General features: G+C 43.3%; 1 protein-coding gene across 2 annotated transcripts; it reads right to left on the bottom strand.

The window, feature by feature from the left end:
- Positions 1–12,332: 12,332 nt before the first annotated feature.
- Positions 12,333–55,190, bottom strand: MMD (monocyte to macrophage differentiation associated). Of its 2 annotated transcripts, none has more exons than XM_032199716.1 (7): positions 54,977–55,190; positions 24,185–24,266; positions 17,822–17,982; positions 16,885–16,959; positions 16,397–16,498; positions 15,535–15,604; positions 12,333–14,623 (listed from the first exon to the last, which is right to left on the bottom strand). In XM_032199716.1, the coding sequence occupies exons 1-7, from the start codon at positions 55,015–55,017 to the stop codon at positions 14,423–14,425; spliced, it is 732 nt and encodes a 243-aa protein (XP_032055607.1). In that variant the 5' UTR covers positions 55,018–55,190; the 3' UTR covers positions 12,333–14,422. The 2 variants fall into 2 exon arrangements, with proteins under 2 accessions (XP_032055607.1, XP_032055608.1); XM_032199717.1 differs by lacking the exon at positions 54,977–55,190 and adding an exon at positions 30,281–30,502.
- Between the last annotated feature and the right edge of the window lie 5,127 nt (positions 55,191–60,317).

Raw genomic sequence — 60,317 nt, 5'->3', positions numbered from 1 at the left:
TCCCATAATGGCTTCTCTATAGCTATTAAGGTTCCTTTTATTTCCACAGACCCCAGGTAGATAGGAGTACTATTGATAGACCACAGCGTGTGTATTTTGCACTGTCTGTACCTGAAGCAATAATCCTATTGTACGCTAGCGCGCATGCTGCCCGGATGTTCCTAGTGGACGTAGGATGGTTTCCCTACTCAACAGAAGTTTTAATGTCTTTAACAACAAAATAAAATTAAAAAGTAAAAGTCACATTAATGTGAGCATGCTAATTGTATCCCTGCAATGGGGAGCGCATGTATAAGAAGCAGGATAATTAGTTGAAACAACAAAATTAATAGTATCAAATCAGATCCGATGTTGAAATCAGAGGGGCTTTTCTGTTTTCAGTTAGTTATGCATTTCTTCAAGTTCCATTTTGTGATTACAAATTAAATAACCTAAATTCAGTTGTTTCTTTCCCATGTTTTGTAATATATTTTCTGTGGATTATATCTTGCTGTTTGAAAAATCACTTTTATTCAGTTAGAAGAAGTCACTGGTTTGCAAAGCCCATTTTTCCTAGTGATTGTTGTTTTGAGTGTGACATGAACTGATGGTTCTGAACTTTATTGTTTTAAACTCTATTTGCTTTTGAACACGTGTGTTCTAATATAAAGTGGACTTCTGAGAAATGAATGTAAGAGACACTGGTGTATTTCAGAAGGGGATGGTGTTGTCATATACTGTGGTTAATCCAATCAATCTAAGTGTTTACTATAGACCAAAAGAATAGATATTATAAAATGTATAAAGTTTATACAGAATAATTATAGTATGTTCGTTTTGTACAGTATTTTTCAAGTACAAATACTGACAATGTATTTTGAAAGACATATATTATATATAGCAAAGAGAAAAAGCTATTCCATGTTTAAAATATATAGCAAAGATATATATTCTCCATTATTGTACAGAAAGGAAATGCTTAGGGGTTTGTTGGTTGTTTTTTTTTTTTTTTTTTTAATCTTTAATATTTTAAGCCTGCCACTGGCACACCGGCATGTTCTGTGCTTTAAATTAAATTTTTATGGAAGTAACATGGCTTTCAAGGATGTTCCATATTACTGAAAAAGAGAGACTTTATTATTTTCCATCAGAAACACATAAATAATCTATTTAATAGGGACAAAGCACAATATGGATTTTAGTCAACTATTAATTGGACAATACAATATTTTATAAAGGCAGAAAAACAGTATATAATAAAAAACATAGTCTTTTCTAATTCTGCTGCTGCTGCTAGAATCTGTTTCCAGCTGATTTTTTTAATATATATCTCTGTTCACATATACAGTTGTACGCACTGCGTGCTGTTATTAACATGTGAGGAAAATATGGTGCTACATGTCTTGCTCACAGTTTTCTAAGTGTTTTGACGTTATTTTCAAATAAAAAGGTTGTTCATTCCATTAAATAATTATTCATGCTTCAGGAGATTGTTGCGAAGGACCCAACATTTTGTTCAGCATTAAAAATATCCTCACATCAATGGCATTTTTCCAGTATTTTTCCTCAAACGCACCCAACTTGTCCCTTAATGTGCAGTACTCACCTGTGGACCATTTATTCAGTGAACTGAATTTCCATGTGCTGCAGCGAAGTTTAAAGTGTAATAAGTTATTTTCTAGAGGTCAGTATAAACTACTGGATGCATGGGTAGAGAAACGAGGCTGACTGTTTGGTACAAGTCAGCGTATCTGCTATATCCCCTATGAAATAAACCTTGTTTTTCCTTTGGAGTAGGCTTTGTGACAGTGGGGGGCTCAGGCAGCCAGCCACTGCTATGGATACGTTTTTAGCAGCAACACAGCAAAATGCAACAGCTTCTCATCGCCCTCGTTATGAGTGTTCTTGGGGTGATGCCTGAACAGCAGAAATTAAGTATATGAAATGGGCTGGTACGTAAATAGCTAGAGCCATCAGTGCACTGCATTGTGACCACAAAATGTTCTTTAAAATATAAGAGGCAGCTTGGGAAAAAAAAAAATTTGCAGATGATTATTTAGTTTCTTTTGGGCATGGAAGGGGTGGGAGATGGTAGTTTTGCAGGTTGGCTATCACAGATTTATTACGTCACGGCCACAGAGGAGCAGAGGCTTCCAGCAGTGACCTTGTCCAGCAGCAGCCCTGTGCCTGCTCAGAGCCCGGTGGGACGAGGCAGTGCCTGGGCACCCAGCGGGGCGTCAAGAGGCTTTTGGGGGGACTTTCATAGGAGTCGGTGGGGCTTGGGCACTCACCTCTTACTGTGGGAACTCAGTACCCAATCTCAGTTGAAGAGAAAATAAATACGAGCTAAAACCTGGAAAAAATACGCAGGTTCTCCAACCAGGCTGTCTCCCCAGAATGGCAGTATCAAGGAAACCCAGAAAGTTTAGCTTGTTTTCAGGTCCTAAGGTCAGCTTAGCTGGGATCATCACACCTCTGATGGCTTTGAAGGAGCTTGTAGGCATAAGACATTCTAATTTTATAAAAACAGAAATATATATATTTGCAGAATAATTACTATTGTGTCTAAATAATCACTGACCTCTATTAAAACATAAGCATTGGTAAAATGCTTCTTTTTTTTCTTTTTTCTTTTTTTTCCTCAAAGTCTTAGAAGTGAATTCTTTCTTTTTGAGAAGGAATGTCCTCTAAAAATAAAATGAATTCGAGATGTGTTTGTGAATATGAGCACCTTGGGACTCTGCTTGGGAAAGCATGTGGTGGAGGGTAGGGGAGAGTTATTTTTTTCCTTTTTGAATGGTGCTAAAAAGTCACTAAACCTAGCACCATGGAACTAAAGTTTTGACTTGAATCCACATAAGCAAGAAACAGAATGCAAGGGATGCACGTTAGCTCGGCTTCCTGCTTCACTTGCTCAGCCCTGCCTGCACCTAACAGCACAAACGCTGCAGTGGCAAGCTGGAGGCTGGGTGCGTTAAGCGGTGCTGAAGGACCCTGAACATTTGAGTATCTTGCCTCTGTGGGTTTGTAATAGCCCCAATTATTGCTTTAAATCTATTTTTGCATGTGATTTATGATAGAGATGTGCAGTTTATTTTTATTTTGTTGATTTTTTTATGTGAAGAAAGAAATATATATGTATTAAAACTTACAAGTGATCAACCATCGTATTTCTGGCAACACCACAAGACAGCATCTGTTTAAATACAAGTTTAATAAATAAGATCAAATTAACTGTATGACATGAAATGGATTGCATCCTGTATGCTGTTCAGCCCAAACCTTTTTTTTTTTTTTTTTGTCTGTTATTCTTAATGTTTAATAAACTTTTAAATTTTTCTTCTCTCACCTGTGTGCTTCCTTTGGTCTATCAGGGCTTGGGCCCAGGGCCTCGGGGGTATATTTTCATTTTTTTTCCCCGTATACCCATCTGTGAGCTCCTGTAGCTGCCATCTGTGTCCCACCATGAGCATGCAGTCATTAGGAGGGGGGTCCCCAGGTAATGGGGGGGTTCCAAGCAAATGGCAAATGTACATTCTCCCCACCCCCAGCTCTGCTGTCACCAAGGCCCAGAGCAGCACCAGGGACCCTGCTGCAAGGTGTTAATCTGGGTATAACCACACCAAGTGTGTATTTAAATTAGGAAATGTGCTGCCCCTTGAAGTTTATGTAGTAGCATTTTCTATTTTATTTAAGTAAAATACTTATATATAATCATATAAGTATTAAAATTATATATATAATTATACTGTGTAAGCTTTATCACATACCATATGATATATATAGATACGACTTTATACATTAGATGTGTTATAAACAGTGCACACAGTATTTACATTCATATAAATACTGTATATTAAGCAGTCTATACATCCCTCTTCATGTGTATATGTAAGGGTTTGGGTTTAAAATGTATCTTATGCACAAAATGTACTTTAATAATTCATAAAAACATCTATATAGATAAAAGTTTAATATATTTTCATATAAGTTATTTAGCAGAATTTACTTTAAAAAGACCAATTTTTTATATATATATACACACATGCACAGTAGATTTTATTAATACAAAGATCCATCTATTGATCAAGATACAGAAAAAATAATGCACAAACTTTATTTGTTCCAGTACACATGTGCACATTCACACTCTATCTCACCCCCTGTGTATATGTATCCACCTATATAGTGGTATGTTCATATAGCTAAATATAGGTATAGATTCCATGGTTATATTTTCGTATAGTATACTTAGTAGAATTTACTTGATTAATACAGGTTTATATAGACAGCAATACATATTTACAAAGAGATTTTTTAAAACTGCTATAAAGGCTTGCTTTTACTATATATGTTATGGACAATATGTGCTTGCTATACTAAATGCACACATGCACTTACACTCTCACCTCCACCTCCCACTCTGTGTGTGCATTCACATGCACCCTCCCATATATATGTCTATCTACATACATATAAATTTTTCATATTGTGTGTTTAACACATTATAATAATAATTATTATAATACTACATATATTTCATTACTATAAAGGTTGATTTTACTATATATGTTACATATTATGCACTAAATAGTGTATGTGCTGGCTGAAGCCCCACCTGGCCTTGAGCACTTCCAGAGAAGGGAACATCCACAACTCCTCTAGGCAGCCAGTGCCAAGGCCTCGCCGCACCTTGAGTGAATAATTTATTCTTTTTATCTCATCTAAACCTACCCTTTTTAGTTTAAAGCCTTTAACCCTTGTCCTGTCACTGCACACCCCAATAAAGAGTCTCTCCTCATCTTTCCTATTGGCCCCCTTTAAATACTGGAAGGAAATAAATATTATATGTGTTATAGATGGATAATACAGATTGTAGGGCTAGATAAAACTGACATATACACATTTTTAATATGCATACATATGTGTATATTATATATTGTATATAAAGTATGTGTGCACACAGAAAGATGTGTACAGACGCATTTGTACCAAGAATGATCCTTGACCCTGCTGTGTCCCTGGTGCCATGAGGCCTGTGCCTGCTCATCCCTATGGCCGTGTTCTGCGGCCTGTGTCCTGGTTGCCTTTAACAACATCACACCCTGTGCTGCCTCTGCCAGCTGCAGTGCCCCCAGAAGCACCTCTGGCAGCCTGTTGATGGGCTGCTTCGGGTTTTTAAGCAAAAACAGGGCCTGTGCTCAGCGTGTGGCCTTTGGCCAGCACAGCTGAACACACACCCAGGCCGGCACAGAGGCCGCATCTCCGCAATGCCCGGCTGCTGGCAGCCTGGCTCTTCCCCACTGAACTACAGCTTTGTTTGCTATTTTTAGGGGATTTCGGCCTTTCTCTGAGGAACACCTGCTACCTCAGGGTGCCACCAAGGCTCCACTTCAGCAAAAGCTGTCCTTACCGCCTCCTCCTTGCCCAGCGAGACGCATGGCACTTGACAGCCTCCTCCTCTCTGGGAAAGAAGGCATCTCAAAGCAGCGCCACGAACTAATTAATGGCTGTTGTTAAATGCAGCGAGTCTAGGGGTGGGCAGCTGAGCCCCCGGGGCTGAGCTGGACATGGCCGCTGTGTGCCATCGGTTAAACCTCCTGCACCTCCAACCCAGCACCTCGCAGCTCCCATCTGCCGGTGCCTGGTGCCCTCTGGAGGACACCGGAGACCTCACCACGGCCATGGCCAGCCGCAGCCGCCCCCGTTTCAGGGACACAAAAGCCCCACGAAAGCACGAAATACAACGTATTTATAAAAATAGCTTCCAGAAAGAGCCCACAGGCAAGAAACTATGGCACTATAACCTCAGCACTGAGCACTGGGTCCTGCACTGCCTTATGAAAAGAGTCCTGGCTCTGTCACACTTTGTGTTAGCTGCAGTTCAAGCCTAGTTGTGTTGCTGGGCTCAGGCGGCTTTGCTCTGCCTCTGGACACACAGGTCAGGGCTCGGCTTGCTGCATGACAAGGCTGGGCTGGGGTTTGTGTTGCCCCAGCCACCATTAGCAGGGCAAAGTGACCTGGGTGAGCTCTTCCTGCTCATCCTCTTCCCCAAAGCACATAAGATATAAAATAAATACGACTTTACCAGGCACAAAGAACACGTTGTGGATCAGCAGCATCAACAGGGGTTGGACTCGATGATCCTTGTGGGCCCCTTCCAAATCAGGATGTTCTGTGCTTCCACGATCCTATTAGCACAAGGGTGTCACTTATTTACAGTGTTTTAAGCTCTGCTTGCTGGCAAGGAGGCAACGATGGCTTTGGAGGCCTGGGGGGTCTAATGCTGACAGGACTTAGCAGCCATTTTAGTGCCCTGCTCAGTGTGCGAGCACTCCTTGCAGCCCTGCCATCACTGGGGTACCCAAGGGTGCCCTGTAGTCTTTTTCTTTTTCTTTTTTTTTTTTTTTTTTTTTTTTTAACTCAAGCCCCACGTTTCATGAAACCTGTAGGAATTTAAAAGCTTTGAGAGTTTTTTAACCCTCTATTAAGCTTCTTCAGCTGCTTAAAAAGCATTACTCTGGAGGGAAATAAACAGATAGTGCATGCCTGGCAGCTGTGTTTTCCACAGCAAGACAGACCTGAAAGGAGAAAGAGAAAGAAAAGAAAAAGAAAAAGGAAAAGGAAAAGGAAAGGGAAAGGGAAAGGGAAAAAGAAGAACAAAAAAAAAAAAAAAAAAGGAAAAAGAACAGAGCCTTAAATATGACCTCTCAGTTTCTGCTGCATTTTTGCTTTTCATTTCTACATATAACCATACTGCAAATGTGAGTGTGCATGGGAGAAATGGGAGATACCATGGGTGTGAATACAGAGCTTGCATTTCACCGCCAGCAGAACTGCAGCTGTATCGGCACAAGCCCTCAGTCTCTGCTGCAGGGGAGCTCACAGCTCCAGCGCCGTGTGCTTGGCTGGGGATGCCAGGCCCCATCCTGCAGCACTGGACCCCTCCAGCTCCAACACAAGGGGTCACGCACGAGCCGTGCTCAGCTCCTGAGAGCTGGGCTCAGCTCCAAATCGCCTTTTTTTTTTTTTTTCCCTTTTCTCTTTATGACTATCGTCTCCCTAATATATTTCTCTCTCTGCGATGCTGCAGCAGGACAAGGGACCCTGTGAAAATGTAGGGCCAGGGCCTCACCAGTCCTGGTGGTGAGGAGCTGCAGGGCCAAAGGCCAGAAAGTCACCAGTGCAGGGGGACAAAGGTGTTACCACCACATCAACACTACAACTTTGTCCTGTACTCAGCCTGACAGCACTGGGACCCTCCTGAAGCACAGGCACTGTGCTCCCCGCCTGCATCTGAACCAGGAAGCCCAGGCTTCAGAAGGGCACAGAGACAAAGGAGCATTCAACAGGAGATGGCCGTGGGTGGGACGGCCACTGCCCGCTCCTGGTGCAGATGGGTCCTGAGGTCAGGTCTACAGCACCAGCTGGCACGCGACAGCCCCCTGCACGCACCCCAGGGCAGGCCTGGTAATGTGGCTTCCCTTCCTGGGCTGGTAGATGCTGGTATTGCTCACTTAATTTCTATCTAGGTTCTTGTAGCACACTTACATTAAGCACACATGTATGTACATATTCGAGCTTGTGTAAGCATTTAAATACACTTGTATACAAGGACTCTGCGTAAGGTTCAGTTCGAGTTATACGTGCATTTTAGTGCCATAATGCAATGGTCTGTGTTGCCCAATTAGATAAAGTGGGGCATAGGGATGCTCCTTGGAAAGGGACCTTCCCATTGGGAGGTGGGTCAAACTTCAAGCACTGATGCTTCAGCACAGCCTGGGACATGAACTCAAGGGCCCGAGGCCAAAGGAAAAGCAGCATAATTTAAAGCAAACAAACAGTTATATCAGATAGTTTATCTGAACTGCTTCCAAACTACACACATACTAGATGAGATAAGCACAGAGCCCCAGTGCTAATGAATCCAATCCTGCTGCCCTGTGCAGGCACAAATAGCAAGGACATCCCCAGCAGCTGTGCCTAAGAAAGAAAACTAAGACTGACAAATAGGACCTTTAGAAAAAATCTGGGCCTCCCAGAGCTCCAGCCCACCAAGTGTGTGGGTGCCTAGCACTTTTTTTTTTCTCTTTTTACTCTCTGGTCAGGGTTTCCAGGCCTTTCTCCCTCAGGCCCCCACAGTGGATGACAGCCTCTCACACTGTGCTGCAGCCACCACAGATGGGATCCAAAATACCATCACTACCAGGTACACAGGAACACACCGCCCACTGCAGCCCTTTGGTGCTACAAAGACAAAATCTTGATGTCTGTGTGGCCCTCTTGGGATTCGTTGGGATTCGTTCATCGCTGAGGGGACACCTGGATCCACATAGGCTTTCTTCTCATGAAATACAAAAGGTGCACAATCCCCTGCAAATTGCAGTGTTACTGGGGGGAGGCTGCTCTGGTTGAGCTTGGCCAGTGCTGCCCTTCTGCTGGTGGCAGGAGTAGCCCAGGGGCAGGGAAGCATGGCTGTAAGAAGGGGGCAAAGCACCACATGCTCCTGCCCTTGCACCCCACAGCTGGGGGTCACCTTATGAAGAGCATGAGAAGGACAAGGACCGCTGGAGATGTGATACAAGGTATAGAAAATACAGCCTGTGAAAAAAGATTGAAGGAATCGTGTTTGTTTGAATCTAGGGGAGAATAAAAGAAGGGAAGAAGCAGCGGTCTGCAGACACAGAAAACCTCACTGTAAGGGGGCTCTTTGAGCACACTGCATACAGGACTAGGAGTAATGGGCTTAAGCTATAGCAAAGAAAATAAATACAGCTTAGATAGCAGAAAAAAGTATAAGAGGGCAGAGGGTGAAACACTGAAATAAACTGCCTGGGAGGATTATGAAATTCCCATTGTTTGAGGCTTTTTAGAGCAGGTTGGACGAGCCCATCAGGAATGACAGGCAGAGTTCGTCCTGCCTGCAGGCAGAGGATGGGCTAAAAATACCTGAGTCCCTTCAAGCTTTATTTTCAGTGATTTAGCAGAAGGCTGATTAAGCTGCTCAGCACCACCATCAGCTTCAAGACAATGGCTGCTTTCATTCCGTCAAACACATTCATAGATGGAATGCAGATTATTTTTTTTTTAAATAAGCCTTCCTTCCTAAACTCATCCTTAGCTTCCCAAATGTATGGTTTTTAATTAGAGAAGATGGTTGAACTCCCAGAGCAATGACACTCAGTCCTTTAGTGTGCATCACTAAATCATTGCTCATTGAAGCCAAACGTACCATGGATTCCCTAAGTTCACTGGGTGTTGTGGGTTGGTTTGGGGTGTTTCAACATATTCAATAACTAGAGCTCGCCATCCAAACAAGCCTGTGGTCTGATCTGAACGTCCAGGTGAGGCTCGGTCCCCTGCTGACCATGTCGAGGAAGCTTCATACTGTCACTGGTCACTGCCTGCACCCCAAACCTCTGCGTCGCTCCTGGAACCAAACACAACACACCAGAAAGCAAGAAGAGCTCTGCTGCAGCTAAAGCCACTAATTCAGTAGGTCCCTACTAATGGCTTTTCACCTACATGAAAATTTAAGGGAGATTTTCAAAGGCACCTAAAGGATTTGGGAGCACAAATCCACAGCCAGCATGGCTCATGCTGCTAAGCAACAAAGACATGAGTATATCCTTCTGAGAGCACCCGAGCCTCATTAGAGTCAATGATGTAACTTCTGTTATAAAACTAGTGTTGACTTAACTGCTAGCCTTTTGCAAGAGGATTTTGGTTCCCTAGCTTATCCTTAGTAACAAGTCCCCTGGTTGTACTAAGGGAACAACATTGCCACCCTTACTGCATGCAGTCAGACTCACCACGTACAGAATCGAGACGCCTGGTGTAACAGAAACCATCAGACCCCCAGTTCAGCAACAAAACATCAGCCTGCTTCTTTCAAAGAACCCCCTGCTTTCTCTAGAAGTAGACCCTATAAAATTTAAATAATGCATTATTTCAGGCTTTACACTGTATGGACATTCTAAGGGGCTTCAACTTAAGTATCTTTGCATTGAATTTTCAACGTAGGCTGTAGAGCACATCCAACACCTGACATGGGGCAGCCTGGGGGTGTTTAGCTCCAGGCATGGCACTGTTGCTATACCACTGCTCGTGCCACAGTTGGGCAGCACATATAATACCAGCACGGCTGTAATGCCACATTAAAAGCATTCAAATGCTTCCAAATAGCCACTAGTGTGCATTTCAGGCACGTTATGTACATTCCCTTTTAAGACTATGACAGCATTTCATGAATTTAGCCAGACAAATGATGAAAATGGAAAGCAAACACTTCAATAATAATGAAAGAATGACAGCAAACAGCCACTAGCTGTTGAAGAACAACTGTCCATGCCACAAGCTAATCAACCTGCTTAACTTCACAGGAAAGGCAGGGAGCAGGCAAGCGTCCGCCTTGTCCTCCCGGTCATTCTTTTGTTAACTATTTTTAGATTTAATCTTGTGACACCTATTGACAGTGAAAGCAATTAATGAGCACAGACTAACATCCTGCATTCTTTTAAAAATAGCAAATCACGGAGAAAAGACTTAGTCAAGCACATGATGTGAACATGACAGACTTAGCCTCCAGAGAAATCATGTAGCTAAACACACCAGAACTAAATAAAGAATTGTGTATGTGACTCAGTTTTCCAAACACGGGGCAGGGTCCTGAGTGTGAGGAAGTTAAACAAAAGGAATAAGAGAAAAACATTTATGAAAAGCTTAGTATCTTCTGTTTAAATGGCTCATTCCACGCACACGTTTCAATAAGAAGCAGCACTAAAAGTGCTATCACACCTGTGCCATTTATACAATTCCAAGATCACCATGTAAGAGCTCAGCTACAAGCTCTGAAAATCATGCAGTGAACTAGGAATGTCTACCACAGGGACAGCCCTGACCCCAGTAAGTGTGTTATTCCATTCAGCGTACTGCTGATACTGTGGCAATGCTGGGATATGTAATAGGAGTGCTGCCTAAGAGACACAGGCTTGGCATTTCAAACTAGAAAAAAAAAAACACAACAGAATAGAAATGTGTAAAAAACATTAAATATAACCATCTTATAACTGCTAATATCAATTTCCACAATTTAGGTATCCTTAAAAATTTGGGGAAACTGATAAAAAAGCTTTCAGTCCAATAGATACAGCAAAGGCTGAAAAAGCCATTTAAGACACTTGAGACTCCTTTGAACAGACTTTATTACTTTCCTAGAACTTGGAGACAGTAATACAATTTCTTATGATAATCAGAAATAATTAAGAGGGATATGGGGAAGACAACTGAAAAAGAAGTCTCTTTTATGGCTGCTTTTGTTAACAGAGGAAAAAAATAATTGAAAAAATCATTGAAATACAAAAACCAAACAAACAGCATACTCTAGCCTAAGTTCTTCAGTGAATCCCTTCAGGCAACTCACTATTAATTCACTTCCTGAAATCATTTGAAAGTAACAGCAGCAGACTGCATTTCCAGCAAACAGTGTAAAGCTTTAGGCTTAACGAAGACTCAGGAGGGAGGGAAAGCTACTGCAAGCATATCAAATAGCAATAGTTGAAAGAGGTCAGCAGCTTCTCATGACAATGTGCTGGATTATTTTTCCTGTCCACGATTGAGGCTGAGGGTGCAATTCATCAGCAGACACATTTCACCACAAAGGTGCAGAGCTCCCTAGTACCCTAACTACCTGTCGCATCCTGGGCATCTCTGGAAAGATGCATTTGCAAAACCAAAAAGCTTGTTATTGCTGCTTCATTTAGACTCAGTGTACTTGTTGTAATTCTAAAACCTAGAGACATAGATACTAGAGGAGCAAATGCTTTTAAAAAAATTTGCTTCCAGAAGACAAAGAAATTGCATCTCTGTTACTGCAGAGCATTACCAGAAAAAGCACTATTGTTACTCCTGGGAGGAATCAGCCTGGAGAGCTCAATTAGCTGGCAGAGGGGGGTGGGGAATGGAACACAAAAGGCTAATTGACATAATATTTGTTTTGCAGACAGAAATGCATTTTTCTTTCAGCTTGTCTATAATTTATGCAATAATACACCTACAAGAATAAGAGGAAAATCATGTATTTTAGTGTTGCATATTTGAACAGTACAAATGAGAAAGCTGATCTAAAATGGCAAAAGTAGCAAGGTCCCAACATTGACCAAAATTTACACAAATAAAATCTTCTACACCCACAGCACAGATGGAATCATTTGAAATGTAATCCTTCCTGTATTTTTTATAGAGTTAACTGTGCAAGCATGATGTTGTTTGTCATCAGGAGCAGCAGTGTTACTCCCTTACTTCCCTGCCTAAGTATCAGAGGGGGAAGATATATCAATACAGGAATACAAGGGTTTCCAAATTGCACAAAATGTTTATTGTTAGTCTAGTACATTCAATATCATATTGACTAGAATACAGTAATTCAAAATATTTTTGGCGAATTGAAATTTTTAAAAACCATTTCAAACACTCCAAAAAGCAATGCCATGAAAAATTAACTTAAAATTAAAACAAACATATTCAAGCAATAGTTTCACTTTTGACTACAGAAAACCTTTACATGGGTTTTAGTGGTTTTAACAGTACTGCATTTAAACAAAATATATGAAATCACAAAAAGTGGAAAATACTAAAATACACACAATGTTAAAAAACTGAGGCATCCAGATGTGAGACTTGTACTTGGAATTACCTGCCCAGTTGTCCCATTTGTACTTTTTTGGGGCAGTTAATTACTCTGCTGTAGTGATGCTGTTTCTCCAATCATCTACTAACACTGTACAGCAACTCTTCTTCAATGCCTTAAATCTAAAGTTTGTCCCTCTTGTTAAGTTCCGTTTACAAATGTATATAATCTAAAATATGCAACCCACTGACAAATCTAGGTGCAATATTAAACGGTACCTTGAAAAACATCCCTATCTTGCTACTTATCATTTGAAGATAGGCAATATTCAGAACAAAATCTGAAAAAGGCAACGAGTTTTGCTTGTTTTTGAATACTGACATGAAAAACAGTAAATTAGAAAAAGGATAAAGTCAATCTTAATATAAGACATTCATTATATAGTGGGACAGATTACAATTATTGGATAAACAGTATTACAATGACTCTTCTACAACTGGTCATTTAATGCACATGTTCTACAATCGTGACTTACTACCACATTTTGTTTTCCTCTATAGAAAGACAGCAATACAATTGAAGACCAGTTTTACTCTGTGTTAAGTCCTAGAATGACAAGTGCCACTGAATCAAGTTCTTCATTCTTTCCTCCCTGAAAGGCTGTGCTTGTGAAGAACCAATAGCCATGAATTCAAAGTGGTCAGCAGTTGCTCTCTACCTGCTGTTCTGACAAGGATTTCCCAACAAAACGTCAGTCAATGACCCAAATGAAAGTTGGTGGGAAGTGGTTCTGCTGGCCAATTCAAATCCCCTTGAAAAATCCAAGCCTTAGTATTACAGCACCAATATATGTATACATATTTTGGAAAAGTTACTAACCGTTTTGCATAACGTGATATTAACTGGGCACCTTCCTTGATACTGCCAAGGTCTGATGTCAGCTTTCATCCAAACTGCTGCTTTACTGGGCAGCAGAGAGTTGAACTGGGAATCTTGAGAAGAAACTTGTGTTAATTACTTCTTTAACGCACTTCATCTCTATCACATATAGAGCCAAATTAAGGTGCTGTTTACATGGTACTATAGATGAGCAGAATATTACCACATTCAAACTCAGCAGATGAACATTTATATTTTAGTTTGCAAAAGTGGTTATTATAATTACACCTATAATATAACCCTTGGAAGAGGTATGTTTGCTTGTCAGTACAGTATGTGGAATGTAACCATTTCTTGCAATAGATTTTGCAACATGAATAACTGCATAGATGACAGTTGTATGTTTTCAGTTCAGTAAATGTACTTTTAAAGTTTACAAAAAACACAAAAAGTTTCTATAAAAGTCACATTATATCAAGATAATGGGTGGTAAAAGGTCATTCATCTGTGATTCATGTTTAATAAATGACTAGTGGAAAGGTGACAGAAACCAAGTTCAAATCAGAAGTTACATTTTTGCTATTGCACTGACTTCACTTGAATCACTAATTTAGAAAAATTCATGTAGTTAAAAATTGTAAAGTTAAACTAGAATACAAAATTTATTTGTAAACATCAGGTAGCCAGTTCTACTAACATGGAATGGACTCTTAGTACTGCAGTACAGTATCTTAGTTATTTACAGCACTTGCCATACGAAGGACAATTCCAGGACACACACAACATCAGTTCACAGTAATTGTGTTCAGAGAACTACCAATGTCAGTGCAGTTTTTCTGTGCAATTTTCCAATTTCCCCGAATTCCTTAAGTCAAATAATACTGTTACAGAGGCCAAGTGCAGATTACTCCCCCCACTCTGATATATATGTATATATCATAAGTGACGAATGATGTCTGCAGGACTTCTGTAAAGGTACTTCCAAATGGCATAGTAATGAACAGCAGCTGCTGTGGCCACAAATACATGCCAGATGGCATGGGCAAAAGGAATGACTCCATCACTCTTGAAGAACACCACACCAAGACAATATATCAAGCCTCCCCAGGCAACCTCCTGAAGTCCATCGGTGTTGCTCTGACAATAATTAACAGACAAATTAGAAAACCGTATACAACATTTAATTACACTTCGTATAATACATTATATTTATACAATATGTTTCAATAGAACAATAGAAGTAATAGTAGGATAAATCAGAAGTTAAGACAAGTCTGATATTTTGCTTCAGGCTTGTTTTGTTAGCAGAGCAGACAAGCATGAAAAAGCCAATTGCTGAGAAATCATGTTTCTCAAATACAATGCATTAGTCTGATAGAGTTCAACTACTTCTCATCCATTCAGTTTTGCCCTGCTTCACTGGAACGAAAAGCCTCTAGTAAGAGACAAAAAGCTAGCTTTGTTCCACATAAGTCATTTTTAAAAGGGGCAAGAGTCAATTTACTTTCCCCATTTTGACCCAGACCACAGAATCAACTGATTAGATTTTACCTACAGCTTTTCAACATACCAAGAAAAAAGGACAATTTGTTATCAGAATTTTATTCTAGTGTCCTAAAGAAAGCTTCTCTCCCAACTTCTAAGTCTTGAGCAGGCATCAGAAACATTCATGAACAGTAAAATTTAGAAGCATTCCATGACAGGTTAATATATTTTGTATCTTCATCATTTTTACTAAAATCAAGGTAAATGACTTATTACATCCAATATCCTATCAGGGGTGGGGATCTTAATGATGTTTGGAACCCAAGTTCTTTTTATCTAGATGCCATGGCCCAGATTCAACAAAAGAAGATAACATTTCACTGAATGTAAGCTATAAATCCAAAAATATTGCTGACTATATTTGGTTCTTCTGCAGGGAAAATTTATAATTATGGTGGACTATAATTAAGATCTTTTCAAAAGAAACAGAGCTGCACCAGATCTTAAAACAGTTATAAAAGGAAAGTTTGTATATTTGTAAAGTCAACAATCACATTCCTTACCATGGAGGTCACTACCAGAGCAGGAGAAAATCCCATTGCTAAGTAGAAAAAGAGCTCAACGATCTTATACCTAAAATAGAGCAAAAAGAACCATTTAAGATGGAGTACATAAAATACAAACATCTCCTTCAACAATAAAGAAGGTATGTCTAAGATTTTATGTTAGCATGAGTTCATTCAATTTCTCATAAAGCTTTTCACACAGATATGTTTTATTACAACAATAAAGCTGTTATTTATCTCTGTGCATGCTGCAGCTGCAGACAATACCTTCTTCACTGAATACTGCCTAGATGCATTCATTTGCATTAAATACTAATGAGAATAAAATATTCAGACAACTCATATTCTCTAATTTGAGAAGAAGCTCAATAGCTCATTGCCAAAACAAAGAACAGTCTGTCTTGCCCACTGAAAGTATGTAAGAGCAGGCTCTAGAACTTGTCAAACTCCAAGACACATATTTCAAATTAGAAACACTACTACTACTATTAGAAGGTAGCAGGAATTAGTAAATCTTGATATGTATGCAGTATAATCTATACATATTACTGCATAAATTAGTGGCATTAAGAAGTCTTTTTTTTTTTTTTTTTTTTGCATTACCCACTCTTTCCTGTTTTCTTGTAGTAAAGAAGTTTTAAAATTAGATACTTCCCTCACACCCCTTTAAGAGGAGACAACAATATACCCTAAAGACAGGTTATGACAGAGTGAATACACTTATCGCTTGACAAGACAGAATTTTGCATCACTCATCATTTATTTCCACCATCTCAAAGGTCTCATTTCCATCTACAAAAGGCCAGATACTTTAAGAAAACCACACAGTTTAAAGCTGAATGCAAATAATAATTCTTACTTTTCATGGTAGAGAAATACATAAATGGTTCCTCCAGCAGCCATCAGCCAGATAAACCAACGCATGTGAGATGCTAGAGGTCCAAGCTCACGTAGATTTAGCCTGGAAGTACAGAGATTTCAACAGACAAAATTAATGAATAAAGCATATTGACACAAGAGTAGGAGGCTTGATAAAAATATATATTTAGAGCTATAACATAAGCACAATGAGGGAGAAAAATATTTGGACATGCAGCAGCAGAAGGTATGTTTATATTGATGTGACCACAGCACAATGTGGAATATACATAAACAAACAGCTTTCTAGTGCTTTCAAATACTACTTCCTGTTCTGCAAATCCCAGGGGATTATTATGTTTCATTGCACAATACAGAATGTAGTCAATTGCTTATATGAAGACACCTATAGAATGTGAAATGTCACAATGATAGCCTGTTTACATTGGGAAAAGCTTTAATTCTGAAGCTGTGCTTCAGACTTCTTACCACGGTGCATATGATGCTGCAATGAAGACGTAGATCATCATTCTGTCACACATGTGAAAGCAATGCTCCATTGTCCTAGCAGGAGAAAGAACAAGCTCATCAAGGAAGATATTGAAAAGATTTTTGTAATTTTTGTATCATCACATTTTCCTGACACATTTTGTAATTACTTCGGGGGAAATACCATCATCTCCTTAACCTCTTAAAACCATTTGGAGGACTGTTGACTTTTCTTCTATGTCACAAAGTCATAAGCAAGACATGTAGGAGATGAGCGCTCTTCCATCCCTCTCCCTTTCTCCATCTCATCATACATTCTGCTCACTGTCAAGGAGGCAGAGTTTTGTCACATCAACCCTACCTAATCCAGAAACTTTTCTTTTTACTACCAGTTAAATGCAATTTATGGCCCAGAATTATATAGGGGTAATAACAGATACAAAGAAAAATCACATCTTGGTTTTCCTGTTGCACCCTTGCTCTCAAAGCTGTTAGCCATGTATCACATTTTTATTCTCTTGGCACACTCTGTGTTACTTAAAGTACTTGAGCATGCCATAGTCCCAAGCAGTCCTCATTTCTAAAATGGGCTTATATCCACCGTGCACTTGTATTACATTTTTCCAATGCAATTGCTAGATTAAGACCCACTAGGTTATCAGTTGCATTGGAAGAACAAAAAAAACCCTTCCCTAAGGCACCAGACATTGTAGGTTTGTTTGCACAAGAACTTGGCTCACTATTTCTTCCAACAGAATCAAGGGTTTGGTTTATTTTGTTTTGCTGTTTGTTTGTCTGTTTTGAAGTGATTCACTACAAGGCACTACCCCAACTTTCTGTAAAATCATTACTTTTTGACTACTTTAGAAATACAGTGTTAAAACATCACAGAACATGAAAATAAATAAAACATCATATACAAGAGCTATAACGATACCTTAAGTGACTCTTCTTCCAAGAAACTATGTGAAATACTGTGGAGACAATGAAGAGCGCACAGAGCCCCATGCCATACATCCATGCTGTTATCTTTTCCCATCGATCATCAGAAAGCCGGTGGAGAAGGGCACTACCCACAATTGCAGGAACAATAAGGAACTAAAACCCAAAACAAAATACAAACAAATGTTAAGACTGTACTTGCTACAAATCTAACTACCCACAGTACTGCAACAGCAGGGTGGATGGTTTTATAGCATGCTGCAGTATTATGTGTATGACATTTGATGGCAGCCTTCACCTGGAACAAACTTTTCATTTAGTTTTAAGTTGACACACAAGGGTCTAGACTTTGGCAGTGTCTCAGACAGCTAGGTTATACCTGCTCCAAACAGAAACAAAGTTTCTCCTCACATGGAATTAGGATAAGCTACTAGCTCCTCTAGCCATGATACAAAATCAAACAAAAGGATTTATGAAGTCCGACTAGCTTTTTTTTTTCCCCTCCCCATCCTGCTTTGTATTTCTATAAAGGTTTTAATCTTACTCTAGACTCAGATCTAAACTGCCACTTGTGCAGAGGCTAAGCACAGAACAGACCAAAAGAAATAAATCTCAAAATGAAAAAAAGTATTTCAAAGTGTGCAGTTAAATAGCAGGTAACAGAACTAAGCAAAGGTTTTGCAGAGCTTGGGTTTTAGATATGAAATAAATTACCTGCAAACTTTTATGAAGATTCTTAATGCACAAATATGAAGTTCTTATATTGCAGTGTATCCCAGACTGTTTGCCTTACCATCTGCCTCTCCAGCAGCTTTAATTCAGATTTTCCAAAGTTACTACTGCTATAACATCACGATGGTATTAGCATGCTCACGTGAAGTATCTAAGAGGTGGGCTGCAGGTTTCATACAATCATTTTCCTTTCCAGGATAAATTACTTCATCCATCTTTGTCTCATTTTGGGGGACGGGGGAGGAAGTAAAAAAAAAAAACATGTCCAATTAAGTATTTAGAGAATAGAGCCTGCTGTCTCAGACATTTCTACCTGTCTCCTTCTACTGTGAAAGGGTATCTTTATCAGTCTTTAAGTTAAAAACCCTGTAAATGTTCCTTTTTAGACCCTGCTGTATATCTTAAACATGAATTAAGTCACTGGAATTGTAAATAGACTTCATAGGTTAAATACTTTATAGGTCAACCTAAGTCTCACATACTAAACAAAGCTAGGAACCACTAATGTTTAAACAAATTGGCAATTCTGCTATGCACTACAGGTTTGATAGCTTAGAGCACAAAGTTCTGGTCTAGCCTGCGCTATCTTTGTTCTGTATCTACTTGCAGACAAGAAATTGAGGCTCTGATCACAGCTATGGTTCAAAAAGATGCACAGCATACTGAATGAATCTGTAAACCAGCTGGTTAATCCAGAGAAAGGGTTAAAAAAAAAATGACAAAACAATGCTTTTACTTCTGGATTTTGAAGTACATCACCTGTCACTTCATTACACTTATAGCTTCTTCCTTTCTGCAAAGCTTGGTACATTCAAACCAAAAGCAGTAGAGCCATACAAATGAGAAGTACATCATTCTTGTGTCTACAGCATTTGGACCAGGGGTGAAAATACTTTGAGTTTTGCAACGAGACTATGGAAGTTGACCTCACACACTTTAAGGCCAAAAATAGTCTTCCAGTCTGGCTTCTTGTTTATCACAAAACCACAGATTTCCATATATGTATCCTGGAGAGCCCTCAAATTCAAGTAAGGTTAAAAACTGTTTCACTCCTCTGGAGATTAGTCACTCCTGATTTCCACATATGGTATACAGTTTAAAGTGTGGCTGAAGCCCTTGAGACAGCAGGGAACTGATTAGATGTGACAGTTGTTTCATTTCATATTTGTAGGAGACACGAAAATGCTAAGCTCCAGAAGTTTTTTTAGCTGGGTTTCTTTAAGCTGCAGGATCATGCTGTATCCACATTTGTCAGCTTGCTTCCCTATTTCTGATACAAATTTCAATGTGACTAAAATTGACAGAGAACTGAAAAGTTTTGAGAGATATTCTGTATCCACAAGTGTCACAAGCATGACAAATCCCTGCTAAATCTCTGTTAAAGGCCTAGGCATGAGCAGCTCAGAGATTCCACCTGGAGCTCTAATTAAGACCTTCTTATAGGAAAGAAGGCCTCCAAGGAAACTAGATTTAGATATTACAGAGTATCTTGCCTTTCTTATGGAGATATCCCAGCTTCTTATCAGTCTACTAAAATAAGTGTTTCACAAGATAAGCTATAATGCATAATGTTCAAACGGACCAACACATAATTCACTGCCAATTGCTTTTTTCAAAACCTATTGTATATAAAGTTTCAGGATTAAAAACAAGCAATTTTCTGATCCTTTCTTTGCACCTTCAGAGAAAAGAATACAGCCAAAAATGAGTACGTGGCTGAAGGGCTGAATTCATCTCTTTTCTGCCTTGTCGGGTCTCTAACGAATGATTCTATTTCTCACAGGGAACAATACCATACTAACATGAGAAGGATTTATTGTGTTTTATTTTTCTCCCTAAGTATTCTATTTGGAAACACTTCACCTCTGTGCCCAATATGCATCATGGGAACAGTTAGACTAAACAAGAGATGTTCTATTGCTTTTTTTCTGACCAAAAATAGCTAGATTAAAAACAAAATCCAGAAATGATACTCTGCTGTTCCAGACAACTGGATAAAAGTTCTTTAGGTTCTAACACCATACCATGTGTTACAATGGACTCTATTAAATCTAATTTCCATCTCACAAAAAAAGCAGCACTAGTCAGCTCAACGAGACATCTTCATTTTAAAAAGTCACTAGCACAAGAAGAGTATTCTTCAGAATACAGAAGCAATCAGTCCTTTAAGAGGGGGGGATAATTACCAGAAACTTAGTCAAATAATCAGAATTGATAGAACGAATGTGATTGTGCTGTCACTTCACAGGAATGACATAGCATATCTAAGTTGCCAACATTCCTAATAATAAAATTAGCTAGAAGTTAAAGAAGTTTTGCTTATTTCATCATGAAGTACAATTCTTCCAAATGGAAACTGTCACCCACCAACTTAACATACCGTGAACAACACAAGACCCATGATGCTCCACTTTACTGACTCCACTGCCTTTACTAATACTTGCTAAGGCAGAAATGAGGCTGGCAGGATTTACAGAATGAGAGAAAGGCAACAGTTTCACTAAGTTCTCTGGAGAAATGCCAGAACAAAATGAGCCTGAAGTTACAATAACAATACAAAAAAATGACAAAGAATTACAATATATTTATTTACAGCTACGGGATGGAATCCTTAAGAGGCAGCTTAGGTGCAATCCCCACTAGATATATATTGTAGAAACTGACTACCACAACCACTGCTGTCACAAATAACAGCCACTGTAAAAAACTAAGGCACAAAGAAAGATCCAGAAATAGTTGCTGTAGATCTGAGCAGGCATACTTGAGTGAAATTACACTCTCTAGGTATCAGTTTATAGGTATCTCCCATCTCTTTTGGGGTTGCTGAGAAAACTGATATTTCGGTCAGTATTTTATCTGTATTTCTTCCACATTTCTGCATGGAATCTCTCCCACAGACAGGTTTAAAAAACCATTAAAAACTGCTTTTGTCTGGAACATTCATGCCAACTTAAGTTATTTTCTTTGCACACAAGACTACACAGGTCATATAGTCAGCAACATGACCTTTGATGCACAAGCCACTGTGGCAAAGCATGTATTACCATGGGAGAGTGCATACATGGCTCTCACCTGCCCTTTATTGAGAGAGGAATGCTAATAGCATAACGATAGCCCCTACAGTTCCTCTTTGAAAAGGAAGACAAAGACCAACCAAGCAGCCAAAAAAGCCATGTGACACTTAAACTGTTTTTTGTGGTCCATCTATCTCTAGTTTCCTGCTCCACAATTGCAGCCCTGAAGCCATGTAGTGCCTCTCTACTCATGAATTTTCACGAATAAGGAGACAAGCATCATGGAACAAGAAACCTACTGGTGACTTGGGTTTTGCACTATACAGAGGACAGAGAAACTGCTACTATCAGTCAGGTAGAACTGAGACATTTTCATCATAAGAGCACTTCTGAAATTTTGATGATTCCTCTTTCCATGCTCCAATGGCCTGGAAAATGCTCCAAGCCTCATTTTTGAAATATTTACACTTTTTCCATGCACTGTACAAACCAAAACTAGAACTCATTTTAAGAATAGTTTCTCCTTTCAAGGCAGTTGGAAGAAGCTTTTAGAGCAGTATAACACAAGTTGTGCCTAAATTCTGAAGTTTTTATACATCAGAACATGCCTTTTGTCTGATAAACCTTACAAGCACTAAAAAAATTCAAGATTAAATAGCAACTTGCCCAACGCTTTGATTTAGCTTACCTTACAATTCAAATGCTTATTACTCCTGCTTCTCAAACAGTTTCCTTCCTGTTCTTCTAAACAGAGATCAGTCTTTTCTGTCTCTACATTTAACTGCTTAGCTGCCCTTCCTGTCTCCTAGTGACTAAAGACAAGTCAGTGCTTCATTTACTGTTAGAAGACATTTTAAACAGCCTTTCTAGTAAGAAATTTGAAGACACCTTACTATGCTACACAAAGTTATCTTTTAAATATCGAATCAAAAACTGACGTATGGGATTCTGTATCCCCATTTATTATTTAGTGTTTTTGAAGCACGTGCTTAAACTGACTACCATATATTTTTAAGTCAAAGCCAGAAGAGATACCTACCTGAGGACTACAGTTATGCTTGTAAAATACAAGTTGACTGTTTTCTGAATTGCAAGTAAAAAGAAATAGGAGGAAAATGGAGAATCATTGCTGTTAACCGTAAGCTATTTTGTATATATTATGTCACTACCTAATGAAAACTTACTATACTATAACATATACTTTACTTTATAACATATGCTTTGGAAGAAAATATAGTAACATATGCCCAAGTTGTGAGCAGATCACGGTAGATTTTAGCATGTAGCTTGACTGTTCAGAATTGGAATTAGACAGATTTACCATAAACAGTATTATACCACAAAATACTGATATGACACCTTGGCTGTAACCTGCTGCTAACAGGCCTATTCAACTAGATGAAGCCTAGAATTGCTAAAGAGTACAGGAACTTCTGCTAGATATCTTCAGAGCCAACTTTTTGGCCAGGATTTGTACAAGGATTAGGAGATAAACTACATACTTACGCAAACTAACAGAATGTTGCTTCATTTCTCTATGTAAATATGTGCTTATTTGTCTAATGTTGTACAAGAGACCCTTGGCTTAAAAAACACACACAAGCTTCAGTCAGCTTTTCTGTATGTAAACCAAGAAGATTCCATTTCTACCAGCAACACAGAGCTGCATGTTTGCTATTTACAAAATACACAGGAATGATCTAGGTAGAGCTCCATTCTTAAAGGACTGAAGAGTCCCATGCACCGCACCATGAGTATTTGTATCTGTGGCTCACTCAGACACATTGGAGATAAAAAAAAAAAAAAAAAAAGTGGCCAAAGTCAAACATACTTCAAATATTTGGAGTAAAACAAGAGACCAATGAGAAGCACTGGCTGCCTTTATAAAAGAGCAAATGCTAAATTAAAAAGTTTTTAAGAGTTCTTTCCAACTGCAAAAAAGAAGTGGGACTGCTTTTGTTATTTTGTTTACATATCACATATTCAAATCTAGTATGGGTCTTTACATTATGAAAATAAGGGCAGACTAGGATTTTTAAGGCTGTCTAGCATTTACAATCAGCATTGTTACTGTACCTTTCAAAAGAGGGAATTGAAGAAAAATCAAAAAATCAGTTTACAGATATTTAGTATCAGAACTAAGCCATTTTTGCTTTTCGAGCTATTATTATCCACATTATTATGTTTTTGTTGTTGTTGTTTGCTTTTAAATGAATCCTTTGCATTCTAACCTGAATAAATCTCTTATTCTTCCAGTATAGAATTCCCATATTACTACATGAGCACAGCACCAGGAAATCTGACTAGAAAGATTAACTAATATGTTTACTTATTTGCAGTCATCCTTTCATTGGCACAAGGTAAAACCACCTAAAAACATGAAGCTAACTTTGGTAAAAGGGAATCTTGAGAAGACTTTGGAACTTCTAGAGATTCAGAACAAGGACTGGTGATTACCAGACATCTAGTTAGTGTTACATTTAATGGGCTGTTACAGCTGAAGCTTACACAGAAAAAGCAGAACAGTTATAAATACAACACTTGGGCAAAGTTAAGTATTTAGCCATATAAGAAAAATACCAAAACACAGAGTTCAAAAAAATAGTACTTACTGCATGTGTGTAACAGTTAGCAGCATGTTCATAGCAAGTGGGTTTGTAGCGGCTGTTTGCTGGAGCTGGGTGGTTCATGAACCTGTTGAATAATTAAGGAGTACTGTTAGGGAAGTTAATAAACCATCTCTTTGGAGCATCATGAAGGAATACCTCCAACCCAGTAACATTAAAAATGTGTACAGACACGTTTAAGGTAACTATTATTAAAATTCAAATTTTTCCTCAAATATGTTCTCTTACCAGAAAGATCAGTTGACCATTCAGTACACAGACAATCACAGAATTATTTATTTATTTATTCATTCATTTTAAATCTTTAACCGATGTTTTTCTCATTTAACAGAAGTTGCATATAGAAATTATACCTCCTCTTTTCCACTTGCTTGGTCAAATAAAGAATTAACTCTCTCCCATTTTAATTACATAATAAAGACTCAATTTTTTCTTGAATTGTGACCTTCATCATAGCTGCCAAGGGTTACTCTACTTGAAAGAAATTCTTGAAACTCCAGCAATATTCCAGTTCTACATATATAACACTTCAGAGTAAGTGAACTTGAACTTTTTTTTTTTACTCTTATAGCAAGCAATATTTGCTGTTGGAGTGTCAGATGGCACAGTTTTTTTCTTTGTGGCTAGTGCTATCTTCTATCTGTAACTAAAAGAAGTTACACAGAGAAGAAAGGATATACTAATGGTTACCTCAGAAGAGGAACCATTTCAAGGGGATTTCCATGACATTCCATCTTTTTCTCTAAGAATTTTCAAACATTACCTAACAAACAATCAATCTCACCAAACAAAGCCTATGCAAGTCAAACCAAGTATGATGAAACTTGAGAAAGTTATGGAACAACTAGCCAAAACAAATGTTGTGCTTAACTATTCCAAGGAGCCCAATATTTAGGTTGTTTCTGTGAAAATACGAAAATTAAGCGTGTGCATAAAAACCTTGGAAAACCAGCACACATCCATACACAACCAGTCAAAAATCAAAGTCACAAGCTACTACAAGCATGTTAGCCCAGCGCAGCCTACTGTCATACAAAAGAACTGCTTTCACTAATAAATTCTCTTTGTATATTCCAGGTTATGGCTGACTATTATAAAACTATGCATTGGCAATTAGTCAGGTATCCAACAAGGCAAGAACAGCTTCACAACAAATACAGAACGTGTCTATGTTCAGAACTGAGAACAGCTTTATTAGCAATATTTATGTACAGCAATATTTATATTTAATATATATTTTGTTAGAAAAACTTTGGTCCTGCCTCACGTCCCTCCTGGTTTAAGTGAGAAACAGTCCTATTTTGGGACATCTATAAAATATCGACTAATTTCAAAACAGGGAGAAAAAAGGGGGAAAGAAAAAAAAAACACACACCAAAAAAGCCCCACTTAACCAGAATCTTGTCTGAGCAAGCAGTTCCTGATTTCTGGGATAGGATACGTGGTTTACAAAACATTTAATAAAACCTTTTTTTTTTTTTTTTCTAAACTGATATATGAAATTTGCTAAGACTTAAACAGCCTTGATAAAGTAACACAGTATCACCATGTCCAAATTATGGCAATTTCAAAAAAAAAAAATGTTTCAAATGTTATGAATGTAAAGGATTAAAAAAAAAAAAAAAAAAAAAAAAAGTGAATTTTAGTCACAGAAGCTGAGTACAAAATGTTGTTACAAATGAATAGTTCCAAGGAAGTTAATGTAATGGCATTTTTTTTTTGCCAGTGAAAAACAACGCTTCTCTAAGAGGATAATAAAATTGTAGTCATATGCACAGGCTTGCGGAACATTTGGAAAACAATATTGTTGCCCTGTGCATACAGACCTTCAACAGCTGCTGAAGACCATCTCAACATCATCTAAAGATGGAACATTCAGTTCACTCAGTTCTGCTTCCAAGTTTGGAAAACATTTAAAAATAAAAGCATCTGTTGGCTCAGTTGAGTGACCAGGATTAGACTGTCCTTGCTCAACTCCATAGACTCAAAGTCACAGAAAACCTTCCACTGATTGCATCTAGAATATTATTAAGTTTCCCCAGAGGCCGTGGTGGTACCTTGGAGGTCTTACAAGAGAGGCTACAAAAAGCCTGAAGAACACAAAGGAATAAGCTTCTCCTCAGTATTAGTGTCACAACTTTTATTGTTCAAAACTTCTGTATATTATCATCTAATAAGCTATAAATAATTGAAGGTAGCTTGCTAATGGGATCTTTCATTACCTATTAGAGGATTAGAACAAAGATATTAACAAAGCTATCCTTTCTCTATTATCTACACAAAGGGCGTTTTCCCACTCTTGGTGCCAACACAAGAATGATGCAAATATTCATTTATCTACGTGGTAACTTTGTCTGAAATCTGATGCTTGCCTGCTTTTCCAGGCAAATTTCACACATGCACCTTTACTTTCAAAACATTTCAAACATCGTTTTTACATTAAAAAATAGTTCTGATCATTTAATTTAAAACAACTTGCTTTTCTTTCAGAGTTCTAGCAGAGTAATACCTTTAGGAATATTTAATCCACTTGGATGTTTATACCACCTGAGTTAAGGCTTTACCTGTACTTTAACAAAAAGGCTCTCCAAACAGCCCAGCACCTAACTGTTTTACATTTGACATACCTGCACTTCTCCTTTATGAAGAATGTCAACTGCCACAGACTGCAAGACCCAGACAGCAATTGCTGTGGCATATTCGGTCAGGTCACTGCTCACAGAAAGCATTTTCAGTAAAGCAAAACTTCAGTTATCTCCCTGTGCCTTTTTATAATACTATTTATAAGTGTTACAACTTCTGAGGGAAGATCATGCAAAAAGTGGTCGAATAGGGGAATAATCAAATGCAGCCAGTGCCACTCTTGTGTTTGCTTCATTTCCAATTGACTGCTCATGTTCAATGCTTTGAGAAACAGACCTGACATTTGAAGATAGCTCCTTTCTGATAGTACGTTGAAGAGCTCATCAAAAGCAGGACAAATCATTTTGACACATTCAGTTTAAAAAGTCAGTCATTTACTCCTCTAGTTATGTACACATAGGGCATTGCAACACGAAGGAAGAATTTGGTTGTAGACTTATTAGCACAGAGGCAAAAACTGCCCCATTTTTTCTTCAAGGCAATGGAAGAAAAAAACATACCACGGGCAACAGCTGCTTTTGTTTTCTGCAACGTGAATAGTGCAATACAGGGACATTGTTTTGTCTACTATTTACAGGTCAAGTTTGCCTCTTCTGAAAAAAAGGTAATTGTGAGGAATACACACCTTCCTAACAGAGGAAATTCCACTGACAGCACTTGAATGCTGTTTACTCCTAAACAAAGGCTCTCCATAACACAGCGAGTAAGGTTATTACCAAATGCAGGATAGTCTGAGAAACTGCACTCCAATTTATAGGAAACCCCTCTAAGTGAATGCTTTTGATTCTCAAACAATCCAACACCTTCTTTAACAGCAGCCCTAGTGAAATTGCAGTCATTCATCAGGAGATACGCCAGAGTATCTCACAAGAACAGACATATATGTCTCTATTTAAGATACTGACAACCTAAGGTCTTTAGCATAAAATACTAACTCCTTCAACATCAGAAGACAATATGGATATAACTACAGAGTCTGAAAAATTAGTTTGAGCATCAGGATGAAGCATTTTCAGCTTAACTCAGCGCAGCAGGCTTCACTGCCTGAGGACAAACACATTGAGCCAGGACAGCACCCCTGACTGCTCAGACACAGCTGCTCCAAATTCCACATAATCAGCTCTTGGTACTATGTTCAGTTCCTTACAGATAGCCACGAAGAATACAAGCATCTCCAAAGTTTCCTGACTTACTTTAGATAAGCACGATATATTCTGACTTTTTGTACTAGAATTTGAAATTTCTGAAACCAAGACTAGTAAATACGTGGGGCCAGCCATGAGATCAGAATGCTTTTGCATTCAACTCCATTATAAGTTTAAGTAGCAAAAAAGTTTAAAGTAGTCATGCTTGGCCTCAAATAGATCTTGAGCCTTAAGAATGTTCCAGCTTTATAATTTCACAGCATATAAACGACATCCATTAACAAGTACATTCCCAATAGAATTGGAAAAGACAGTGAGAAAGACATGCGACTTCATTTAAAACAGGGGAGGAGAAACTCATACCCTCATTCCCTTTACGCAACCTGAACTTTGAACTTCAAATACTTCAAACAACTAGCATTTTAAATATATAGACTAATCTGTTCCCCCCCCCCCCCCCCCGAGACCATTGATCTCAAGTTCCTGTTCATTTCCAAGGGGACAGATGCTCTATGACTCACAGTGATTTCAGAATTAAGAGATCACAGTATCTGGGAGAGAAAGGAAGAGGAAAATTGGAGGGTCCTTAATGCTTTGTCTTAGCTTGCAAACCCAACTTAAAAAAAAAAAAAATAAAATAAAAAAGAATCTTAAATCTATCGCACATACTTGTGTGGCATATGTTCTCCAGTATCACCACAAGTTTATACCCAAAACTACAGAAGAGAAAACATCTTTCAAATCTTGCTTTGTTCTTGATTCCCATCTGCTGATGGAATTGCTCTTTGAAGCATGAAGCAAAATATCAGTAAAAATGGCAAACACCAATAATGGTCTCAAAGATCTAGATTTGGGGGTGTGGGGGTTTCTTTTCAGGAAGTATATTTCCTTTATTCAGGTCAAAAGGCCCCACACTTCCTTTTAGCAGCCTAAAAAGCTCATTGTCTCTTTTTATATCTTTTTTTGCCTTGTGCTTTCCAGCAGCAGAGGAGACCAGGGAGACCTCATAAACCACAAATAACAGCATATCTCCAGAAATTGCAACAAGGTGGGGACAACTCCACAAAAACAGCAGCAGCATACATTAAGCCAGGCTGTATATTTAGATACCAAAGCAATTTGTTATGTTGGCTAAGCTCTTTGCTTTTGAGAGGAAAAGCAAAAACCACAAGCAGGTCAAAATTGATCAGCATCGTGTTTTCGTTTATAACCACGTAGGTAAGATTTTGAAGAGAAATAAGCAGGTTTACAAGCAGCTTGATTCTTTCTGACCAGATCAGTAGATATCGCCTCTTTATGAATTCAATCCATTCTGTTCAGAACAGAGGCATATTCCTCTGGACTTAGTACCTTCCTTCCTGGATTCAAAGATACCTAGTCACGTTTTGCAACTATCCAGATAATTTATCTTTACTATTGCTGAACAACTGAGTCAGAAATAATTCTGATCAGAAGCAGACCACTTGTTTGGAAATATCCGTGAAATTGCGTATGTAAAGACTCATGTTACAGCACGACACTAAAGACTACATGAAATCAGCTATAATCCTGGAAACCATTAAGAGTTGTGGTACCACACACGCATCAGGTCCTGGAAAAAAAAGCATCTGTGCACCTCACTGACTGCCCAAAGGATTCCTCAACCTCCAGGCAAGTACAAAAGGCAAAACCTCAAGCAAAGCGCAGGCAGAAGTCACAGCGGGTGCAGCACATCTGGGCGCAGGGACAGGCCAGCACATCACCCTAGGTGTGGGTGGCTGCACAAACGAGGTCTGATCGCGCTGATATTTCCCCCTCCCTCCCTCACTTCCCTTTCAGTTTTATTTTGCTGCTAACCCCCAAGCTTCGCTTTCTCAGAGCAGGGCAGCCCTACCAGAGCCTGGCCTCACCTGGCGGCAGCCTGCCCCCCACAGCTACCAGCCCTGCTCCTGGGCTGCGGGTCCCAAACCCCTCAGGGACCCGCGTTCCGTGAGGGGGAAGGCGGGCAGCATCCCACAGCCGCCCCGGCCCCACAGCGAGCCCGAGCGTCCCGGGTCGGGAACCGGGGCTGTGACACACGGCCGGATGCGCGACCCTTCACCCAGTTCGAGAGGGAATAAAATAAATAAATCGTGAAAACAGACACACGGGTCCCCGCTCCCGCCCCGCTGGAGAGGCGCTGCTCGCGGCGTGTGCTCGCCCGCTACAGCCAGCGATGCCCCGGCCCTCAGCCCCGGCGATACCGAGAGAAACGCTCCGGTGGCTGCCCCCAGCCCCGCAGCCTGACCGCGGGGAGCAGCCGGGGATCCCTCACCTCCTAAACCTCTCCTGGAGCCGCCGCATGGGTCCTGGCCGCCCGCCGCGGCCAGGCGGCGGCGAGCGGGGGGTCGGGACGGGAGGCTCCGGGCGGCTCCTGAGGCGGCGAGGGCCGGAGTCCGGGCCCTCATTGGCGTGCGAGCCGCCGCGGCGTCGTCCGTCGACGAGGCTCGAGAGCCGGGCGGGCGAGCGACGGCTGCGGGCGGCCGCTTTAACCGGCCCCTCGGCTCCCCTCAGCCCGCCCGGCCCCCGCTTCCCTCCGCCCCGGCCCGCCCCCGGCCTCCCGGCCCGGCCCGCCCCTCGCCATGGCGGGAGGATGGCGGCTCCTTCATGGCGGCCGCGGCGTGAGGCGAGCCCGCCGCACCACAGCGCCAAAATAAGCAAATATCTGAGGGTTCGGCTATTTAAACAGGCCTGGTTTTTAACCTACAGAAGCTGGAGGAGTCCTTCCGTGAGGGAACCCGGGTGGCGGCGGGCTCTGAGCACCGCAAAGGCCCTTGTCCCTGTAGCACGCAGGGGGCTGCCCGGCAGAGCAGAGCAGAGCAGAGCAGAGCAGAGCAGAACGGGCTCCTCCAGCAGAGTTGTGCCTCTGCCGTCGCACAGAGCTGCACGTGAAGTAATTACAGTGCTCTAAGCCGAGGTTACAGCGGCTGGGCTGCTGCTGATAACCTGGCTGGCTGTTTTACTAGTTCCTCCAGCTGTAAGTCACTGAGGTGTTATCAATTTAAACCATGAATTTTTCCAAGCAAGGGTTATTTTACATGAGTGAAGAAATGTTGTCCACAGTATTTCTATGAGATGAACGTGGAATTGCCTTTCGTAGTACAAACTGGGGCATGAATTAAGAGAATTCTTGAATAAGCTTCTGTCTTCTAATCTAAGACCTTGTTTACAATGGGATCTGAACTGTTAGAGCCCTCAACAAAAGCAATTAGTACAGGCACACCAAAGCAAACCGCCGGTTTAGACAAATAAACTATATCCGGCATCAATATCGTTTATGGCAGGGCAGAGACAGACGGGATGGGATCTGCTGGCCGCTGCCGCAATGGTTTATGAGTTGCCTCCCCAGCGGAAGGTGCCACCTCTGCCAGGCAGCCACCTCCACCACAGGCTGTAGAGAGAAACGTGGCCATTGTCACTTGGCTGGCAGTCAAGTTAAATCCGGCTTTTCATGGCCCTCAGTCCCCTTTACTAAATCTTCCTCCACATCAGGAGTTAACAAACGGTTAGGTGGTAACAGCTTTGTAAACTGCCACAGCAAGACTTGCTTGACCCTTGGTTTCTCGCCTTTCATGATGAAATAAGCTCCTCTGGGACGAATTGCAATTTTCAGTCTCCCACAGGGGCTTGCTGCAACGGTAGCTGGGGCTGGGCCAGGTGCTGCAGACAGGCAATCGCTCAACTTTGCTCCAAGGCAAGGGTAGAACATGGGGCTGGAAAGGAGAGCTCCTGAAATGCAGAGCCAAACTAGTTCCTGGATGCTTCTCCTGAGTTTCAGGAGGGCTTAAATTACTTCCATTAATCTCAGTGAGGTATCACTGTTAATAAAGTGGTACAATCTGTCATCTGATTTAAGTGTCATGGCTAATAAAAGAAAGCTCCATGTTGCGGAGGTACATCCTGCTTATGTTATCTATTAATCCAAAAAGAGCGGAGCTTGAGGACTCCACTGAAGAACCCAGCCCACATGCATGACTGCATATTATTGGCATCCCAATAGTGTGGCTATATTTTGAGGTGGAACTTGTGGTAGTACAGCTCCCTTCCATAATACCACATATCCATCCTTGCATTCCTCCACTACTGCCCCAATAATTTGTTTTTTCAGGCTGTAAAAATGTTCAGGAAAATACGATTCTGTGGACACCAGGACTGGAAGACTGGCTTTTTTTGTGGTTCTGGTAAAACCTGGACCGACTCCTGTAAAACAGATCTTCTGCGACCTTCAAAGGTGCCCACAGAGTCATCGCATTTTGTCTCCATCTTCTCTCACTCCCTCTGCTCTTCTTTGGCTGCTGCTTCTGTCTCTTCCCAAACCACTCTCATTATCTTTTCCTTCCCTGCTGCTTTTCACATTTGATCTAGATTCTACCAGGAAATGTGTCACAGAGGCTTTTTCTCCTGTTTTCAAAGCCACTTTTTCCATGTTTGTTCTGTGGTCACAGATATCACACACTGTGAGATCTTCAAAACAACAATTACTGTAGCTTCCTGTTGTTGGAGCATCAAAGATTTACAAATTAAAGATCTAGTTCGAATCATTGTTTCAAACTTGTTTCTTTTGAATAACAACAAGAGCATTCAAACCATGAAGCTTGAGAGAGTGAAACCAGGTTAAGCAGACCACCAGCCATCATGAGAACTGTAATGAGACTGGAAAGTTTTGACACTTGTATTGAACTGACTCTCCACGTCTCTTAAGGATAACACCAAATTACTCAGCATGGATATTTTTAAAGTGGTCCTGGCCAATAACTTTTTTTTTAGTACCAGTGACTCTGGTTGAACTCATCACTCTAATTGCTTTTTATGATCTAATGACTCAGAATCCTTTATTTTTTATTTATTTATTTTTTTAATATTAGAACAAAAGAAATGCCTTGTTATGGGTGAAATGACTATTAAATTTAAAACCTAAATTTTGGCAATAAGCATACAGAATTAAGGAAGTAAAAAATCTTATTAATTTGATCGCTTTTATCAACAAAATATGAAAGAAAAAAAAAAGAACTTTGAATACAGGTGTTTTTTTTGATTCAGAAGTGTTCTCAAGACTAGAAATATGCAATGGTAAGTTCAGCTGGGAATGTATTTTAATAGATGAGTCAGGGTTACAAGGAGATGGAAGAACTTTCCTTACTGGATGCATCGCTGCTCTAGGGGTCTCTCATGTAGTGCATTTAGAAGAAGGACGAAAGGAAAATAAATGGAAAAGAGCTCATTAATAAAGAATTGAACTTATTTTTTCATCGGACAAGGAGAATTTAATTCTGATCAGTGCTGTGAGGTATTCATAAAATGGATTTTACAAGATGAACGAGGCAATCCCACTTTGATCCCTAATAGGAGGTGTTTGCATAGCAATCTGTCACTAATTGCACTTCTTGACAGTCTCAGCAGCGTAGTCAGTGGCTGCAGGAGCTGGTTTGCCCTTATTGTTTCTAGGTCAAATTTTACCCACGCAGAATCTCCTGCACATCCGTCACAGGAACTATCTACAACCTGGGGACAGCGGAATTTGTTCTCCTGGACATTTAATCCATCACTTTTATGAGCATTAAATTGACACAGACATATGTCATTTCTTAATCAGACATCAAGTATTTTTATAGTATTATGCAAATATGGACACAAAAGTAGGGTCCGTAGTGACAGAAATGGCAGTTTTCACTCTATTACAAAATTGTCCTGGGTTGCACAACCTTATCAAGCCAATGGGCAGGACTTGCTGAAATCTTCCTTTTCCCCAGCCAAGGTGAAATTTTAAGTGCCACATGAGATGTCAGTGGGGAGTGAAATTCTCTCAGGAGGTTAAGCTAACAAAACTAAACATCCCGCACAAAAACTGAGTTTCTTCTAGCCATTTGGCACAGGCAGCAAGTTATTAATATAAGCCCACATGATAACTACTCTCTTGATCTGTTGAACAGATAGCAGTCACATAACATTTGTAAGCAGCTCCACAGCTGCCAAAACATCCACAACAGGGACGTGACACCGCTAAGAAATGTTCCCAGGTACTCACTTTTCGGAGCTGCCGGTGCTGACGGGCTCTGTCAGAGCGGCAGGACGGCACACGATGGCTTGGGAAGCTCTCGGCCAATTTATGCAGCAGAGGTGAGCTGAGCAGCACCAGGCCCTTAATGAGGCACGGGAACAAGTCTGACAGGTGAAACTTCTCTCCACTCCCAGTTTACATGAGAGAATAAATCAAGCATTTCTGGTAAATAAGGGTGGGGAAAAATACCTTTCTGCATTCTTTTTGCTTTGTAACAAATAAAACATGGGAATCCAGCCCTCGCCTTCCTGTCTTAGCAGTGTATGTGCTAATGGATGAAGCTGATGGTTTGACAGAGGTTTGATTTAGAGGCTTGAGAGGCAAAGCTCCTTCCCTTTCCTAGGTTTAGAGTACAAATTCAGAAATAAGCAAGGTTGTCACTGAGTGACTGCTTCAAATGTGTGTGTGGTCATGGTAGATATGCAGTCTGACAAAGCTCTTCTTGGCTGGTAAAACAATTTACTGATGCAATTTTGGAAGGAAATCCTATTCTTCAAGATTCTAATAGGAAAACCGGTTTTGCAATAACGTGGCCTGTAAGACCAGGACAGCAACAGGTCCCTTGTGAGCCCAAGGCGAGGCTCTGAGCACCCCATGGGGCTCAGGCTTGCACCCCCTTGGCTCATGCCCAGCTGCATCCCTGTGGCACACAAGTGGGCAAACCAACCTGGGGTCCCTCAAAGTGTTTTTTTTTTGGCACATGTGGGGACACGTGGCAGCAAAACGTCCTGTGGTGGGCTCAACCACAGCATGGTGTGGCCTCCTTGGGGCCAAGGCTGCAGGCTCCATGGAGGTAGCCCTCTTTTTTTTTTTTTTTTTTTTTTTCCTTCCTGCAAACTGACCCAGATTTCTGCTTTGCTGACAGTCTTTTTTTTTTGAGCATAGTGCGAAGGAGAAGCATCCCGTACTGAAATGCATGTCAACGGTCTTGTGAAACAAGCACCCCTCCCTCCCTCAGCCTTCCCCCAGCCTAACTAATAAGGTCATTCCACTGAAGGCAGCTTATAAATAGCTTTCCAAACACTAATGGAATTAGTTCTGCCCTGGACAACTTTTCCAGGGTGACACAGGTATCTAAGAAGGGCTGGCTGCTTGGCATACACAGCCACTCGCAGTGGAAATAATGTTGAAACATAAACATTTACCTGATGTCATAGCACTCGCTGCCAGCATTAAACCTGAAATGGGATTACAGCATTACTTAGTAATATAATAGAGGAGATTTACTGCAAGTAAAACAAGTGATTTTAGATGGATGTGCCTTGTAGCAGATTAGATTAGGTTAGGCTAGGTAATTACATTTAAAAATCTGCTGAAGGTTTCTTTCTGTCAGTGTATCTGAGAAAAGGGTAATTTTCATGGCTACAGAACCCTCCAGATTTTGTGGGGACAATGAACAGCTTTGTTGGGGAATAATTCAAAGGTACTTCAAGTCAGGAGGAATCTTTAACATTATGGCGATCAATGGAAAATGAGTAGGGTAGCTATAAAATCTCAGTGATGTTTTAAAATTCTTTTACTACTTAAATCATCTGTGAACTGAGCCATTGAAGCCCTCTAAAAGCAATAGCTGAATTATTAACACCTTAAAATTTGGTGTGAGATCTGCAATTTTATACTAAACAAAAAATGATTTGTTTACAAGAGTTACACCAAAATTCAGAGACAATAAGCATCGATTGTTCACTGATGTGGGGACTTCAAACCAATTAGAGTTAAGCTCCTAAACAAGAGACAGACATGAAATTATAATTTGATTATCTATGTGACTAATGAAGTTTAATTGCATCTTCAGGAAAATAATGCAGTGATATTATTTTGCAGTCATTTGGCTTGTGTCAGATAGCAGTCCTGCCATGTATTGCATTTGAAGTTGAGCCCGTTTCACATCATAAATAAAATTACACAGATTTCAAATTACACACTGAGAAAGATAAAGGTCAAATTTGATATTAATCTATCCTTTCCATCAAACAAACAAACAAAAATATGAAAAAAGCCTTTTTGTAAATGTGATAATATCCCATGGCACACTTGGTCATAAAAACACAGCTTCTCAGATGCCAGTTGCTGACATTGCTTTTAAAACACTGAGACTTTTCCATGTTGTGATTAGTAAATGTGTGCTCATCTGGAGTTACAATGTACCTCAAAGGTATTCCAGCCAGGTACATTTTAGTAATGTACTTCAGTAAATACATTTTAAAATGTATTTAGCCAGGTGCATTTTCTAGTAGGACCGCAGTGATGTATCTTACAAGAAAACTTTCTGTTGGAGTGAAAAATGAAATTTCTCCTGGTGGATGTTAGGTGTTCGGGCCTCTCAGATGAAGAAGCTCCCACAAGGCCAGGAGGTGCTTTGTGTGCCTGAAAGGAGATTAGAGCTGCAGAGAACAAGGAGAGAAAAGCAGCACTTGTTAGGCTGGGTACTGGCCTTGGACCAGCTGCGGACACGTCTGAGTCACCGGGTGAACCGAGTCTGTTACTGACGGCAAAGAACTTGTATTTCAAACAGCACAGAAATATCCTGCTTTCCGACATTGATCCTGTAGTATTTCCTTTGTGAAATGTTAGTCATAATGTACCCGAATTCAAGGCTTGTTTAGAAACAACAAACGTCTGTTTGCATTGGCTTTCAGTAATTGTACCGTAAGAGAGAGGATTGGGGATTTCAACCTGCTGCTTACGGCTGGGTAACCTGGGAACCTCTCTTAGGTCTTCCAGCAGAAATAAGTATGTAATTTAAGCTAACAGGAAATGGGATTCATTTTTTTTAAAGGCAATATAGTAGTTAAATTCACTCAGAAAGAGAATTTTATGAACCAGACCAAATCAGGACAACAGGACCTGGGAGCTAAGGAGCTGCTGTTGTGTTCAGGTTTGGTTTGGACAGTACTGTCAAGGATCCCTGAAAAATTACATTTCAGGTTTTTAAACCAAAGTCATAATAGAATTCAAACTCATGAGATTTGGGGTTTTAGTCTGCCTTTAGGAAGCCTACAACAGCAAATAAAGAATAACTCTGTACTACTTTCAGTGTTTTTAGAAGCCTTCTTTTGAATGTAAAGCTTTGACAGATGGTGACAAGAGCTCATCTTCCATCTTTCTCTCTCGGGGTCAAGCTTGATGGGGAGAAGTGGATCTGGCCTGAAAGTGCCCATCATTTTCACTCTCTTAACCCTGCCAGTTAGGCAGCACTGGGCGAGTTGCCTCTCTGGGGGCTGTGGCAGGGCAGGGGAGGCAGCGACTTACAGGCATGGAGGGGACACGAGATCAGTGCATGTCTTTCCAGGGAGTTCTCCTTCTTCAGCCCCACGAGTGGAGGCTTTTGAAGATTTTTTTAAATTTATTTATATCTATATATTTATTCATTTAAGCAATGTGTTACCCATGCAGAACAAATTGTTTCTCTTTGGCCCCTGTATTTCATACATATACACATTTTTACTTTCTCAAAACTAAACGGAAAATGTTCACACTTATACCAAAGCTAGAATAAAACAGATCTACCTTTAAGTCCCTTCTCACAGACAAAGCAGACTACTTTAGCTGATGTTAAGTTAAAGGTAGCCTGCATGGCATTGACATACAAGAACCTTTATCCCCATATTTTCTTCCTGCCATTTTTTTTTTTTTTCCTCTGCAAACGTCTGCCATCCATAATCACTCTCCATACCTCATTTTTGACATCACAATCAATGAAGTGAAATAAGCTGTTACTTAATGGGTCTGACATAAAATCCATTTAAGTTAAAGGAAAAACTCTCATTGTTTCCTATCAGCTGTAGGTCAAGCCTAAAGAGAACAGAGGGAGTGGAATTCAGCCCATCATTTGTCATCCGAGAGGAAATGGTTTCCACATCCCATTTGGACTACTTAAAGATTTTAAACATATTTAGTGAAAGAAAACAAATTGATTTCTTGTCAGTGGTTAAATGGCTGGAGTTTTACTGTGATTGGATATTGTTTCATTTTCAGATTTTTAAAACAAGTTTGCCTGAATTGTATTATTTCTGATTATTGTACGTCTGATTAGAAAGCTACATTTTTTTTTTGTTCATTTTGATATTTTAGAAAAATCAAATACAGGAGCTTAAACCCTGTAAAGGGGAAGCCAGCAATACCAACGAGGAGCCTGACTGCCTGCACGGCCATGGAACACCGGCTCGTGCAGAGCCAGGCAGCCTCTGACCATGGGCTGCACCTCCTGCTGTGAGCCTGCCAGGCTTCTCACAAAGCTGCTGGCAGCCCATCAGTTTTATTTTGTGTGTGTGTGTTCCTTAAATATATTTGGAAGGGGAGAAAACATCTATCCTCAAATGCACATAATTATCTCAGGTCTCCTAGGTTATATAATTAGGGTTAGTAAAGCATGAGTCCTTTTTTCTCTTTTGCTCACAATCTTTTCTAAATGTAACTCAAATGCAAACTGAACCTGTGTTGTACTAGAGCCCAGCAAATGCCCGACACGCTGTCCCTGACATATCTCCAGTCTAAATAGCACTTGTTAGCCTTGCAAAGAGGGAGCAGAGGGGCTGGCAGGGAGATGAGCAGGGCGGTCATCTAGCTTGGGATTGCCCTAATAAGTGGAGATAAATTTCTTTCAGTGTTTTTGCAGAAATAACCCATGGAATTCAAGGACAAGAATCCAAAAGCTCTCTCTCTCGGTTGCGATATACTATAAAGAGTGAAAGGACTTCTGTTTCACAACGTCCCTTCTGGTCAATAGGAAGCTCGTGGTGTGCACCATCTAATGCCGAGATGCTGGGAATCATGGCACTTGCAAGAGATGATGACACAGAGGTGTTGAGGGGTCTGATGCTTGATTTAATTCATCTACTCGGCTAGCAAGCAGAGTGATTGCAAAACAAACATCATTGCCATTAGCAACCTGCATGGGCCTTGCCTCTACCATCCAGTTAATTTTCACCACACCCTTGTGAGAGGGTTATAAATTGTATTATCTTTGGTGAAAGGAAGTTTGCAGACAGATTCTGACCTGACTTCCCTTTCAGTTGTGGTGGATGAAAGCCTGCCGAGATCTGGTGGTGGAGCTGAGGTGGCTGAACTCGTGCTGCTGAGGCTCTGACCCATCATGTAACAGCTGGAAGGCCCAAAGGAAAAAGAAAACAAAACAAAACAAAAACACAACCACTAAGAAACCCTAATAAAAGAAACCCTAATAACAGGCAGGTTTTTAGATGCCAGCTGTACAGAGAGTAGGCAAGCAACAATCCACAAGGGCACAGAGTCCCTCGAGCTATTTTTCAAGACTGCAAATTCCTGTCCTCCAAATTCCTGTGTTTGAAGCTCAGACAGCAACATTTACAAGGAGAAGATAAGTTAGTTTAATAGACTCAAGAAATAACAGACAGTGCCTCTGCCCATGAGCTGAAATGGGGGTAACTGTGTGTACACAGCACAGCTTTTCAGAAACTGTTCCTTTGGAGCAAACCAAGGATTGGCAAACCTCAGCAGGGTTTATCTTGTTCTGCTGCACTGGACGGAACAACCTTTTTATCTGTAGCTTGAGGATGTAAAATCTCAAGGCCACATTTTTGGGAACGGAATGCAAAGCCTTGGAGAAAGGCCACGCTTCAAAATATGTTTCCTCTGTAGCTTCCCCAGCGGCCGGGACGCAGTGCTGGCAGCAGATCACAGCCCGGGAATTCCTGAGCTTTGCTTGGACCATTCCTCTCGGTTGAGGTCACACCACTCTCCGTCTCTCTGTTTGCTTTTAGCAGGATCAATTTTATAAATTACAGGGTGAGATAGAGCACCGGTGTGAGAGTGAGCCCGGGAAAGGCGCATGGCTGCCCACGGAGCGTCCCAGCTAACCGCGGTGGCAGCTGGCAGTGCCCTCGGCTGGCCCTGCTCTGCTGTTATCAGCCGTGCGTGACGCACTGCAAACAGCCTCACACTTAAAAGGAGTGTTGGTTGCCGAACTGCTACTGATTCTTTGTAATTTCACTGCAATCTTATAATGTTTTTTTACTTAAATATCGGTCTACATTATAGTCAGAAAGCTGTGAAACTCTCAGCACGCTTGGCACAGGAAAAACCTCTGCAGAGGTCTCAGTGAAAAGGAAAAAAGTTTTTAGCTGAATTTTCAAATCTGGTATTTTCAGTTCTGGTGCCATATTGCAATTTTTCAGTGAAAACCCCAATTCCAATATGTTGCCAGTAAAGCTAACTGGGATACGTTTGAACTAACTTTAATCATTTGAAGATCTTTAGAGTGCTTCAAGGAATCTCCTTTGGGGAGACATGCCTCAGCACAACTGATCCCTCTCCTCTTCTTCCAGAATTTAAGGGAGCAGACCCTTAAGGTCTGCAGATTTAAAGCCAAATTCTGGGCAGTTTCACTGACCTGTCCAGACTGAGGGATGCTCTATGGCTCTGTGGACACACTTGCAAAGTAGGAGGTTAAAACAAATGCACCTTAGGCTGTGCAGTGTAATAGCTGTTCGTGCAGCTTTTAGTCATCAATAGATTGCTGTTGAAAGATGAGTGATACTTTTAAATATTCAGGTTATGAATGAAATGTTAAAAGAATGTTTCCTTTGCACTTGAGATTTTATGATATCATGCAGCCATTTCCATAATTAAATAAGTGCTCAATTCTGTCTCCTGTAAAATAGATATTAATGGGGAACTTACTAAAAACAACTGCCAGAAATGTCCCTGGACTTAAACTTCAAAAATATCAATATCAAATTACAGTGATGGTGTAAGTCTGGTGTGAAGTCACCAAATGAAATTGAGGTTAAATGGCTTTGGTTTTGAAATCAACCAAGACAGCTTGTTCCAAGTGTTATTTGTGTTGAAGCTTTCTTCCAGGCTCCAGCAGAGACCTGTGCTCCTCCACACAAAGGGTGGCTTAAAAATGAATATTTCTAAACACAGAATCCCTCCACCTACAGCACAAAGGAATCATGCCCAAGCTGCAATATCAAAGGCCTTAACATTAGGTAGTATCAGAATCAAAGTCACTCTTAGTGTTTCTGTATACGTCTGTTATGGCACAATGTTTAATGCCAAAATCAAACTGTATTTCTCCTGCAGGAAAAATGACACACCGGGCAAACTGTTCACTTTGGGAGCAGCTGTTTGACATTTCATTTGCTCTTTACTTCTCAGTTCGTGGCCTAAGCTTTTATCCAAACTGGGAGGTCTCACCAAAAGCCCTCCTGACAATCTGATCCCATCCTGGGTCGTTCGCAGAGCCATACTAATCTAACTCAGGCACTGGCTGTGCTGTTGCTTGGATGCTCACGGCTTGATCCTGGCGTGCAGATGGATGCTTGTGATAACTAGGTACAAACACGATTGTATTCGTGGCTGGGATCTAAAGGTGCCCTTTAGACTGTTGACTCTACCCCGTGCTACGCAGCAGTAGCTGAGCTGCACGTTACACAACCTACAGAAGAGAGCCAGAGGTCTGTAACAGAAAAAAAAATAAATTGGATCGAGATTTTTGTAACAAGAGAGAGGGACCTTAAATGGAGATGTTGTTTGTAGGCATCCCTTTGCTGCTAAGGAGCAGAGAACAAATATTTGTATGACAGCCCTCACAAATCCCCTCCCCCCGACAATAACAAGCTGCCAAAAGCTGCCTCTCCACTGAACTTTGCTGCAGGTGATAAGTGTGCCTGACCCCAAAAGCAGCCGTGCACTCTGCGCTGGCTGTGGCATGGCAGGAACGAGCCGGCCCTGCTGCTCGGCTCCAGGGGCTGTCGCTCTCAAGAGCTGTGACCCAGTGCACCTTCACTCTGACTGATCAGCTCTGCTGCTCGGTGTCCCATATCCTGCTTTTCCTGTAAGCTGAAAAAGTAAAAAACTCAACCGAGCTGTTCAGGGTGTCTGTTTGGTCTGTCACCATTTACTGCCTGCAGCTGGGATTTGATGGAGGAGGGATGGAAAGCAGCGTTATGAGAACACCAGCTCTGCCTATGGACACTGCAGCCTTAAACTCATGGAATCATCTGGGTGGGAAAAGACGTTCAAGATCATCAAGGCCAACCATCAACCTGAGTCCCATCACCTAGCCATGTCCCTTAGAGCTGTGTCTCACACGTCTCAGATACCTGCAGGGATGGGGACACCACCACTTCCCTGGGCAGCCCGTTAGAGCGCCTGACCTTAGCATCCTCCAGGACATGTCAGCCCTCGGGAATGCATCCTGATATCTGCTGCTGCAGAGAGTTCCCAGCTTGGAGGGGGCAATGGGAGGATGTCCGTCCCTCCTCCAATGCTCACACCGATGAGGGGATGAAACTGTCCCTTTTCTTGCCAGAAATGGGCAGGGTGGTGGGGACAGCCTGTGCTGAGTCTGCCCGGGGAGCGCTGCCAGCTCAGCCCAGCCCTGACCTTACACAGCCCGGTGACTGCCGCTCCCAAGGCTTTGTCCTCAGCTCGGAGCAGGGCTTGTTTTGACGGCTGGGTAATTAATGTGCCTCGGCTCCCTGGCTGTAAAATCCCTGGGGAGACGAGGCGTGCATAATTTTACTGCGCCACAGCTAGGTGAGCGTAACAGTATTCCTGCTCAGGGATGACCGTGCTGAGCTACCTGACTGTGAAACAGCTGCTTCCCTCATTTTGCATTGGCAGAGCAGGTACCCATTAACCATCCTGCTTTAACAAACAGTACCAGCTTCCCAGAGAGGCCACCGTCAGAACCTTTCAGCTGCAGCAGGCTGGTTTTTGACATGGCCAAGGAAACTGCAATCGCTTTGTGGTGCTGGGACTTCAGGCAGCATCAAAGGAGCGAGTGCTGTCCCGTGCTGCTCTGCAGGCCAAGTTTGAAGCTTGTCTCTTCCATTATCAAATGGGAGCTACCACCAGTGTGGCAATGCCAGAGCTGAGAAGACCTTGGCTAATGGCAGATCCTGCTTTGTGCAGAGAAATCCCAGCCTGGTGCAGCAGCACTGAGACTCCTGTCATGATTTAGGGACCTAAGGGAATCCTTACATACGCATACACATCCCTACATACAACAACATCCACGTCTGCAAACTTCTGCTCCATCCAGTTGTTACCCTGCTTTCATAACAATTTCTGTTCTCCCCTCCTTGGCTCTCCTGGCAGCTGAACTGTCCTGCCCTGGTTTGGGGGTGCTCGTCACCTGCATAAAGGCACTGAAGCAGCAGCAGGGAAAGGTTTACTGACACTTCTCCCATATTTCTGTACAGTTTAGCTGTGTTCTCTATGATTTATATTTTGTTCACTTCACCATCTATTTTTGATAATAAAATCTGCAAATATACATACAGAGCAAGACTGTTTTGTATCTGTATTTGACGTTGATAGAATAAATTACCTTTCCTACAGATTTTCAGTTATGTATCTGCTTCTATCATGTGCTGCACAACATCAACATGAGAAGGAAACGTTTGCCTTTACAGCCCTTTGCAAACATGGTTCTCTTCCAAGCTCTCTGCCTTGCTACTAAATAAATGTGTACACAAGATAGCGCGTGTGTGTGTGTGTTACTACAAAAGACTAGTATTTACACAACATCCAAACCTGTACAAACTCCAGTTGAAGCAGCACTTTCTAAGCCACGGGGCCATGCCCACATCACCTGCAGGACCAGAACACCCGCACGCAGCAGAGCCCAAACCTACCTTACTCCGTGGAGCCTCCGGTACCCGGAGCTGCTGTCTGCCGGCCACTTCCAGCACTGCCTCGACACTTTGTGCTCACTGAAGCCCACGACACAGCAGGAGCCTGATTTAAAGCTCAGAGGTTATTTCTAGCTTCACAGGCAGGCAGCAGCATGGGGCGGCTGGGTCAGGAGCGTGGGGTGAGGAGGGAAAGCCCTGTGCAAGTCATGGGCTGCCTTCAGCTGACTCGCACTGGACACATTGAGGGGATGGAAACGAGTGAAAAGGAGTCATCCCTCCATCTCACTGTCCCTCTTGGCACTGACTTCAGTTTCTGAAGGACTGCAGACTGGCAGCACTTCTGTGTGCCGGGTCTGACCCCGCAGCAACCGTGGTTCATCCCGTGGTTCATGCAGGGAAAGAGGAAAGCACTGAAATCAGCATCTCCTGACCCTGTGGTGTTCTTACTGCCATTTGTGTGTTTTCTTCCACTTTGGTTGTATGAGCATGTTAGCTCCTGGAAGCCTTGCAAAGGTGTAAGTGTATGTGCACTGAAAGGTGGCCCGTGGTTTGCCATCTAGATTTGGCTGCAGGAGTGACAAGGATGGGAGCAAAGCTTGGGGTGGTTTACACCAGTTGAAAACCTGGGCTATATGTTGCAACATACCTCTCGCAAAGTAAACATGGCCTTGCATCATAAACCTGAGGCTGGGGCCAAGAAACAGCTCAGCTGGAGAAGGCACAAAATCAGGAGAGCACAAGCCCGTTCAGGTAAGAGAGCTGTATCTAAAAACATGCCCTGACATACTCACAAGAGGAGGGTAGGTATTTCTGAAGCTGACTATTTTTTTCTTGCAACTCCCCAAGCCTCTGAGCTCATTAAAACGAAGACGCTCTAATTTCCAAGAGGGGCCAAGAGGGAAAGGTCAAGGAAGGACTGCATTGTAATGTCAGATCTCAGATCCCAGCAAGAACAGCAGCGGAGTTTTAATTAACCTGCCGTCAAATGCTAAATTACTGTGCTACTGACAGCAAGTAGGACAGCTACTGCCTTACATGCAAAAGGCAGTGAAAGAAATGACCTGATGGTTTGCTGCTTGTGTACAGGCCTGCCTTCTGCGATGCACAGGTCACTGTACAGGCCTACCAGAAATGAGACCTCAACTTGGCAAAGGCACGGCTCTGGTGACAGCAGCTGACCCTGCCCGGGTGAGGGCAGCCAGCACTGCTGTGCCCGCAGCGTTGCGCGTCCCCTCCATGTCAGGGACTTTCATCCACAGGATCCACAAAACCACCCAGAGAATGAGGCACTTTGCCAAGTACTAAAGTCTCTAAAACAAGCAAAGCAGCTGTTTTTGTTGTTGCACCAAGCCTACAGTAATGCAAGGAAGCCCAGGGAACCCAGTTCAATCTCTGCTGAGGGGTGTGCTCGGCCTCTCGAGGGTGCTCAGCTGTAAGCCCAGAGCTGCTGCTTGTCTCCTAGGGCTTTGTACTTCCTGACAGGCATCAGAGGAAGGCAGTCAGATTAGACAAATTCCAATGGAAACAAATATTTGATTTCCTTCATCCTATCTGCACTTTGAAATTGCTGCCTGGCCCAACTTTGTACCTAGCGAGTAGGAAAAGCCATGGCTTGAGGCCCTTAAGGGAAAGCAAAGGGAGGGGCTGCCTCCCAGGCTGCTGCCTGCACCTCTCAGCACAGCTGTCCTGTCTTTTAACAGTTCATTAGCTGGAGCAATTAGTGGTCATGGTGTACAAAGAGCAACATGGAGTGTGAAAACCACAAAGAAGTGCTGGACCTGGAACTAGGGTGCATATGGCAGAAGCCCTCAGGCAGCTCCTCCAGCAGCCCCATCACGTCCTGGTGCCAGCCCCATGGTCACTGTGTGGCCCCACAGGCTCAGTCCTTCTCTCCCGCTCCGTGTGCACTCCAAACACATCCTGGTGGTCTGTGGGGAGACACAAAGCACACGTGGGGGCTGTGCCTGGATCCCAGAACTCAGTTTTTGGGAAGATGATGCTCAGGAGGATGACTGCTTTATGCAGCTGACTGTCAGAGCACCTGCACTGTGGCATGAACTTTTGGGAGAAGGAAGAGAGCGATTCGAGGGGCAGGGAAGGATGAGAATCAAGCTGGGGTGACTTCTGAGTTAAAGTCGAGATACCATAATACCAGGTGAAAATAGAAACACCTGCGATCTCTGTACAACAACCTGTAATTATGTGCACAAAGGCACACGTCTCCGAGCGTGTAGGTGTGTGCATGCATTATACATCAACGTGTACAACAGCCAAAGGATCTGGCAAAGTTGCTTTTCCCTCTATAATACCTTTAACTAGGAGACACACATTACAATTGTTTCATATTTTTAAATCCATGGCAAACATCCCAGTACTTTCTGCCTTCTCTTTGAAGGCCAGGACCTTCTGCTTTGCTTCCCCCTGTACCCGCTGCGGTCACCCCACTGTGACGGGGTGCAGTGCTGCTGGGCAGCCTGCATTGTAAACAGGAAAGCTGATAGTGCAGGGGTGCAATAGGGTGGCACGGGGAAGCAGTGAGCCTACTGTGCCTACGGACCCGCTGGTGACATGCGGCCACCTCACCCTGCTCTGTCCCGGGCACTGCCTGCCCCCAGTGGGGTCACCGTCAGGCACACTGGTTTTAACCCCAAAGTGTCCCTTTGAACTCAGAGCTTAGCTGAGCCCTCGTTACCTTCTGGCGGGTTATTCTGTGAGCCTGAGCTGGGCATGATCTGGCCGATGGAGCTTTATCTGCTCAGGCAGGGAAGGTGGTGCCCTGCAGGAGCAGAGCTAATCCGGCAGGGTGGTGCCGAAACAGTGAATGCCAAATTTTGCCAGGTGCAAGATGATGCGCTCAAGGGCTGAGCAGGATGTGGTGCCCAGGAAACCACCCCATGCCCACGTCACCAGCTGGGTAGCTCCGAACAGCAAAGCTGGACCTGGCCTTGACCAGGTAAGAGCAAGACTTTGTGGAGTGTATCAACAGAGAAGCGCATGGAGGGCACAGCCTGGCCTTTCATCATTTTCCTTCACCTTTTCCCTTCAGTGAGCACGCCCTCACTTCTGCTCTAAAAGATGGCAGCGATCTGGGCTCTCCAGTTTTCATGCTTTGCTCCAGGTTACCCCATGCGCTCCCCAGCACAGACAGTGCAACAGGCCCACGGCACAGCACGCCTGCTCCCTACCAGCTGTTCTACTTCAGCAAAACAGGAAACCAAGATCGTATGACATGACCGTGCTGTGAAGCTCTACCCCTTACCCCTGCAGCACACGCGCTGTAACTTTCAGGGGAAGCTTCAGCGGGTGTGCTTCATTCCCTCTGATGCTGCAGCTTGCTTTTGCCCTCTTGCTGCAGACACATTTGCCTGTTCGTCCAGATGCAATGCACTGTTCTGGGGATCTGGGGGGTGCTCCCTACCACTGCAGGCCGACATTTAGGATGAAAACCAGGCATTCACCTTCAGCAGATGAAGTGGGAAAAGCATTTTCCTTCTGCAAAAGGGGAAGAGTGGTGAGTCCAGCTGCAGAGCCATTTCCCGTTAAGCAGCCCACAGTATTATCTTACATCCTCCTAGTGACAGTTTATCTGCTACCCCACAGAGCAGCTGGACTTTTGTAATGCTGAGAACACAAAATCCCAAGCAGAGGGAACCCTGGGGATCTGCCATGTCGCAAAGCTGGTGAGACAAAATCAGCTGGAGAGAAAGGAAAGGGAACCTTCGTCCCTCCAACACTATAAAGATATCAGCAGAAGAGGAGCACGTGTCCTCCTAGACCCAATAACCTTGCCCAGATGGTCACAAAAACAAGTAGGCTGGATGATGCCAAGCCACATTCTCCCTGGTGATGGCTGCAAGTTCCCCCTTGCCCTAGCAGCTCCCTGACCCCTACCACAACAAGTTGGTAAAACCCCTGTCCTGCCAAGGAGTGCAACCACCAGAGTGTTTTGTAACTACCCAGCCCAGGGACGTGGTGTTAACACTTCACAGTTATTTTCTCCATGCCAGAATGAGTTAAGGTAGGAGCCTCTGCCCCGGCTTTGAATTTCCTGGCTTTCCCCATCTGCGTCACAACGCGATTCTTCCCAGCCAACCTCTTCCTCAGATGTTCAGAGTTAGCGTTGGGAGCCCAGCCAGCTCTCCTTCCCAAAACAAACACGAAGCCTCCTGATGCCAGAGATTTGCCTTCTATTCAGTACCCCAGGGACAAAGCTCTTGGCTTTACAAGCACTGCCCCAATTTTCAATTCTGCAGAGGTATATAAATAAAAATGCAGCTTTTAGAGAGCCTTGTCTGCACTGGAAAATACTTGATGGCATGTCCCTACAAGCTGCCTCTCTGCATCAACTGTAAACAGAGCCTCAATTAATTAAAGCAGTTCTTTGCCAGGTTAGCATACACTGTTTTAGCAAGGAAAATAAGGCTTATTGTCAAATTGCTTTTTCCTGGTACAATGACACCTGACTTGGAGTTTTTGCTAGTAATAAAACCACCCACCCATTATTAAACCACCCTGAAACCTAATGCCCTGAGAAATGATAAATACCCATTTTGATAAAAAAAAAAAAAAAAAAAAAAGCTTTGCTTTCCCTTCAGCAGCTCTGGGTTCACATCTGCTCTGCTGCTGCTACCTGTGTGCTTTGCCTAGAGGGCCAGGAACTGCAGAGCTGCTGGTGGCTGATGAGAAGTGATTCAGTGGAAATCTTGCCACGAGCCCTGAAGATAGCAAACCACATCACCACACTGCCCCGTGCAGGCAACGAGCTGAAATCCAGAGTCATCCATTCTCTGTGCTAAGGGAAGAGCCCTCAGCCTCCAGCAAGCCAGGGCTTCCCCTTCTTTTGGAAGAGGAAGAGAAAAATACAAGACTTGTGGCAAAAATCTGCTTAGTATGCTCCTGAAAGGGGAAGAACATGCAGAGAAAGGGAAAGAAATCACGTGTAATAAATATTGCACTCCTATCACTATTAATATTCTCTCATCAGGTAGTGTCTTTTTGTCAGCTGGGGAGAGTAAGAGGCAAACCCAATGAACATGGCCTGCACAGACTTTACATCACGAGCTGCTACTTTATTCGATCCACCTCTTCTGTGTGTATTGGCCTTGATCTATGAGTGCCCAGTTTCCAGCAATAAACTCGAGGCAACTCCCTGGAGCCTTGGGGCCTCTGTGGTGTCACCTGAAGGCAGGCGTGGAAGGGGTGCCAGCCTCCTGCCTCCCCTCCCTGTCTTGAGAGGTGTAGACCCAGACTGGCCTGAATTTTTACATCTATTTTATTTCAAAGTGGTGTGGTTGGGATAAGAAAAGGACATAAAAATATTACCTAATGAAATTGTATGAAAATATCAATGGTTTAGTCAACATCATTGAGACAAGTAGAGGTGGATGCTAAGCCTGGGTTCTTTGCTCATGCTGAAGTCAAGAACAGCTAAGCTCAGTGTATTTTTAGGGTAATGAAGAGCTATACTGTGGGCCCAAAGCATTTAAATATTGAAAGAGCATGAAATGTGGTGCTTCAGCAATATGTCCAAGTCTGCTGTGTGCTCTGGAACAGGCCCATGTCTAATCAGAGTAGATTAATAATTCATAATTAACAGTATCTCGATAGCACCACCCATGAAAGGAGCTCATGTTCTTCCATAAATATTAATTAAACCAACCCGATACCCCAACTGTGTAACAATGATTACTGCCATTAGCAGATGGAGGAACTCAGGCACAGTTTCGCTGCCCACACAGGGCACCCGTAGCAGTAACCCAGCCTTAGCCCGCGGTGAGGGACATGGTGCTGGGTTTGGATGCCTCGTGACAGCCACAGGCCTCCCAAACTGTCACCCTGCCTGGCATGGTGAGGTGGAAGGGCCTCGTGGAGGGGTGAACACCAAGCACTGCCATTTTGAGAGAGGAGCCAAGCAGCAGCATCTCCAAGGAGACCAGCAGGCCTCAGGAGCAGCGAGCGAGAAGGCAAAAATAGGAGCTGGGGTAGGCAGCTAGGGATGGCAGCAGGTCTGGTTTTCCTTTTTTTTTGTATTTCTGGGATGGTTTTCTCTTGTTAAGCTAGATAGCTTTTGACTGCAAATATCAGGGTGATTTGTAAACGACTCATTTAGCTTTCCATCACCCCAGCACTGGGGAGTGATGGAGTGCCTCCTGGGCAGCAGCTGCCTGCAGACACCAGACACCCTCTCACAGCTTCCTCACGTGCACATCCTCACCCTGGCTCCGGCTGTCACTTCATCTGGCACCAAAAAGCAGTTATTTGGGGTTCAGGCTGCAGAAGTCCTCAAGGTACATCAGAGACATGCCTGCATGTGCTTGCAAGGCCCAGGCCATACAAAACAGGACAGACACAGCACAGGAAACTGGGCACCTAGGAGAGCCGAACACTTGGGCTGGAGCAGGAGCCACAAGCTAGTGCTTTGCCTTGCAGAAAGTACACAGGTAGCTATGAGATGTAGTTTCTAACACACCTAGAAGATGGCATGCTGGGCTATAGGGCTGCCCTGCACCTGAAGCAGTATTGGCTCCTGGCTGGGAGGACAGCGCTTCTCATTAAACACCCACTATCAAATCTTCTACCTCTTGGTGCTCCCGTCCCAGCACCAGCACTACACCAGCTGAATAGCTGATATCGCAGGGGAGGTGGGTCTGGGCAGCAAAACCCATTCTTAATCTCTTCTTGCAGCCAAGGGGTTTGTTCCTGGATGTGTTACTGGGCTTCTATACTTAGCACCATCAGAGGATGAGCATTTGCATCACAATAACAACATGCTAATAAAAAATGAGGGAAAATCTATCCCTTTCCAAATTCTAAAAACCTCACTGCATGGGAAGCAGTTCTCCCTTGTGAACGTGGGTTAGTCTGTCTGGGCTAATCCCCTATTCATATGTAGTGGCTTATTAGGGATTTAAAAAAAACACCAAAGGCTTAGACAGTATATTTACAGTGGAACAGTCTCACACAAACTCTATATTTTATTTAAGCAATAAATTTAATGATACATTTGACTTGAATTAATGTTGGAGAAATCTAGAAATCTGTTCTTTTCTTTCCTGTTACTTCTATGAAACCCTTTAATAAAGGCTTTACAGAAGCAGTAATATATAACTTTAAAAGGGCACTAATGCCAATTGAAAAAGAGCCAGACTGAATTCCTGCCTCCTGCAGAACAGCAATAAATCCTCCCACCAGCACTCAGTTCCCTTCAAACCACAGAACTGCAGCCTGTCTGAGCCCTGCCGTGACCACAGCTCACTCGAAACAAGAGCCCTGAAGGTCCTATGGCCACATTTTCCCAGATTTACAGCAGCTCCCTCACCGACTTCTCTGCTCTCCATGATTGGGGTATGTTTTGTCTTGTTTGAAACTACTGGGGATGGTTCACGGGGTGAAATTCAAGTGCAGCCCCTGCATGCCAACTCTATAGTGACCCCATAGTGAACCCCACAAACATCTGAGGAGAAATCTCATTGCAGAGGGCAGAGAGAATTCATGTGGAACAAAGCAGAAGCACAAGAGGAACATGAGCTGCCAGGGATGCCCCACAAGCCAAGGGCAGAGCTGGAAACAGAGCTGGTTTCCTAAATCATTCTCGATTCATTCAGTGCTCCCCAACTCATACTGCTTCTGAATAAGTGCTAGCACCATCTTTATCGCCATCTTACTCATGTGCAAATAGCACTCTAGTTCAAAACAGTATTTCTATGCTAGATACCCAGGACTTACAACATTTCCTAATCCTCTAGGCAAAACACATGCCCACAGGGGCACAGTTATGATGAAGTGAGGCACGAATCCACAATTAGAAGAATGGCACTGGAAATGCCAGATACGGAGCATGTGCAGAGGGCTACATGGCAGGTCCATCAGCAAGGCCTGTTCTCAGGATATTTTTTAAACCAAGTGAATCCCAGCAAGGGATGTGCCCTCAGTCCAGCACACTTTAAGGCAAATGGCTGCACTGCACAGCTGCCCACACCCATGGCACAGGACCACAAGCACTCAAGGGACAGCAGCTTCAAGGGCATTTTCCTGTGAGCTCAGCCTGGTAAATGCCCATCTGCAGGCACTAATCCTGCCCCAGCCGTAGCAGAGACCTCCATAAAGAACTAACACCATTCACGGCAACTTGGTTATTTGTGATTCTCTATACACGTCCAAGGGTTCTCTCACTGCTTTAAGTACAGCAATACTGTTCTAGTACAGGCAAAACTTTCAGAAACCCATTTATTCCCCACTGGGTAGGCAAAGTCCAGTTGCACTTTAGTCCCTCATCTTCTGGAAGGGGATTTTGCCTGCTGTTCAGAAGTCCTATCGGGAGGAAAAGGTCATCTGCTGCTTCTAGCTCCACGTTTCAGGGCAGAGTCCACCAGCTCTATCACAGCCGATAAGTTTTCTTAGAGCTAAGCGCTGTCTTCCTCAAAACTGCTCCCCTGCTCACAGCGCCCCAGGCACTGCCTGCGGCATCGCAGCCGGGCTTCCTATCTACAGCTTTAGCAAGAAAACAACCACACCAAAATCAACAGATTTGCCACTGATATTCAAGGAGTCAGGAATTTTTGGTTGATATACACAAAATATTTGCTGAGAAAATTATGCATCTGGAGAATTTCTGCTCTCTGAAGTATTTATTAATGTAGCTTTGCAGGTCTCTATCTCTGTATGCGTAACTGCTCACTCAGGCATCGTGTCAGAAGTACAGCGGCTGGGTTGTGGTACCATCGCACTATTTCCATGACCTTTGACAGAGAACTGTAGACCTTTCTGCTGGCATTGTGGCATTTTATACAACTCATGTCAATAAAGAAAATGACTGTGATAACACTGATATTTTTGATTTGTTTTGTTCCCTCCAACTCTTCTCAGGAAAGATTATTATTTCTCGTCCCTAACAGCAAGGACCCCTTATTGCTGAGGAGGCTCCTTGCATGCTAGATGATGTACTAACATGCAAAAGTGTAAAAGAGCTTACGAGCTAAAGATAAGGCAGGCAGGAGAGCCCAAGGAGTGGTAACGCTGGCCTGCCTGGGTGCCACAGACCGTAACATACCAGGAGCTCAGTCACTGCCAAGCTCTGCCAAAAGCACCAGAACCTGCAGTTAATTAAACCAAACTTTTTCAGTGCTAAATAAACAAAACAACGCATTCAGTGTAGTTATTTCAGTACGATATGTGGCAGAGGACCATGCCACCAACGCAATTTATCAGCTGTTTCACCATGTTGTGGTTTTTACTCCAGTCCCCAGGTCTCACCTTCCTTCCAAAATGAGGTGCACCTCTGAGCCACAGAGGTGCAAAGGGCAGCTTGAAAACTAAACTCTTGAGGATGAGATCAGGTTTTGATACCCCTTCTTCCTCCCCCCAAAAAACAACCAAACACCACCATAAACAAACAAACAAACAAACAAACAAAGCATTCTGCCTGTTTCTTTTTTAATTCAGTAGAATACAAAACTACTCTATCTCAGGATTTCTTCTGCATCACCAGGGTGCTCTGCAGCCTGACGTGTAAATCAGCATGGCCGGGGATGCAGCACAGGTTGCTGCCCAGCTGGAGCACAAACCGTACAATCCAGCTGACAGCTTTGCTCAGTCGTGGTTTGAATTTGCTGCAGTTTATTTCTGGAGGCATTTAAAATGCCTGTCTAGAAGGTGTCAGGACCGCTGCACCCAGTGAGTCATCCACTACGCCTGACGTAGGCTGGTAATAAATCTGACCCAATGCTTACTAAAGCTTTCTACAGAACTCGGCAGGTACTTCGCACAGAGATGACGTAAAACAGCGTACAGGAGAGAGAACTGCCACTGTGTGGGTCTGGTGCTATTTTTCTCTTAATAATCTTTTGTTAGGATCCGCCAGTTAAGAAGTGCCATACCCAATAACTCCAGCCATCTGCCCCAGGGGATGCAGTAACATAACATTAGGGTTCTGAAACCCTGCATTAGGATTTCAGAGAACAGATTTCAGTCTTCTGCACTTGGGTAGAACAAACCAGCTTACATCATGAATTTTCTCTATCCAAATTAGTGTTATATCTATCTGTATATATATACATGTATGTACAGACACACACACAAACATATATATGTAAAAAAAGGTAGCTTGGCCATCAGTAGCAGAGTGCAGCAGGGACCAACGGGGCCAGCAGCTGCCCAGCACCCCAGTGGGGTTGCAGCCTGGGCCAGAGGTGCAGCAGGACCCAGCTGGCTCTGAGGCAGCTCGGAGTATCCGCACAGCGCTGCAGCCACTCCAGTGGCTCCAAGCTCAGCATCCCTGTTGTCTGCCCCTTTGTGCTTCACCTCCAGGACAAAGAAAACATTTCTCTTTCTTGTGGGAGACAGTAACTTCAGGGCCAAGAGGGAGAAAAGCAGCAAGATGTAGAAGAAATTAGTTGGCCAAAGGCCCTTAGCTTGTAGCTCCTAAATTATGGGAAGAACAACAGAAGCCAATGCAGATTTACTGGTGGTACAACACCAGCCTTCTTGTGGTCCAGAGACACCCAGCTGAAGAGGGGCACAGCCAGAGGAAGGCTTGGAGGTGAGAGGGATGCATGGAAACATACACGGAGAGCTGGGATGTGGCCGCATCACTGCAGGGCCTGTTTCAGTGGGGAGGATGGCGGCAGTGACTGATTCCTATGGCATTACTGGTAAATCTACCCCGGTTCACACTTTCCTTGGGGAAGGAGGCATTGTACCAGGCTTTGTCAGGAAGTATTTTATGTCCTGTTACATTCTTGTGGGTCTCACTGTGGCAAGGGGCTGATGTGTGCTGCGCACGGGGCTGAGTGCTGGGACAGGCTGGCGCTGCCCTCGGGGAGCTGACAACAGCACTGGAAGTATTGAATTCTGATGGGAGCAGCAGCTGGCTGCTATCAGAAAGGCACTATCTCTAACCTTTTGAAATCCTTGAGCATTTATTTTCTCACTGGAGAGATGAACAGCCTGCCAAGGTCATTTGCACTTGGAAGATGTGCAGAGGCTGCAGGGCAGTGCAGCTCAGCCCATCGGGGCCGGGATGCTTTGCACAACACTATTCCTGCAAAAATAATGACACCAAACATGACCCGCAGCTACACCAAAGGCCCTTCTCCAGTGCCGGAGCAGGTAACGCATCACTGCCTCCAGCTACCAGCAGGCTGTGAGGCAGCACCAGCATAAATGGAAATTAGTCTCGTTATGGATGACAGGCAGCAGCGCAAGCCTGTATCAGCACAGGATACAGCCGAACACAAAACAACCCCCTTGACAGTGGCACCGTAGCAAATAAATCGGCATCTCGACTTACCTTGTGAACGGGTTATCCTTCTGCAAACGGAGAGTAAACATAGCAGACGAGGCAGGCTGATCGGCAGGAGCTGGAGCGCAGGGCAGGTCCCTTCACACAACAGTAGTCCTTTTCCCTGGCAGGTCGGGGGCGTTCTCGTAGGCAGAGACGAGCCCCTTCGCCCAGCGGGTGCCTGGGGAGCCCTGCTGCATCACCACCAGCCGGATGGGAGGCTGGCTGTTCGCAGGGACTTCGGGAGCATATTCCTTGCTGGGATCCTTCCCCCTGCAGTCATAGAGCACGCAGGAGATCAGGAAAACCAGGAGCAAAATAACATAGCTAGCTACCAGAATGATGAGATTCAAGGTAACAGGGTCAATCTCCAAATAAAACTCCATTTGATCCCATGCTATGGAGTGCAAACCCGGACAGCGAAGTTTCATATGCACGAGTGAGCGAGCGCTAACTGATCAGAATAGATGTATTGGCTTTGCGGTAAAAATACATTAATCCTCAGGTCTCCTGTAGCAATGGATTTCCCCGAACTGGATGATTAAAGCAGCTCAGTTTAATAACTTAAGCTCCTTCTTTTAATGCCACGTTGCCTACAGTGGCAGAAGCTAAATTTGAATGCTATATTGACAGCAAAACATCCCCTTTGCTCAGGGTCTCTACCTTTCCTTGACAGGCAGGCACCAAACTGGGCTTCCTCTAAGGGCATTTTGCAAACGCTCCCCCCTAAAGGTGGGTTTGGGCCCCATATCAAGTCACTGTAGCTGTGGGCTGAATAAAACCAAGCCATTCACTAGTAAATGAGTACAGAGATAAAACAGGGAGAGAATCATCTGCAAGGTAACTTTTCTCAGTGTCTGATTCTGATTTCAACAAGAACATTGTGCCCTGCCCCTGGGCTATAAAGGGCCCTTGAACATGAATTAAAAGCTTTTATTGCCCACTTCCCCATCAGCAGCCCCAGGACACATCTCACACTGCCGCAGGTGATGCCCAGCCACAGCCCTGTCCCCACCTGCCAGGTCTGCTGCCACCACAGCTTCTCCAGCCCAGGCAGCACTAACTTCTTTTCCCTATGCCCTGCTCGCCAAAAACTGGCCAAGCTGGCAGCGTGGCTGTCCCATGCCTGCGAGTGGTGTCAGGCTGCCCAGCCACAAAACCAGCAAGAGCTTTCTGCACCTTCAAGGTTTGCATTTCTGAAGCTGGTGAGGGAGCAGGGACACGCGTGCAGCTGCCACACATTGCCTGCTTGTTTCCATGGAAAAGCAAGCTGGAGAGAGCATCCCTCCTCCAAACAGCAGCGTACCAGGTGTAGGATACCAGGAAGGCAGACAGGAAAGGCAGGAGATGATGCCAACAAGCACCCAGACCCTCCATCAGCACGCTCACTGCTTCCATGCAGAACTCCAAGGTTTTGGTCAGCATTACAGCACAGGAGGGTTTTAGAAAGGGATTAGGATGTCTCAGTCTTAGTGCTGCCAGAGCTGTGGAAAAGGGCTTTACGTGTCAGTGGGAATCCGATCCGGCACGTCTAAGCTGTAAGAAATATGTCACGGGGCCATCCGGCTGCCGCAGACCTCGACGCACGCCGCTTGTTTTAAGGCCAATATCATCTGCATCCCCCCAGTCTGCCCTCCCGGCCCCATTTAGCCATTAAGACATTCGTATCAGGGAGAAACAAGCCCAGATCTGGCACTGCAGGAGGGATGTTTAGCAGAGAAGAGGGGAGCCTGCAACAAGAGGATGCACATTTGTACAAACCTCATGCTTCATTCGTCACCCATCACACTCACATCTGAAGCCAAACAAATTTGGCTTTTGAGCATAGTTTAGACCAAAACTGTTTTTTCAAGACAAGCTAAGGCTTTCCAGTATGCAGTTCCCCTCCAACGCAATGATGAATGGAGCTGGGACTTGGTTTCAGCTTCTAGGTGGGAAAATCTGAAAGTTGTTTGAAAATCCCTCCTTAATGACTCAGAAGCTCAAGTATCTTTGAAAGGCAGAAGGGTTCATGGTTTTAAAATTCAATCACATTGCACTACAAAAAGTTAGTACCGAAGTAATAAGTTATATGTAGTTCACATGTTAGCAGAGATACGTGAGAGTACACTTATTTCAGATTATGTTTAGGGGGATTTTGAAGTAGTTTAATTCTTCTAGATTAGTCTCCAAATAAAGCCTAGGCTCTGAAAACTTAGTACCATCCTCACAAAAGTTGTTGTTGTTTTTCTCCCTTTTATTTAATGACCACCAGAAGGTAAATTTTCTCTATCTCCTCCCACACTGATAGCCAGCGTTCAGATTTCGATCGGATGTTGCAGCCAGGAGATGCACGATGGTAAGCATTTAATTTAGCAAGCTTTTAGGCGGACTTGTCAGAATGTAAAAGCTGGGACTTGATTACTGCACCACCTCCTGCACAGCAAGAGAAAAGCTTCCACGATTCCACATCTCTGCAGCTTCTCAAAACAGTGCCTTAGAGAGAAACCATGCCGTGTTTCCAAAGCGCCTCCCGAAGGCTGCACCCAGGCCCCAAAGCACAGCGAGGGGACCTCGCATTTATGCGTCTGTTGTGACCCCTGGGGCCCCATCCCTGAGCTGCTTGCAGCAGCCCACGCACTGAAAATTGGAGTCTGTGAGTGTCCTCGATACCAGCACACATTGCTTCCTCCCAGCCTGCATCCAGAGCATGAGGAAGGTGTTGACTGTTTGATATTCTTGAGCCAAAGACCGCCAGGGTTCAACACTGTGGCTGGCACCCTTGCCAGGAGTGTCACGCCTCTCGGGATGCTGTCTGCACGCATCCCCAGGCTCTACACGGTGAAGTCTCACTCCAGCTAGCCAGCGTTTTTCCTGGGTCAGCATCCTGCTGTCCCCCCCGCCCAGCCCTCCCCACCGCACCCTGCCTGTGTTGTTTGTGCCATGCACCCTGCTCTTAAGAGAAACCTTCTGGACCTGTTTGTGCCTCTGCTGATGGAATGATGATGGCTCTGCAGTGAGCAGGGGTGCATTTCTCCCTGAGCAAATGGGAGTCCTGGAAGGTTTGCAGGATTGGAAAAAAACCAAGCAAGCTGGTGCATGGGTTGGGGTGAAGCACTGCTCATCTGTAGGACTGGTGTTCCTTGGAAGTCTGCAGTTGAGCTCCGCTATAACTGCTTCAGAGCCAGATCAGCTCTGCCAGAGCACAGAGAGGGCAATTTGCACAAAGCCTCTGAAATATCCTCTAAAAGTGGATTTGCTGGAGCCTGCTATTTACTTTTTCTACTACTTATTTATTTCACCATTCTACTCTTTAAACAACAACAAAAAAGAGCAAGCCTTTCCCAGGGTTCAAAGCTCTGAGCTAGAGATCTGAGCCCACCAGTTGCCACCAATGCAACTCCACATTCAATTCTTCCTTCAGTTTTTTCCTCTTATTTCATCCACATTGATTTATAGATGCTTCTGGATGAAAATGCCTTTTTTTTGTAAGCACCCAGTTCAACTGGGATGAGATATAAAGAAATAAAATGTGCATAAACTGAAAGTTATGTATCTTTATAAGTTTTGCTTGAGACCACTGTATAGTGACCTTCACAATAGTTAAGTTCTGAGGTTATTAAAAAAGGAATCAACTCCCCTATGACTGGAGAGAAATGATATTAAAACAAAAGCCTTGGGAAGAGGCCCCAGTGGGACAGCTATAAGCATTCCCCTTGCTTCAAGTGCAGCCACAGCACAAGTTGAAAGGGGATGCAGGCAATAGCTGAAGAAATCAGTCTGCAAGGAAGCATGGGGTCATCTGGTGTGCCACAGAAGGCCAGTGGAGCAGGGCTGGTCCAACTTGGCCAGGTTAAGCAGGAGGTGCCTGCTGTGCTGGCTCTGAGCAAAGCTGGTCAGGGCTGACCCCATGAGCATTTCGGCTGGCAGATCCCAGACACAGCAGCCTGGATGGGTGACACGTAGCACAACACACTGGGACGATGCACGCAGCAGAATAGCTCAAAGGGAGCAGCAACATGGAAGCAAAAAGCAGCATTCAGACCTGGTGCTTCCCAGATGCAGCCCAAGCAGGCGAGAGCACCAGCAGAGCCTGGTGTGTTGCGGAAAGCGCTGCTCGATGCAGCTGACCCCATTCCAGCTGGCTGCACCTTGGAGCTGCCGCCCAGTGAGAGCCATCAGTGCTGGGCTTGATTGGCTTAACTGCAGTGTCACTGCTAAAAATAGCCCCCAGTAAATAAATCTCTTCAATCCTGGTGTAGAGCGAACAGAGGGGAACACAGACAACAGCAACACTAATGAATTTCAAGCAGAACAACAAATGGATGAAAATGGGGCATCCAGAAGGACAGGCCGACTGCAGGGATCCCATCCTGGCCTTTGCAGGTGGGGACACCAAAAGCCAGACTGCATGGTCTGCTGCCCCAGCCCATCGGCTCCCCCCTGCAGAAGGCTGCAACATCGGAGGGAAGAAGCCCACCGTGGTCAGCAACCAAACTCTGGTTACTCCAGGACCTACAGCCCAAATCCCAAATGCCAAGAGCAAACCCAGTGAGAGTAGCTCTGCAATGCACATCCCACAGGGAAATGACACGGGATACCTCGGGGGTGAACAATGCCTGGGGCTCGCAGCAGGGGCACGGACCCCTTCGAGCTTAACCTACAGCCTGGGGGGGGGACTCTTTCCCCCTCTCCCCACGAGCTGGGCTGGCAGGGAGCTGCCCCCTCACCTCCATGCCCTGTTTCCCAGGGGCAGCTCAGCTCAGAGCCGCTCGGAGCCGCAGCGCTGCGGGCCGCCCACACGGGGGCGCGGGGACTGGGGGCACCCCGGGACCCCCGCGCTGGGCTCTGGGGGGCATCGGGCTCCGTCCTCCGGCATCGCTTGGGGAGAAAAAAGGTTTTTCCATCCTTGGGGTTTTGCTATGTGCTCTCTCAGGAAACACCTAAGCGCAGTGGTTAAACCCTTTCCTGCTCTCTCTCTCTCTCTATGTATATATATAAATAATTTAATCTGTTCGATCCTTACAGCTTTAGAAAAGAGTTGCTATAACACTCTTCTTGATAGGGGAATAGAAATTCAAGAAGATAAAAAGGAAAAACTCATCATAGCCACTATGTACAGAAACAGCGTACTCAGTTATCTGGGTTGTGGTTTCCTCCTGGGACCCTAAACCCACAAATCCATCAATCAGCAACGTGTCTGCCTGCAAGACTACGGATGATCCTACAGAGGTGAAAGAGGCAGCTGGCACTTGAAGTTCAGCATACCCTGCTTAATGATGAATAAAGGCAGAAGCTCAAACCAAAGTTTTAAGCCTTACCACGTCAAGCACTACTCACAGATAGTGCCTGCATGACTGCAACTCCCATG

Source organism: Aythya fuligula, chromosome 18 (assembly GCF_009819795.1).
Source record: "Aythya fuligula isolate bAytFul2 chromosome 18, bAytFul2.pri, whole genome shotgun sequence".
In the NCBI taxonomy this organism is placed as follows: Eukaryota; Metazoa; Chordata; class Aves; order Anseriformes; family Anatidae; genus Aythya; species Aythya fuligula.
The sequence above is the reverse complement of the archived record's forward strand: the minus strand, read 5'-3'. Positions and strand labels throughout refer to the sequence as shown.

Bases quoted from the DNA above. Each gene is read 5' to 3' on its own strand.
- MMD (XM_032199716.1), bottom strand. From the start codon at position 55,017: ATGTTTACTCTCCGTTTGCAGAAGGATAACCCGTTCACAAG. The intron at 17,983-24,184 runs GTAAGTACTATT...TTTGGGTTTTAG, and splicing joins CTAACTGTTACACACATGCA to TTCCTTATTGTTCCTGCAAT. The intron at 16,499-16,884 runs GTAAGAAGTCTG...CTGTACTTCCAG, and splicing joins GCAGCATCATATGCACCGTG to GCTAAATCTACGTGAGCTTG.